This window comes from Eurytemora carolleeae, unplaced genomic scaffold (assembly GCF_000591075.1).
Source record: "Eurytemora carolleeae unplaced genomic scaffold, Eaff_2.0 scaffold354, whole genome shotgun sequence".
Classification (NCBI taxonomy): Eukaryota; Metazoa; Arthropoda; class Copepoda; order Calanoida; family Temoridae; genus Eurytemora; species Eurytemora carolleeae.
In genome coordinates, this window is record NW_019396571.1 from 75,641 (window position 1) to 147,729 (window position 72,089).

The following is a 72,089-nucleotide window of genomic DNA, read 5'->3' on the forward strand; positions in this document are numbered from 1 at the left end:
AATCTGGGGTCTATTTGAAGCTGGGAGACTCCAATTATAATCTGGGGGTCTCTATCGAAAATCTGAGGTCTCTTTAACAAAAATATGGGGTCTCCAATGAAAAGATTGGGGTCTTGATGAAAATCTGGAGGTTTTCAAAAAAAATCTGGGGTCTCCAATGAAAAGCTAGGGGTGTGCAACGAAAATCCGGGGCTCTTCATGTAAAGTTAGTGGTTTACTATGATAATCTGGTGGTCTCTCTTGAAAACTTGGAAGTCTTCAACGAAAATCTGGGTTCTCCTATGAAAAGCTTGGTGTCTCCAATGAAAATATTTTAAATTGTATTACTAAGGTGAAATTTTGGATGTGCACCAGCCTTGCCACTGGGCTGCTAAACAGTATTCATGAATTATTTTTTTGCATGAAAGCCAAGTAAAAATTAGGTGAATTTCCATTAAATCTCTTAAAAGATCTTTTTATTTATCTTTTATAGACTAAAAATATTCAGGAACTGAAAAGGAGACACCTTGGTCTTAACACTTGTTGGATGAAATGCTCTTGAAGGATTTTCAGCATTTTTACTTTTTTACTTCTGATACAACTTTTTATCTTAAACAAAAATGTGTTCTGCATTATTTTGTTTAATCACATTGGGTTTTTAAAAAAAGAAAAGACTAAAATGATAATCGGTAAACCAAAAAAGGTCACACAGCTCAAGGATGATCATTCTAGGTAATAAAATGGAAAGAGCTAACTCTAGCAGAAACCAGTGCAAAGCGTAAAGCAAAACTTATATAATTTAAGTTGATTTTTAGAAAATTCTTAATATTTAAAAAAGTTAAAAAAATAAATGCTGCTGAGTTTTCTGGGATGATGTGAGATGTTTCGGTCTACCATAAAATCCAGAGATGATTTCAAGGATGCTCGAGGGGAGGAAAACTTAAGCTGCCAACTTTTCCAGAAGAAATTCTGAGTTGAAGCATTTTTCGAAATGTCTTCTTTAAACAATTAAAAGTATAGCGTTCCCGTGGTTCTTCCGAGTTCCCCAATCAAAATTTGAAACTAATAGGTCAAGGGGTTCATGAGTTATGATCGGACATACAAACAGAGATTACAACTTTATATGTATTTAGATGATGTAAGAATGTTTATTGTTAAAGTAAAAAAATGTCTATTGCATAAGAATAACAGCTGTACTCTAGAGATATCCATTTAAAGAGTTTCAGACAGAAACTTTGTTTTCTAACCCCCTATATCTTGCAACCCGATGCCGTAGACCTTAAATATTTAAAATTTTGAATAATGTTTGACAAAATAATCCAAGTTAGAATTATCATAAGGACATGGGTTCACATCAACAGGTTGCAAAAGTACAGAGATTGTAAATTTGGGTTTATGGCAAAATCTTTTGAAGAAAATACAAAGCCTTAGTCTATTCTATAGGTCTTGTATATATGTTGTCTAATTGTGTATTGTAAAAATAAAATTTTTTTATCAATTATTGTATAATATACAATGCAATTGTTTTATGAAAAGGTGTTATTTTTACAGCCCGTATTGATATCTTTATGCAAGAGATTAAGTTAGTTTTCAAATCCGCAATTGAACTAAAAGTGCAAAAATATAAACTCGTTTAACAAAATATAACAAAGCAGACAAATATTTTTAAATCCAAATTAGTTTAATATTATTGGCCATGTGCTGAAGTTTTTGGCAAGGAACACATGGTTTAGACATGGATAACCAGTACTTTAAAGGTTTAGACATGAACACTATACAGTTCTTCACCTCATTCTAGGTAATACTTCAAAGAGAACGAGAATTTTTATATTAATCCAAGGGCTCAGCTACATTTTGCCTAATCACAATTTGCCTAGTCACATTTTGCCTAGTCACAACTTGCCTAGTTCACTTTTGCCTAGTCACATTTTGCCTAGATAACGCAAGAGCATGTTTTTTGCCTATTGCTTATTTTTAAAACAAATTTTGTCAAAAATTAAACATTTTTTTAAAGCTTAACCAGTTAAACTTTAATGAATTAAATGTTATAGGACAATTGAATTGTATCTTGTCCAGCAATTTTAACATTTTTTATACTCTACAACAGATGAACTATGGTTATATATCAGATATACATATTTTTTAATTACAGTTTACATCATGGAGTATACATGGTATACCTACTGGTTATATCTTTATTTATCATTATTCATCTTATTTCTCAATCACAGCCTTTTCTGTGCTATTAGCTTTAGTCTTCAGCAGCTTGTTTGTATGGCCATGGGTTGGAAGTACATCCCCTACCAGGTTTCCAGTATGATCCTCGTTGCTAGGCTTGCAGTGCAAGAACAGCGCCATTTCTCGGTCTCTGCCCTCTCCCCATTGAAAACATAGGAGACGTTATTCGTATCCCTGTAGTTGTGCTCACACTGCATGGTAAGCCCTGCAGTTATCATGGGAGCAATTTCCAATTTGTCTCTCCTTCTGAGTGGTTTATAGAAAATTGAATTATTAAAAAAAAAATTGCGAAATTTTTGCAAAATAAATTTGCGGATTTTTGAAAAATTCTCGGATTGTTAAAAATTTCTTTGTGAAAAATTATAAACTAGGCAAAAAATTCGCTCTTTTGTTACTCTAGGCAAAATGTTACCCTAGGCAAAATGTTATTAGGCAAAATGTTACCTAGGCAAACTGTTACCTAGGCAAAATGTGACTAGGCAAAATGTAGCTGAGTCCTTTTTAGTAAAGGATATACGAGGTTTGATAGACTTAGCCGTAAAATCACCCAGAATTAATTCTGCGCCTATACATTTTTCGAAATGTGTAATCTATAGTCGTAATATATTGGATTGATTCTGGCCTAACCTTTAGTATATCAATATTAGTAAACAGTTGTAAGTGCATACAGTCAGGGGTGGATACAGGGGGAGGGGCGGGGGGAAATTCGCCCCCCCTGAGATTTCGAGGCATTCAGAAGAAAATAAAAATTTTTGTTCCTATTTTTAGAAAAGCTTCTTAATAGCATGCTTCAGGGAAAGAAACCCTAGTGCAAGACAGGAAAAATATCTGTCTTAATAAACTATAATGTGTAATAAATGTATAATGTAATAAAGTTAAACGTCTAGTTTTTTAGTCTTTAGTCATTTTGACTCTTTTTGAGTCTTTTAAGTCAAAAAAAATTTTCGCCTGCTGCGCGATTTTTTGTTCCTAATTATGATTTTTTTGTTCCTAAAAAATCTTGCCCCCCCCCCCCCTCACTTAAATCCTGTATCCGCCCCTGCATACAGTACAGCTAACTGAGCACACAGTTAGAGAACTTTCATCCTCCCTGATTGTACATTAGAGCAGGTCATCAACCAGCTTTTGAAAGTCATACAGCGAATCCGATATTTCGCGGGTCCCATGGCGGCTCTGCACCCCCTCCCTCTGTTACACATTAATTTCAATCGAATGAAGATACTTACATAATAGTTTGTTTACACACAAATATAATCAATTTTACTTCTTTATATATATATATTTTGCTGTTTGTTTGTATCCAATTAAAGTCAAAACGGTTGAAACGATTGGGCCCAAATTTTGTGTGGGACCTCAACAGTTCTGACCGCAAATGCATAAAAATGGACAAATTACAGGAATGTTAAATTTTTTATTTTCCATGATAATTGTTAAGAACAGATTTTTCATGATATGAAGATTTTGTCGGATTTAAAATTTGTCAACAGATGTTCTTTTGATTTATTGGATCATATTTTATTTTATTTTTGTTTCACAAAAACATTTAGCAAGGATACAGTTTTGACATCCATTAAAGATCTGAAAAAAGTCTTAAGTAGGGCTGGAAAACATTCCCATAATGAACAGCAATTTTTTGAAAATTATTGGAAGGTTCTGTTAACAAATAGCAAAAACCATTAAGTATGAAATTGATATTGAAAAAAAAATAATGGACTGAATATATATTAAGTTCTAACTTACAACATGGGAATAATATCTATATCATATATATCTGGTTTGGTTGCTTGGTCCGGAAGTGGAAGACAAGATCCTCCACAGGGGTCCCCCCAGCATCTTGAGATATTGTAGAGAACCAAGATAGTTATCTCTGACTATTCTTCTAGGGGTTTTCCGGGCTGAGAATGGTACAGGGACTGGAGGAGAAAACCAAACCCTCTTCTTTGAACTTCTAGCTGCTAAAAGAAGTGTATGAGGCCATGGAGACATCAGAGGCATCAAAGCCAGAAGTACCAGAGACAGAGGTCTTTCAGACACCGGAGGTCTTCAATGGCAAGGGGGTTTCCAGGCTGGTACAGGGAACTCGGAGAGGACTGGTTTTAATCTTTCCACAGACACAGAGTCAGTCTTGGAACCAACCTGGAGAGAAAAATATTTTGGAGTTTGAGAAACTACCAGGTAGGGACCTCTGTAGAGCAGAGGAAGAGGAGGTCAGGAAGCATCTTCTCCAACAAAAACATGGGTTGCCCGGAGCAAACTTGGAGGAACTTGTGCTGGAACTGAGCATGGCAGAGTTGATTTGTGATGAGGCAGAGCAACAGGAGTATTTTTTATAATCTGATGGATTCATTGAAGATACTCTGGAGAAGGGAGCTCAGGATTATCCAGGATCTTGCACAGTAGAACTATAAGAGAACCAAACACAGCTTCAGAGGAAGAAATTGACAAATCCTCTCTGGGAACACTTCAAAGGCCAAGTAAAACTAGGGGAAGATGATGGAACCAATCAGACCCAGAAAGTCGAGCACGGAGGTAACCCTTGAGTTGGCGATGGAACTTCTCCACAATTCCGTTAGATTAAGGATGGAAGGAAGTAGAAGGAGAGTGAATTATTCCAAGGAACTTACACAATGCAGACTCTACAAAGCTTGTGAAATGCTCTCCGCAGTCAGAGGTAATCATTGATGGTACTCCGAAAAGAAGAATCCACAAGCGTAGGAGAACTTTAGCACAATCCTCTGCTGTAGTTGAGTAAAGAGGAACTGCTTCTGGCCATTTGGTTGAACAATCAATGATGGTGAACTGGTCATGGAGAACCCATTGAACTGAGGAAGACCAACCAAGTTCACATGAATATGAGAGAACCTCATTCCAGGCACTGGAATATGATGAACTGGAGACTTCATATGACTCTGGACCTTACTCCTTTGGCAGTTGAGGCACGATTGAGCCCAGAGGTTTAGATCTTTTGCTAAGAACTCCCAGACAAAACTCTGGGAAATCAGTTTCCGGGAAGCACTCTTACCAGGATGAGAAACTTGGTGGAAGGAGTCGAACACTGCTCTTCTCATAGACTCTGAAACTATTGGACAGTGGACACCTGTGGAGACATCACAAAGTAACCAGGCAAGCCAGAGACGGGAACAGAGACAATCTTCAGGGAGGAGGATTGGTGGAGGACTTGGACTTTAGGACAGACTGCTGAAGTTTTGACATTTCTACATAGGATATTCCTGGAACTGAAGGTGGAGTAGCAAAGACAGTGTAGATAGAACATCAACTGTATCTGGGTCAGGACCAAGACGGGATAAGGCATCAGCTACCACATTCTCTGCACCAGGGAGATGGTGGATATCTCAGTTGAACTCTAAGAGGAAAGACAGGGAGCGTTGCTGCATGGCAGACCAGGGTGGAGAAGACCTGAACAAGGCATGTGTTAGAGGTTTGCGGTCTGTTAATAAAACAAACTCTTCACGTTCTAGGAGGAACAGGAAATGGCAAAAATCAGAGTAAGCTGCGAAAAGCTCCCGGTCAAAGGCAGAGTATCTGGACTGGATGGAGGAAAGCTTCTTGGAGTAGAAAGCCAGAGGAGCCCAAGAACCTGCAATATCTTGTTAAAGAACAGCTCCGATGTGAGAACCAGAGGCATCCACAGAGAGGGAAACCTTGGCGGAAGGATTTGGAACATTAGAGAGAACAGACTTGGTGATGAAGAAAGCTAGCTTAATTTCTAAAGTCCAGGAGAGAGCTGAAACCTTCCCTTTCAATGCATCAGTCAGTGGAGCAAGAATCCCTGCAGCTCTTCTTTATATGTTGAGTATACTAAGAAACCGTTGGAGACCCTTCTTGTCCACTAGGCGAGGGAAAGCAGAAATGACATCAGAATGCATCTGGAGAGGAAAACATCCCTTGCTGGAAACTCTCATACCATTATATTCAACCTCTGGTTTAGCATTCTCACACTTGGTAGGGTTGATGATGAGGAAAAGGAGACGGAGTGTGTCAAGAACTTGGCGGACATGGCAGAGGTGTGACTCTAAGTCAGGACTGGCTATGAGCATGTCATCAACATACACAAAACAGTGGGGAATATCACCGAGAATCTGGTCCTTCATCCTCTGAAAAGTGCAATCAGCATTCCTCAAACCAAACGGCGTCCTGATCCACTCGAAGAGACCAAAAAAAGTAATCACTGCCGTCTTTGGAATGTCACCATTGGCCATCAAAACTTGATAATAGCCCTTAGCTTAGTAAGATCTAACTTGGTGAAAACTCAGCTGTTGTGATGAGAAATAAAATCGGCCAGGATGCCTAAAAGTTTCCAATTCTCGAAGATAAAACTATTTTTAAAAATCTGGCCATGTTAAGGCATAAACATGGATGGACTAAAGTATTGCAATGATTACATCATGTTGAAATCTTCAAACCCATGAGAATGATGTCAAACTTTATTTAGGTAAAACTGAAATATCTTCTACCTCTGGAATGGCTAACCTTCGCCATATAAAACAAATAGCAAAATATTTGGCATACCTCTGCCTTTAATTTTCCCCATGGAACCACCCATAAAAATTCTATGGTTTTCACTATAATTAACAAAACAGATTGAAGTTGTATAAACTCGGAATTATTTGCGGCATTCTACACAAGGAATATCTGAAAATGCGCGTAAAAAAAGTGAACATTTAAAAAAACATTCAACTTGAAAAGTTTAATTCAACTCGCGCAATTCTATAACAATCAGATACTTTTACCAAAAAACTTTATTTGCAGTCAATAATGTTGATGACTTCCTAGCTTATCCAAAAAAATATTTTCTTTGAAAATGAATAATAGAAATATAATTTTTTGTAAAATCAAACATTTATGGATTTAACAAATTCTAAACTGGAGATTTTGGTCCAGAGTCACAAAAAAATAAAAATCCTTATTTGACACCCCTGGCAAACTATTTCTTTTAAAAAACCCAAATGAAATGTTTTGCTTGAAGTACACCTACAGCCAAGGAAAATAAAAAATTAGAAAAAATGGGCAGTTCAAGAAAATGTTCAGAAATAACAACAATATTGTCTGTCCCTAGAGTCTCTATCATACATGGTTGTATATGTCACTGCAATAAAGTAATAATTTGTATTTATAATATTATGTTTTTTTTGCTCAGGTTAGTTTAGAACTTAAGGAGCTTTCCACTTGAAATGGGAATTTTATTACATATATACTCAATGCTAGAAAAAAATACGCAGTTGTTTTATTGTTATTGTGAACTTATTTACACCAAGAAAAAGAAAATTATTCATTTTACAAGGTTACCCATACAAAATGAGACTTCAGAGACGATTGTACAGAATTCATCCGGTCTTTTCCCTTACATCTATGATTCCCTGCAACTGTGAACATTTTTCTTTTCTTACCTAATCATTTATTTAGACATAAAATGATTGTTTTCAAGGCTGAAGACTTAATTTAACCTGCAGAGTCGTAAAATCTAAAGAGTTTCGGGTCGTCTTTACAGTCTCATCCTGGGCGGGTAACCCTGTAGATAAATAAACCCAAGGAACTATATACAGGAACGCCCAACTCAGATATACGCAAATTGTGTACTGTACTCTGTGGGAGGAATGTAAACAAACCCAGTGGCGTGCCCCCACAGAAGTTGAAGGGAAAGGACTAAAGCTCTGATGTGAACAAAAAAAGTTAACATATCAAGGTAGAGCGATGGTCAATATGGAAAATACAATAGCAGTATATTTTTATTCCACCCCTGGGGCCCTTTTCCCTCAAAAATGATGCGTTGCCCCTAAATTCTTTGTTTTGATCTCCTCCCGCTGCAGTACACAGATTTGACGCATCATGCATGATGCAGATATGGCGGTTCCTGGTCTATATATTTCTTGAACATCAATAAACGATTAAAAATTAAGTTGTGAAATTTTGGTATTTGAAGATTCTAATCGATGCAATAACTTTTTTTAACTTTTCAGATTTTAGAAATATGGAATTTATGAAACTTACAAATTTCTGTGTTGTGTGTTTCGTAATGTTCCTTTCCGGTCTATCTTATACTTTGATAACACCCATATTCCCTTTAGAGGTATTTTATCAAGGTACTAATGCAAGGAAAGTTATTTTAGAGGTGTACGCATTTTTTGTACTGCAGTGTACTTTTTTTTCGGCGGAGAAGTAAACACAAGACGGATGTCACAGCCAGACAGAATCCATTTTCACAAAAATAATCTATGAAATATTCTGTTCATAGGAAACTATTATGTGAATTTTCAAAATTATCAAAATTAAATGCTTTTCTCCTACTTGGAAATTAGACGAACACTGATGCATCTATTCTTGTTTACAAATCCGCCCAGAGAGAACTGGTTTCAACATGTACGTAGAGTATTCGTGACTGCAATTAACTTTCCTTGCATTAGTGCCTAATATTTTATAATCTTATTAACTACAGGGTGTTCAATGAATTTATAAATGGATTCTATTATTTTTCTTTATCTGAGTCCAAATTTAATGAATTTGAGCCGGGTCTCAAATCCGCCAAAAACCGGTTTCAATTGAGCGCAGGCTTTAATCTTGAAACATTGAATACAATTTTAAGTGGAACCAACCATATTTGAGCCGCGTCTCAAATTTAAGCCGGAGCTCAAATTCTTTAAATTCGGCCTCAGGTTCTTTAAAAATTACCACCATCTTCTTGCATGCATAATTCAGGTTCCTTCCATCTTGGCTGGCCTCTTACAGGGACTTTAAGCATTATTTCAAGTAACCTTTTAAGTAACCAATTCACAAAGGTACCCTTAAAGCATTTGTCAGACATATCCTTATTAATCTACTAAAAGGCTTTTTAATTGTTAAACACTGTAAACACTGAACACTGTACATTGGAATTCGTAAGCGGTTTTCGATAAGTTTACACAAAGAGATCTCTATACTCTATGAACACGGTTTAAAGGGTATCGTTGTAAATCGGACATTGTCCTCTTTTCTTGGAGGGTCACTTTAATTACGCTTACAGTCCCTTTAAAAGATCATTGGCTAGGGACAAACTTCCTGTTTAAAATGCCCTGGTAAAGAATAAAATGTATGGGAAAACTAAATTTGAGTATTTTCTGCATAAACATTTCGCGGATTAATTTATTACAAAACATTCATATAACAGTTGCTGACATACAAATACCAATTGCATCAGCTGTACATTTTACTATTTCTTTATTGTTAACAAATACTAATTTTTCCCAAGCTCATCTTGTAAGAAAAGTTTAAAACATGAGAGTCATCCATATTTTAAGGCTTTAGCGAGAGAGGTCACAGTCTCTCAATCTGGGATTGTTATGGGTAATTATTTTACAACTATCAAGATACAGGTTTTCAGTTTGAAGGGGTGGGGGAGATTTCCCAGCCACAACAGATTCTCGTCCTAGCCACATTCTCCTCATTTTCTCGTCCGAACCACCTCATATATATATCATAATATTGGAATTACGAGGATTTAGAGGTGGCTTGAACGAGAAAATGAGGAGCATGTGGCTCGGACTAGACATTTTTGTGGCTGGCCTTCCTCCCCTCGCTATACCTAACATATTTTTTTTCTGCAGTATTAAAATTTTAAAACATTATTTCAATTGTAAACAACTCTTTTACCTCTACATTTCTACATTATCTTGGATAAAATAAATAAAAATGGATCCAGGGTCTCGTTTCTTTATTCTTATTTCAGGATCTGCATTTGTTACGTCATTTTTCTCCATTCCCTGGTCCAGTTTTTTGGTATATACTCTTTAAAATTAGGGTTTCAATCGATCAGTTTTGCACGAAAATTACGCAATAATTGTGCAAATAGGTTTTACGTTTCGAGTAAAACTTACATGAAATTTCAAATAATTGCACAAAAGACATTGAGATAAAATTCCGACCGTTAAATTAAAAATTTTCGTATATTTGCTATTTTATATAAGTAAGTAATTAAGTAAGTAATAACGAAAACATATAAAATTAAGTGTTTAAGGAGAAAATATTTGAAAACCTCAAAAAATAGAGGTTGTGGGAATATTTCCCCCAATTCTAAAAAGATATAAAAATAGAAATAGGAAAAGGAAAGAAAAGGAAAGGAAAAGTAAAGCTACATATTATTGTTTACATTATATTTAATATAAACTAGTGGGTGGATTGTTAGTATTTTTCGACGATGAACTAACAACTTTTATATAAAATCTTTTTTGACGGAGTTTGAATTAGAGATTCAAATATGACTGAAAATATGTGAATACCATATTCATTAGATCTAGATAAATACGAAAGCTGTTTAAATATTAACCCTATTCCTGCTGGGGGGGGTTTTTTACATAACTCAAAAAGTATTGGTCTGAGGCTGTTGAAATTTTCTGAATTTTCCTACATACCCAAAGCCCTCCCTTTAGGCCTAAAACCGGGCTTTAATACTAACTGCCTGAGTCCTCAGGCACACTGCCTTAATGACTGTTTTTCCTGTAGCAAACTAAATCTTTGTTTTGACCCACTTCCACTTGTCAGATTTTGATAAAATTTTAGCTTTTTGGAAAGCCTTTGACATAAGGAAACGAATTGCACAAGTTTTGCGAACAAAAAAGGGCAAATTTTTTGCAAACAAGCTGTCAAAGGAAATTTGCACATTTTAGTTTTCTTGATTATCAGGTTATTTAAAATTTTGCAAAATTTTTTGCATATTTGAAATGGCATTGTCAACGGCTTTTCAATTTTTTTTTTGCAAACTGGATTTTTCGATAAAAAATTCAATTTTTGCAAATTTGCAGATTCTAAAAACAGAGCACAAGAGCTTTCCAATGATGTATCATTTGTCATATTTGGACATCAAACATGGGATTTAGAGGGGGGGGGGTCAAATTGACCCCCCTCCCAGCATATCCTGGTTTTCAAGTACCCTAGCAGAGATAGGGGTTAAGTCGACTTTGAGGTTTTGCAGCGTCTCACCAACTCAGTTATACTTTTTAAAGCCCTTTCAGGAGAAATTTGCAAAATCTACGGTTTTGGGTTGCAAAGAGAAAGGGATTAGAAAACTTGAGTTTGTCGCCAAAACTCAGTTTCTTCCAAAATACCCTTTGGCCAGTGCAAACTATACATTAAATAGGAAATTATATTAAATACTAGTAGTGAATGGTGATGGCTGAGGGAGTGACAGCAATTAGTAAAATTGTCAAAATTGGGAAATTCTCTGGTTTATTATTCAATTATAGGAAATTACTCAAATGCATAGTTATTTGGGAAATCTGAGAATTCCCCAAATTCCTATTTTCTTGAAAAGTATAATTGCTGTGGGGACATTTGCAGGGATTGTTAATATTAATAAAATAGAGTTTTTAGTATCAACTATACTAGTATCAACCATACTAGTATCAACTATACTAGTATCAACTATACTAGTATCAACTATACTAGTATCAACTATACTAGTATCAACTATACGAAATATTCAGTTTTTTTTAATTATCCATGTTAATTTTATGATGAAGCTCGCCTAAAGCTTTCTAATTCCAGAAGACGTTGAAAGACGAGTTTTAAAATCAATTTATATGTACAGGGTGTCCCAAGAAACATGACAGTTGGTGAATAGTTTAGAATGTCTTCTTCCATAATTTGTTACGTTGTTTGATGCTAAAGAAAATGATAAAAATATTATAAATATGGCCGGAGTCATATTATGGCAATATTGATTTCAAAGTAAAATATTTTTTGAAAAGTTTTAAAGAGTTTTAACGAAATGAACTGCAAAAGCCTTTGATATCTAATACAGTATATGAAAGTCGACATTTAAAACTATTTACCAACTGTCATGTTTTGTGTGTCAGGCTAGGTAGCTTAAAAAGTCCAATTGTGCAATGTAAACTCATTCCACCAAATCATTGATTTAATAAGTGTAGTAAAACTATATTTGCTTCGTAACAACATCAAATACACTTAAATATTGCTCTAATGTCGTCTTCCTATTCTATTGTTTTCTGGTTATTACTGTAGCCACAGAGGAAAAGAATGAGTTGAAGTGTAATATTTTGTATAATGAATTAAGGTTTCTCAGTTTGGAGTTAGAATTGTATTTATTTTTGCAACATTTGTCGCTGGGTTTGCAAATACACTATTTGGGTAAGTTCATCATTTCTTCAAATCTTATTTTTTTTTTAAATAAAAAGAATTGTTTTTTTTTTAGGTTTATATCATACACAGAAAATGCTACATTATATTTCTGGGTATCATTATTTCTAAGAATGTTCTGTGCAGTTGGAGAATCGTTAGTAGCCTCTACAGCCTTCACTTTTGGTACTATTTGTTAACCACACAACTCGGGACAAACTTAAATCTAACAAGACTTGAACCTTCTCGATAAAGAGAAAATTTCTGTCCAAAAACTTTGTAACATTGCGAACCAAAATAACAGTGTTATATATAGTTATTAGAGTAACCCTGGTGATTTGAATATTATACTTTAAGGTTCAGAGCAGTTTACAAAAGATCGCCAAGGAATAGCAATGGTAATATTTAAAAAAAATGTAAAATTTTTGTTAATATTCTTTAACATAGTCAATGGTGGAGACAAGCTTTGGTATTGGTTTGGTGGTTGGACCTTCTCTGGGAGGTCTTTTTCATAATTACTGGGGGTTTTCCACTCCATTCTGGACTCTAGGTGTTCTAACACTAGTTTTAGCTGGATTTTCAGCAAGCATCTTAAAACCCTCAAAACTACCCCCTTGCAAACAAACAGACAGGCTAGTTCATTTTATTTTATATCATTTCATTTATCAAATTAACTTTTTTAGACCAAACGGTAATTTCTTTAAAACAAGTCTTCCTTTATCTGCAGCAATTTCTCTTTTTCAACCACCATACAACAACAAAAAAATGTTCGCGGATTTGTTCACTTTTTCCCAATATAAAAAATCGAAACTTTTTATGGCCAATTTTTTAAAAATCATTAACATCCATAAACCTTCCCCGGGGTTATGTGAGGTCCCACAACAAATTGGTTCAGCCGTTTTTACGAAGCAAAGTTTAATACAGAGATAACTAAAAAACTCTGAAATAAGAAGCCGACTCTTAGAATCAAGTTATATCTTTAAACAGTCCAATTAGCATGAGTCATATCAATTGTGCAGTGTAAACAGACCCGTTTCACTAAATTAGTGATTTGAAAAAACGTAACAACATCAAATACGTAATTAAGTAAAGCTAAAATGTCGTCTTCCTATTCTATTGTTTTCTGGTTATCATTGGAGAACTCTTGATGTAGATTTTAATTGATGACTGAGTTGAGTATTTTTGTTTAGTTTGTTTGTAATCGGGTAATTTAAATAGCTTTGCTTCCACCTGACTACTTTAATTTAATTTGTCACATAAAGAGCATAGACTAGACAATAGACATATGTTTAAAAGAACAGCTTTGTTTTATCTTAGGAATAGAACTAAATGGACAGACGTGTTATATTGTCCAAATATGTTGTTAATTGTGGTGGTATTTCTGATAACAGGCATAGATTGATAACAATACAGATAGAACACTAGATGTTGTCTTTTCAAATTTTGATGTTTTTGTTCACAATAATCCTGAAGCATAGGAGTTACGCGCATGCCCTCTCTCTGTCTTGTCATTCTACGTTGCCGTGAACGAAAAACCATTAAATCTGGAAAAGACGACATCTAGTGTTCTATCTGTATTGTTATTAATCTATGATAACAGGAAACTCTGCCGGCTTTTATTCTGCTTCATTGGAACCATACCTGGCAGAAAAAGTTAGTTATTTATTTTCCTTTGAAATATATTGTACCAGCTTGGGAACCCAGCTGTGTCTAGAAACCAAGTTTGAGGCAAATCGGTCCTGAGGTTTACAACTTATAACCAGAAATTCTAACAAATCCCTGTCAATAGGAGAAGGTCAAATTTTATACAACAAGTGTGACTTTGTGACATCGTAACTTTTTTAGTTTATATATTTAATGAACAAGTATGTAAAATGAAAATGTATATGGGACATTTAAATTTTTATATTTCTTTTCTTTTTGGGGTTATAGACAGATCGGCATTTTCGGAAATGATGTACAATAACAACAGCTGATATCATCGTTTTTGAAAGCAATAAATTGTACTTCAAAACAAAATTGGTTCTTATCTGATGCCCAATTGTACCCAAGTGAATAAGAAATGACCAAGGGTGTTTTAAAACAGAGATGAGAATTTAAAAGCTTAAACATGAGTAAAACCCGGTCTTTGCGTCTGCTTAGACCCAAATAAATCTCAAGTCAAGACCCGGGTTTTGGATGGCCTTGAGTTTAGTAAGAACCAACCATCTTGGGTTTTTTTCTCTTTAAGGCTCAAGTTTTCAGCAGCTGATGATTATAAATTTTGTAAAATCTTTTATATTTGTATATTAAAAATCTCAGGAATTATTTGTGGTGCCAAATTTTATTAAATATATAAAATAAACATACTAAGAAAATAATGTTCGAGTTTTCGAAAGGAATTGAGTCTTTGTCACAAACTCAAATTTTCGAATGCCAAAATCTTAGCAACTTGATGGTGTAAACCTTTGATATTTTAAACTTAGATTGTTTTGTCTAAAAACATTCATAGTTTGAAATATCTAAGGTTTACGACTTTTGGCTGCAAAGATATATGGATTAGAAAATCAGAAATTGTGGCAAAGACTCACTTCCTTTACATCTCCTTTTGTCACAGCTGATCTGACGGCATTCTGTCTGCTACAGAGAGAAAGCTTGCAAAACAGTCTCTCATTGGTCGAATCAGAACCAATCCTGACTTGGGTTCTATCTAAGCCCAAATTTGGGTTTTACTTGGATTTAAGCTTTTAAAATCTCATCTCAGAAAAACACAAATTTCAAGGCAAAACTTCTGAAAACTTTTTTTCTTTATCCTCCGAGACATGTACAAATAAAGCAAATATCATTTAAAGTAGTTTCTAAGGGACTAAACAGAATGATAATTCTCTTATTAAATACGTTTTACAAAGGGGGGCACAGTGAGCTTTCAGGGTTTAGGAAAAGGGAGGGAGACAAAGACGACATTCAAAGGCAGGATTAATACAAATTAGTAAATATGTGTTTGCGTTAATGAAGTCATAAAAGTTAGCGTAAATGAAAGATTATTTTCAGTTTGACCTGACACCTGGTGGTGTTGGTCTGGTGTTAATGGGCTTTTCTATCACGTACACCATTACAAATCCCATTGTAGGAGTTCTATTGGACTCCGGCTTTGCTCCACTCAGAATAGTTCTGATGGGTAAGTGTGTTTTAATAACTAATATGTCATTAGTTTGACATATTTAACATTTTTTTTCAGGATCTAGAAAAATCTTTAGGGTTCTGGACACAGAGATTAGAATAGAAGGGAAATAAGACTATCTCTCGGTATCAATTTGTTCAGTCCCTTTAAGTCTAAAAAGTGTACAATTCATGGAAATGTTCACAAATCATACGCGTTACATCTCAATAATACAGTATGACCCATGGACATATCCGTCACAATTTCTTCATTTTAAAAAGTGTATGCTCAAATGAACTCGGGAATGTAAAGTAAAGCTTATGCTGAAATTTTTGAATGCATGAAGGTTGTCTGAGTAATTATTTAGAGAAAATTAAATAATTTTCAAGACATTTTTTCTATAAAAAAGATGTTTAAGGGCACAAAAGGTTTATATACCTGCAGTATGGAAACAGTACAACAATATGGCAGTTTTTACACTTTTTTCAACTTAATTCCGCTCTATACTTATCTATTCTCTTTGGTTCTGAAACATCTTAAAGGGAGTGTAATGTGAGCTTAAGTTTAAGTGACCCCTCCCTTTGAAAAGATGTCAATGCCTTATTCACAACGGTCCGGTACCCTTGTACCTTTATCTGATCAATAATGTGGAAGATATTATTGTTTATCTAGGGTTAAAAGTAGTTAATTCAGATAAATCATATTTGTCTTTTGCTTATGCTTTTGCAGAGAAACCACAATCAAAAATATTCACAAAAAGGATAAAAAGGATAAAAAGATAAAAAGAATAAAAGGATAAAAGGATAAAAAGGATAAAAAGAATAAAAAGGATAAAAAGGATAAAAAGGATAAAAAGAATAAAAAGGATAAAAAGGATAAAAAGGATAAAAAGAATAAAAAGGATAAAAAGGATAAAAAGAATAAAAATAACTGTTATTGCTTTTTTCACTGGAACCTTAACCTCATCAAAAATGCACAGTAATCTATTGGTTACAACTTTTCACGCATAAATCGATGAAAATTTTGCCAATTACTTAGCTAAAATTAAAACTAGAAATAAGTGCTTTACAGTTCTAAAATATGCATGTCTAGCTGTACAAAAGAGTATGAGTAAGTAAGTGTGACAAAATCAAAGGCCAACCCAATCAGGGAAATATATACAAATTTTATAGCAGTCTCTAGGTCCATGTGGAATTCTTTTTTCTATATTGAATAGTGTTTGAATCTGATATTTTTCCATTATTTTTGAAGAAAAAAATGCGCAAGTGGAAACTACAAATGAAAATAAACAAACATGGATATCTCATTCTTTCTTGATCAGATGAATCGGACTCAAACGTTATACCTTTAAACAAGGGAAAATATCTATATTTGCAATGCAGCCAAAAATGCGTTTTCATCTTAGAAAAATGGCGTTGTAAGAGCAGAAAATGTCCGTAAATAAAACATGCAAATCTTGAAGATGAGTGCTAGCAACGTCATATTTTGTATAATGTCAATTTTTCTCCATATAGTTGATAAGTATCATGGAATCAAGAAATTATTTTAAACTCCATTCACAGACAGGGTGTCCCAAGAAACATAAAATAGCTTAGAATGTCTTCTTCCATTATTTGTTAAGTTGTTTGACACCAAAGACAATAATAAAAATATTATATCGGAGTCATATTATGGTAAAATTAACTTCAAAGTAAAATAAATTTGAGCAAATGATTTGTTAAACGAAATAAATTGCAAACAGCCTTAAATATCTGATACATTGTATGGAAGATATAGTAAAATTAACTTCAAAGTAAAATAAATTTGAGCAAAAGATTCTTTAACCGAAATAAAGTGCAATTAAACAGCCTTTAGTATCTAATACAGTGTACGGAAGACGACCTTCAAAACTATTTACCAACTGTCATATTTCGTGTCTAATGTTCTATATAATTCGGTTCGTATTACATCAAACCATGTCTAGATCTAAAAAATATTTTCTTGAATAATTTTTTTTTTGTTTTGAAAGGATTGGGCGGCCCACTGCCTGGGATATCTAGTTTTATTTCCGAACATCAAGTTGCAGCAGCATTGGCTTTACAAGGTAATCTTAAAACTGTAGAATAGGAATTTTTTGTATTTGACGTAATTATAAAGCAAATAATTTACCGGTAGTCATGTAAAATCAACTTATCAAGTGAAATGGGTCTGTGAACACTGCACAATTTATTTGTTTCTTTGAAATCCTGAAATCTAACAACCGTCTTCCCATTCCACAGTTGTATGGGTCGCAATGTATATTGCTATTTTCTCAGACCTCTGATGTCTAAGTAATAGGCATCAAACAGAGTTCCCAACAAACGAGAAGATTGAACGGAATCTTTTCAATTTTTTTCCCTATATTCATATGGTTTCCTGCAGCTGTGATCTTTTTTCTTCTTTATTTATTTTTTCTTGTTTCTCCTTAAAAATCTAGTTCAAAGTCACAAAACCGAATTGAACCTTCATCTATGCTTTGCTTGTAAAGTCATCAACATTTAACAATCTATAAACCTGCTGAAAACTTGCAAGGATTATTATTTTATTCTTATTATTGTTCATGGGTTCAGTGTCAGCAGCTAAGATATGGAATTTAGAAACATATAATGAGCTAAATTTCCTAGCAACAAACCAGAAATATCAGACAGAATTCAAAGATTAGTGGTATTCTGAACCAATGAATAGATAAGAAAAATGAACGGACTCTTTCTAATACCAATTATTTTGAAAATATCAAAAATAAATGTTGGGATGTTGCGTCCCATTGGGTCTTTTGTGGGGTCATGGGATCCCCCTCCTCCCCCTCCCCCCCAGGGGAGGGTCAGGGAACCCAAGAATCCCAAAGTGGGAAAAATCGGAATACACTATTACTTTTAAAATAATACTGTACAAGTTTGTAATGATCTTTTGTAAAAACCTTCAAAAAAATTGTTAGAAAATATATACTTTGCTTGTCTGTCTGTTTGTTTTTCTGGGTGTCAGTTCATTTGCATCCAATAAACGACAACACGGCTGAACTGATCGGGCCCAAATTTTTTGTTGGAAGGTTTTTGGATGCTCAAAATTACAAAAATGTGTGTACAAAAGTTTTAATTTCGTTAAATTTTGAAATGCCTAAAAAAATAATGAGCCACACTTAAAAGAAGAAATAGAAGATGGGCACGAAGCGCCCAAAAAGCTTAGTTTATTTAAAGAGTTCAAGGTCGTCATTCAAGTCTCATCCTTTGTGCAGGCAACCTTAAAGATAAAGTATCTAAGTTAAATAATTAAACTATTAATTTATCATTAATTTGTTTTTGATTTTTGAAAAAAAAACTTTTTTAGCCCATATTATTTCCCGGGCACCCAGAATTATTTTATAGATTATTAACAGAAAATTGTCATAGGGATAGGAGCGGCTTGTATTTGTATGGGATCATTAGCTTATATGCTTGAATGCGCTACAAATTCTAAACTCTCAAATACCGAGCATACAAAGGTAAGTATGCAGTTATCCTTAGAAAATGTGGAATAGCAAGACGGCTTTTTAGATGTTGCTACATTACAAACAGTTTTGACAGTTGGTTTACAGTCAACTTTTCAAGGGAAATGAGCTTGTACTGTGCTCTTCACATTCACAATTGCTGTTTTTCATGTTTATTGGACTCTGTAAAATCATAACGAAAAGTATAAAAGTCGTCTTCCTATTCCACACTTTTTAGGATACCAATGTTAGGATTTATTAATATTTATTTATAGATGCAGGTATTTACTTAGAAATTGTTGAATTTTTATTGTCTAATCATTTTATTTTCAACATTACACTTTGACCATGAAATTTACCAAAATTATTACTGTTGTTTTTTTAATTTTTAATTTTGGGAATTGTGGCGGAGCTAAAGACGACCTTTGTCAGGCTCTAACCTAGCTTTGTCCACGTGATACTGTTTCGAGTCACTGGTTGTATTGAGTTATATTTCTCTGAATAAACAGTCTCGCCTTAGAATCAAATTAGGCTTTAATTTTAGTGCCGGTTGTGGCGCTTTTTTATATGTTTTTTTTTGTGGTATCTCACTTCACCCCATGCAAGGGGACGTCCAAGGAAAAATTGCTGTTACTGTCGTCTTCGTATATATCATTGCAATGAAGACGACTTTCTATTTCAATTTTGATTTCTTACAAAAGTCTTTTAAACAGCAGAGACACAACCATGTAAACAAAGAAAAGTCGTCAATTAACATTTGGAAAAAGGTGTTATTAATAATAATTCGCCTTTATTGTATTGGTATAATTGTTGACCACTGTATAAAAATATGCGAATTGAGAAATTTAGTTTTAAAATGCACAAAACCAAATTTTTTAAAAATATTTTTCAATGAAAACATTTTTATTTTGTCAGACAATGGTGAGTAGTTTATGGTTGATGTGCTGGTATATGAGTGGATCTCTGTGTACCTCTGCAGGAAGCAAGGCATACGATCTTCTTGGATTTGGATGGAGCTGTTTCTTAGAAGCTGTCATACTCTTTATACCGGTAGGTCACACGGTGGACTCGGGTCAATTTGAATTCGAACTGGACTGACCGGACCCTTTTGTAGTTGTTCCGGCCTTATAGTGACGCGGGGAAAGTACTGCCCTGCCCTTATCCTGTGTTGTCCCGGTTTCAACTTTGATAGCGGTACCAAACTTTTTACGGTAACCGGCCTATCATAGGCCTATTTTACCTATCCCACTAGCTTAGTCCAGTGTCGTCGGTCTTGGCATAGACTTGTCAAACTTCAGATTAGTAAAATTAAAGAATGGTAACATTTTGATAAATAACAAGGTTGTGGGAAAATATTGTGTGCAGCTGCTATAAAAATGAGGCAATAAAATGTTGCAGATATTTAGTTTTTTATTTAAATCATTATATGGAGATCATTAAAACTGTTCCCGCATATTTATGGCTATTTATTTATTGAAAAATTGTCAAGACGACATTTATTAAATTCTTTGGATGAATGGCTTAATTAGGGTTTAACTGCATGTAAAATTGCTGGACAAAGACAACATTCCAAAAGATCAAAACATGTTAAAAAAACATTGAAGAATTTCTTTTATTTTCTGCAAATTTTCTGCAATTTTAAGCAGAAAAGAAAGAACAAAAGTCATCGTTTTTTGAAACACATCGGTTTCGTTTTTGTTTTCAACCGTAAATTTTTTCTTCTCAAAATTGGCTCTTTCAGTCAGTTAACCCTAACCCAAGTGCGCTATTTTTGTATAATATAGATTGGGGATGGGGGGGGGGGTTCCACCCACCCTTAATTTCCCAATTTTTTTGCCCTTTGAGTTAAGAAAGGTGATGGTGATTCATGTCCTTATAGTTCAATTTTTCAAGGCCTGAATATTAGAAATAATTAGACCTCTAACTTTATGGTTAGGATGCAAGGGAGAATTAAGAAAAATTTGTTCACAACTATGAAGTTGAAAAAGTGAAGAAGTTTGAGCATTTAGAAAAACCACAAGGGGGGAGTGGAAAACAAGCCCCCCACCCACCAATCGTGATAGGGTTGAAGATTTAAAAATCAACTGTTTTAGCCATTTGTTAACGAACTTTTCCGGAAACTTTTAAAACATAAGTTTCGTTAACGGAACTTTGCCCAGCCCTATGACTGAACCTATTCATTTTTTTTGTAAATTGAAAACTAAATTCAATTACTATAAGTTGTCATGTATTTCCTCCATGTTGCCCGCAATTGTATATATTTTTTACTTTTTTGAAAAATGTTCATCTAAAAATTACAGTTTGATAATTGTAACTGTAAAATTGGTCTCTAGGTGTGTTGGATGTTTGGTAACGTTATATCCTCAAAACTTCAGGAAGAAAAAATATATTAAATATTAAATGAACCAATCACTTATATCAAACTACGGAGTCACCCAGAGATTTTGTAACTTGTGTGTAGAGTATTGTAAATCTTGCACCGCTTGACCTCGATATCCAATGGGGGCACTTTTAAATTTAAAGATGAATGCTTGATTCCCGAATCTCTGCAGGGTCTGACCGTCACGGAATGTTCGAGAGAAATTAAATTAATCTCTATATCTTTTCTCTTTCCTTCATTGTTAATTTATTAGTTATTATATACTAATTATGCATAGATATACAGGGTGTCCCACGAAACATGACAGTTGGTGAATTAGTTTAAGATGTCTTCTTCCATAATTTGTTGAGTTGTTTTATACCTAAGAAAATAATAAATATATTTTTTGGAAGTCATGTTATAGAATAATTGATTTCAAAGTAAAATATATTTAAACTAAAGATTTTTCTAACGAAATAAATTGAAAAAAGCCTTTAATATCTAATACAGTATAGGGAAGACGACATTCAGAACACTTTATCAACTGTCATGTTTCGTGGGACACCCTGTACCAGAATACAGGTAGCTTGTATCGTCTTCATCACACTGGAGGTTACCGTTGAAATTGAAAATGGCAATTTAGCTACAGTGAATTCCTTAATAACGAATACATCGGAAGAATTTATCAAATGTCGTCTTGACAATTTTTCAATGAGTTTTATACTATATTACGTAAATTTCAGTATTTGCGAAAATAAATAATTAGCCATTAATATGCGGAAACAGTTTAAAAGAGTTCCATATAATCATTTAATTAAAAACAAAATATCTGCAACATTCCATTATCAGAAAGTGAAGAATACGACATTTGATGAATTCTTTCGATGTATTCTTTATTAAGGGTTTCACTGTATGGTACTAGCTACTGACATACAGTACATTATATATAAAGGTTTGCGGCAAGTATATTTGTACTCTGTACAAATTTTATTGGGGTTTCTTTACAAATTTGCAAACTATACTTGAAAGTTGAATTCAAATGATGAGTTCCTGATGTACAAGGGGTTGTACAATTTTCAGCTTTACAGTCTGCATTACCGATCTATATTCTTGTATATCTATGTAATTATGGTTCTCTAAAGATGTAAATTTGCTTTTGCTTTGCAACCTTGACTATGGTTAAATTGATCAAGAAATGAACTATAAGTTTTAGGTTGTCACCAAAGGCTCATAATGTGTGGGAATCCCTGTATAGTAAATTTGCTTTGTTTTGCATGACAGGTTCAAGAAACGCGTTATTTTTTAGTTTTGACATTATAAACAGTCGTATTGAAAGTTTAGCAAGAATTTTGTCATGTTGAAGACGACTATTAATTTCTTCAAAGAACACAAATATTGCGGCAATAATATGACACATGCGCTTTTTATCGAAATATTTTTTTTCACTGCACACTGTATACAGGCTGATCAGGCGCGTAGTGGAGGGGGGGGGGTGGTATCCCTGTGCCCCCCTAGACATGCACCTCCCTAGAGGCAGAGGCAAGCTCTAATTTATTAAACAGTAAACTTACATATATATTCAGATTTTTTACTTTTCTTATCAATCGACAATGTCACAATTTGTCCATTTTATGATTATTTCTCAAATTCTTTCTTGTACCTTAATATTATTTACAATATTTTTTCGCGGGGGTTTTCATTTAAAATGATTGATAATTATGGCCAGATGACTAATAGTCAGCATTCAGGTAGATTAATATAGAATTTAAACTTTATTTTTTCTTAATACCGGTTTTTTAGGGGGTGCACATCAACCGTTAGGGGGGTGCACACAAAAAAGTGCACCCCCCTAGGCTAAACCTCCACAACGCGCCTGGGCCTGATCATTTCTAGCTTTTTCTCAACAACTTCAAATTTGGAGATTTTCTGGATTTTGAATCAGTCAGCATTTATTTTTTTGTAGATAGGGTTCTATAGCAATTAGATTGTTTGATATAAGATCCAAACATTGTACAATTATTATAATTTTATCCTTTCACTTTGATCAAATAATCAATGTCAACGCTTGTTTATTTTCAACTTTTAACAATTATTTGAGTCAATTTCGCGGATTTCTGCAATGATTTTTTAAATCAATCATAGGTGATATTTAAGTCGTTCTGTGCTTTTAGAACCCCACAGCTTTGGCTGAGGGTAATGAATCTTGTTATGAGGAAAAAATCCATTTTTGTTTAAAAATGTTGAAAATATATTGATGATGAGCAGAGTGTGGTTAATCAGACAATAACAACAGAAAGTGAAGATGAAGATGATAAAGATTTGAAAACTAAACTAATTCTACCAATTTAATTTAACACAATTCAAAATTTAATAAATTTATTTAATTTACAATATTTATTTCGTTAATATTATTTCAATTAAGTTGTCACTTATTAGTCAAAACATTTAGAAAAGTTAAAACATTTGAACAGCCTCAGACCTATACTTTTTGAGTTATCACAAAAAAAACTACGGGGGGGGGGGGGCCATAATGAAAAGAGTTAAGATTCCAGATCAATTCTATTTAACCATTATATATTTTGATCCGAAGACATGATGTGTACTTCTCATAACCCTGGGACAACATGATATTTATTTTGTTAAAAAATTACCAATACATGTAGGCTTTGTGTTATCTATCATTTTTAGAAATGATAGATCCGATTTTTTAAATTTTTTCGAAACATCTCGATATGGGTATCTACATTTTTGTTATATAATTTAGAGAACTTTTTTGTTTCACTGGTGTATTTTCTTTACAAAAAAGCATTATGCTCTGAAGGAATTCAAAAGTTAGATAAAAAATTCTCATTCTTTATTTACTTTTTTAATACAAAAACTTCAAAGACGCGTATTGAAAAATTTTGTCCAAAAAATGCCAAATATCACATTTTTAAGATATTAGAATCAATAGTGTAAAAAACGTTTCTTGTTCAATATTTGAAAATAATTAACACAATTCAACTTTTTAATTCAGTTAAAAAAGATAAGTTACTTCTTCTATAATTTCAAAAACTGTATGCTTTATTACACGTGACCCTCCATTTGTATAGCGTCATGTCTGATTCATTATGGTACCCTCAAAAGTTTTGTTTGTTCAAGAATGAATAAAATATCTATGTCTTTAACTTTTTAATCTGATCATTTAATTGGTTCAAAAGTTCTTGTCACCAATTAAGAGATTTAAAAGTCCTGAGCTGGGAACTTTAGAATGGTGGATATCGGGATTAATGCTTAATCCTCTGTTTTTGCTAATCTCAAGACTAACATAATCTCGAGATTATGTTAGTCTTGAGATTAAATATTTAGATCAACAAATCGGATTCTAAGAATGCCAGATTGGTTCGTTCTCTTGACTGAAAGGGCCCTCAGTTCATTTCTCACCCTTTTATTTATTAATACGTTAGTTAAAATTGGTTTAAAAAGAATCTCAAACCTGTTATTAAATATTTTTCTTCACCGATTAATTTATAAAATGGCCGACAACAAATTCTTTGATTGTTAGAAATTTCAAATTTCTCTCATGGGATAGAATTTATTTTCAAGGCTATCATTCATGGTCAATACAATTTAAGAAGTATATTCCCAAAGAGAATAGAATATATATAAGAGGGGAATTTAGAGAATCTCTCGGTATGAATTTGTTCAGTCCCTTTCAGCCTGAAAATTCCACGGGCATTGCTGATCACTTCAGCTAGTGACATCTATATTTTAAAATTTACATTTACAACATATTGAATAAACAAATATAATATTTTACATGGGTTCATTAGAGAAGAAGAAGATTTCAAATTTAATTAAACGGTTTAAAAGCTGAATTTAAAAGCTGGGAGCTAAGGAGAAGGTTTAGAGGCCGAGGAGAAGGTTTAGGAGCTAAGGAGAAGGTTTAGGGGCTGAGGAGAAGGATCTAGAGTTGAAAAGAAGATTATGAGCGGATGAGAAGGTTTAGAAGCTGATGAAAAGGTTTTGGAGCTGGTGAGAAAGTTTAGGAGCTGGTGAGAAAGTTTAGGAGCCTAGCTAGTGAAAAGGTTTAGGTGCTGAGTATAAGGGTTAGAAGCTACAGAGAAGGTCAAGGAGCTAATGAGAAGGTTTGGGAGCTGGTGAGAGGGTTTAGGAGCTGATAAAATTATTTGGGAGCTAGTGAGAAGGTTGAAGAGCTGATGAAAAGGATTGGCGCTGATGAGAAGGTTCAGGGGCTGATGAGAAGGTTTAGGAGCTGATGAGAAGGTTTAGGGGCTCCTGAGAAGGTTTAGGAGCTGAAGAGAAGGTTTAGGAACTGGTGAGAAGGTTCAGAGAATGATGAGAGGGTTTAGGAGCTGATGGAAATATTTGAGAGCCAGTGAGAAGGTTTAGGAGCTAATTAGAAGATTTGGCGCTGATGAGAAGATTTATGGGCTAATAAAAAAGGTTTTGGAGCTGATGAGATGGCTTAAAAACTGCTGATAAGCTTTAGGAGCTGCTGAGAAGGTTTAGAAGCTGATGAGAATGTTAAGGAGCTGATGAAAAGATTTAGGAGCTGAGGAGAATGATTAGGAGCTAAGGTAAAGGTTTTGCAGCCGAGGAGAAGGTTCAGAAGCTGATGAGAAGGTTTAGAAGCTGATGAAAAGGTTTAGGAGCTGATGAAAAGGTTTAGAAGCTGATGAGAAGGTTTAGGAGCAGAGGAGAAGGTTCAGAAGCTGAGGAGAAGGTTTAGGAGCTGATGAAAAGGTTTAGGAGCTGATGAAAAGGTTTAGAAGCTGATGAGAAGGTTTAGGAGCTGAGGAGAAAGTTCAGAAGTTGATGAGAAGGTTTAGGAGCTGATGAGAAGGCTTAGGAGCTGATTAGAAGGTTTAGGAGCTGATGAGAAGGCTTAGGAGCTAATCAACTGGGGGTTGGCTCTGCTAAGAACAATCCGCCACTTAACCTCTATAATCAGTTTATCTTATATTTAAAACGATTAAATTTGTTTTACATATTTAAAATTATTTTCTTTTATTCTATCATATTGCTCCGAGTACCTGAACATTTTGGCAGTTTGGTACAATCATACTCTCAGGTTCAACATCCAGGCTACATCGTTAGGTATCATTTATCATACATCATGTATCATGTATCATGTATCAAGTATCATGTATCATGTATCATGTATCAAGTATCATGTATCATGTATCAAGTATCATGTATCATGTATCAAGTATCAAGTATGATGTATGAGATATCATGGTATCATGTATCATGTACCATGTATCATGTATTATGTACTTTTTCCTTTGATCTTGACTTTAACTTTGACTTTGCTCTTGACTTACTTTTGATCTTGATATTGACTGAAATGTTGATTTTCACCTTGATCTTGACTTTAACGTTAACTTTGTAATCGATCTTGACTTTAATGTTGACTTTGATCTTAATCTTGACTTTATCTCTACTTTTGACCTTGGTCTTTACTTAAACCTTGACTTTGTCCTTGATTTTGACTTAAACCTTGACTTTGATCTTGACTTTAATCTTTACTTTGATCTTGAGTTTAATCTTTGCATTGATCTTGATTTTGACTTAATCTTGACAATGACCTTAATATTGTCTTTAATCAAGATTTCAGCTTTAACCTTCCCTTTGCATTTGAATGATATCTAAAAATGTTTCCTGTGTGTAAAGAGAGTTCTGTGTTTGATAGCATAAATGTAGAAATTCACTGGGAAACATCATTCATTAGTTTTCTTAAATTTGATTAAAAATAAATAGAGCTGAAAAACTTTAGAATTGTGGATATCTAGAATAATGCTTGATCGTCCTTTTTTGCTAATCTGCAGATTATTTTAATTATCATTTGATATCCGGTAAAGTGCATAAAACTAAACCAATCAGAGAGAGAGTCGTTTGTAGAAACAGCCAATCAGACGCCTGGAAATTTAGGTACAATCAATGAAGGAACTTTCCCGCACTCTCATTGGACGGAATCCAGTAGGGATATCCAAAAAATGAGGATTTAGCAGAATATCAAAAGTGTCCACAATGAATACAGAAAGTTAGCTATCGAGATATAGGGTATACAATTTTCAAGTTTTCAGCTCTGAACGGTTTATCAACATTGAATGATTGATTGATCTTTCCTTTTCTGAGGTTGTAATTTCTTTAATTTGACTTAGAACAATATAAAGTGATAGAGATTAAAGAGTAAAAACCTAATAAATTTTTTGACAATCTTATCTTGATATATTTTCCCAATTTTCCTCCATTTTTGGCACAAAAATAACAATGATTTTTTCTTTGGAGAAAAAACCCAAGCAATAGCGGTTGAACAAAATTTCGATAGTGGGTACACATCTCAGACTCTTTGCAGTTTAGAATTAAAAATAAAAAATTTATACAATTTTTTTAGTTTCAACCGCTGAAATTACAAATTTTTGTTTAATTACTTTACCTTTAATTCTGATTCCTTTAATTCCTTTATTTTACTTTTGATGCCATTCAGCGGTAAAAAGTAAACAATATTTATATTCCTTTATTACAGCAATCACAAATGTTCAAAGCAAACAAATATATATAAAAACGTGAAACCCAACGGTTGAGGCCAAAAATATTCACCTAAATATCATAATTTCAGATTTTTAATCAATTATTAAGTATGGGGGAAAAAGTACCATTTCTTATTCTAAACTATATTGTGGAGTCTTAACCAAATCTCAACCGCTCGTTCAACCACTCTTTCAACCATGCTCATTCAATGCCTCGTTCAACAGCTCGTTCAACCTCTTTCTCAACCACTTGTTTAATGGCTCACTCAACTACTCGTTCAACCGCTCTCTCAACCACTTGTTCAATGGCTCGCTCAACCACTCGTTCAACCGCTCTTTCAACCTCTTGTTCAATGGCTTGTTCAACAGCTTTTTCAACCGCTCTTTTAACCACTTGTTCAACCGCTCATTCAACCGCTCATTCAATTGCTCATTCAACCGCTCTTTCAACCGCTCTTTCAACCGCTCTTTCAACCGCTCTTTCAACCATTCGTTCAATGGCTTGTTCAACCGCTCATTCAACCACTCTTTCAACCACTCATTCAACCGCTTGTTCAACCGCTTACCACTGTGTTTTTTTTTCTCCAAAGTATAATTCCATTGCAAAAACAGATGGCACAAAGAGAACGCTTTGCTATTTCTTTCAAATATTTTTCAATTGATTGTTTTCTTCCAATTTGTAGATTTTTGCCAAATATGCTTATATAGAATCTGATTCAAGTGAGATGAAAACTAATGAATGATTCCTGAAGCATTGAACGTCATACAGAAATGAGATACCCCTGAGAATAAAAATTCTAAAAAGAAATTTCCAAAACTTAGAAAAACTTCTTTCATCCTTTTGAACAGTTTTAACAATAAAAAATTTGAATTTTTTCCTGAGAAATAGTTTAACCAAGAGGGCCATTCATCCTGCAAATAAAAATTGTTGATCATAAACATTTATCTATGAAATTCTCCCTGTTAAGGAATTGTTCAAAGATATTAGGTAACTTTGGCGCTGCCATTTATGAATAAGATAAGTCCAATTTATGAATAAGTTAAGTCTAATTTATGAATAAGATAAGTCTAATTTATCAATAAGATAAGTCCAATTTATGAATAAGATAAGTCTAATTAATTAAAATCATCTAAAGTTTGAATAATATCTCAAAAACAAAAGATATTTGCCATTTTTACTAAATGACTTTTTCCATTTCAGAAGATAATAAAAAATTTAAATACCGGAAACTTAAGTTAAAAAAGTATAAGTTATAGCAAATATTGTTACCTTTCTGCCTTTTCTGCTTTAAGGTACTATAAGGGTTGTTAATCGTTCTTGAAAACAATCGAAAAACTATTGTTTTTCGTTTCGTTTTCAAAAAATCGTTTTTGAAAACGACTTATTCGTTTTGAACATTTAGAAACCGAATAATGATCAAAATTGAAAATGACTGTTTTTACAAAAACGATAAGGGACCATTTTTTTAACGATTGTTTTTTAAAAACGATCGTTTTTTCAAAAACGATTGTTTTCAAAATTAAAATTCTAGAGATGTTGATTTTAAAACTTTGAAATATATTTTTTGCTATAAAAAAATAAGTAGGCAAAATTCTTGTGATTTTTTTCGTGAGATCTTGCTACCTAGATACACTAGAGCTTACAACCTAGATACACTAGAGCTTACAACCTAGATACACTAGAGCTTACAACCTAGATACACTAGAGCTTGCAACCTAGATACACTAGAGCTTGCAACCTAGATACACTAGAGCTTACAACCTAGATACACTAGAGCTTGTAACCTAGATACACTAGAGCTTACTATCTAGATACACTAGAGCTTGCAACCTAGATAATCTAGAGCTTGCAATCTAGATACACTCGAGCTTACAACCTAGATACACTAGAGCTTGCAACCTAGATACTCTAGAGCTTGCTACCTAGATACACTAGAGCTTGCAACCTAGATACACTAGAGCTAGTTACCTAAATACACTAGAGCTTACAACCTAGATACACTAGAGCTTGCAACCTAGGTACACAAGACCTTGCAACGTAGATACACTAGAGCTTGCAACCTAGATACACTAGAGCTAATAACCTAGATACACTAGAGCGTACAACCTAGATACACTAGAGCTTACAACCTAGATACACTAGAGTTTGCAACCTAGATACACATCAGCTTGCAACCTAGATACACTAGAGCTTGCAACCTAGATACACTAGAGCTTGCAACCTAGATACACTAGAGCTTACAACCTAGATACTCTAGATCTTACAACCTAGATACACTAGAGCTTACAACCTAGATACACTAGAGCCTGCAACGTAGATACTCTAGAGCTTACAACCTAGATACACTGAGCTTACAACCTAGATTCACTAAAGCTTGCAACCTAGATACACTAGAGCTTGATACCTAGATACACTAGAGCTTGCAACGTAGATACACTAGAGCTTACAACCTAGCTACACTAGAGCTTGCAACCTAGCTACACTAGAGCTTGCAACCTAGATACACTAGAGCTTGCTACCTAGATACACTAGAGCTTGCAACCTAGATACACTAAAGCTTGCAACCTAGATACACTAAAGCTTGCAATCTAGATACATTAGAGCTTACAACCTAGATACACTAGAGCTTGCAACCTTTAGATCACCTTAAAGAGAAAAATATATATATATAAAACATATCTCTGACAAACTATTTAGAAGGAGCAGAAAAGAGTAATTACTTCAAATCATTTTTAAATTAAAAATGATTTAAAGTTTTTTTGAAAGATTATATATATTTTATAATACCTCCTCTGCATTGTAGAGCTCAAATATATTAGGAATCCAACGAATACTGTGACATATAATGAATACTAAAAAATATATTAATTAATATTTCTTCACAGGAAATTAAAATGTATTATTTTTCAAAAAGTCTCTGGTTTTTGTGCAACATTAAACTGAGATTTGAGATTTTCAAAGATTGATGTTATTTTTTACATATCTCTAAAAAAATAAACTAAATTCCGTTCCGTTTTAAGCCCGTTTTGGGTCTGCAGTATGACAAGAAACACATGTTTTTTTGTGTTGGTGTTTCAGACATTTTGTCCACGCCTCGTGACGGTTTTCAATAAAATCTCTTATTTCTGTATTTCACCTTTTTATTGAGGAATCGTAGTCCAGGTTTTAAAAATTATCTTTTTTAAATCGATTTGTTTAGACTTTTCTAATTATCCACCAATTTATATCTTTACGGTAAGATGTACTTCATTGGGTTTTAAATCCCAAAAATGGGGGTTTATAAGTTTTTAGAAATAGATGTATAGTTTAGCTTAAAGGAACTGTGAGCGTTATTTCAATATTTATCATCATATCCTGGTTTCCTGTAATACAAAAGTGATATGCGCATTTCTACTGCAGGCAAACATGGGAATTGTTATTAATCAGATTAAGGTACCGTTGCCATCTTGGAGTCAATTGAAATAAAGTTTACGTTTTACAGTTTAATTAAACAAATATACACTTTACAGTCCCTTTAAGTAAACAAATATACACTTTACAGTCCCTTTAATTAAACAAATATACACTTTACAGTCCCTTTAATTAAACAAATATACACTTTACAGTCCCTTTAAGTAAACAAATATATACTTTACAGTCCCTTTATGTAAACAAATATACACTTTACAGTCCCTTTAAGTAAACAAATATACAATTTACAGTCCCTTTAAGTAAACAAATATATACTTAACTGTCCCTTTAAGTAAACAAATATACACTTTACAGTCCCTTTAAGTAAACAAATATATACTTTACAGTCCCTTTAAATAAACAAATATACACTTTACAGTCCCTTTAAGTAAATAAATATACACTGTACAGTCCCTTTAAGTAAACAAATATACACTTTACAGTCCCTTTAAGCAAACAAATATACACTTTACAGTCCCTTTAATTAAACAAATTTACTTTACAGTCCCTTTAAGTAAACAAATATACAGTCCCTTTAAGTAAACTTAAATATACACTTTACAGTCCCTTTAAGCAAACAAATATACACTTTACAGTCCCTTTAATTGAACAAATTTACTTTACAGTCCCTTTTATTAAACAAATATACACTTTACAGTCCCTTTAATTAAACAAATATACAAGTAAAAAAGTTTTACCAAGAACAATTAGAAGAGAAACCTGGCTCAACCTAAATATAAAAAAATTTAAAATATAAAAAAAAGTTGAAATCACTGTTAAGTTCATTTGAAGTACCTTATCAATCACAGGGCATCTAGATGAAATAGTGTACTACAGACTGAGAGTAAGGAATAGAAGGGAGATATAACTGGCGCGGTTCTTCCCTACCATATGATTATACATGCTTTGCAGACGGTACTCCATTTGTATAAGAAATATTTGTCTGATGTACAATAACCGCGCATACAATAACCTATTCTGAATATTTCTTATACAAATGGAGTACCCGTCTGCAAAGCACGCATATTCATATGGTCAGTTATATCTCACTTATTTTCCTTACTCCCTGACTACAGAGCACAAAACTTATGAAACCCGGGATCGGAATTGGATACAGCAATTTTGTAGATTTTAATATAAACGAAATATTATTTTATATGCTTAGCTTTATATTCTCTCTTTATTTTTTAATTCTTGATGTAAATCTACACACACCCCAAAAACAAAACTCGACGATACTCTTTTAAATTTCCGATTCCGACATTTTATAAGAAAACCGGATCATCCTCTTAGGTGAGATTGATGTGGAAAAATGGTGTTAACAAAAATTACATTAAAAAAATCGATTCGACAAGAAAGCTATTGAAAAAAACGACTAGGCTGGCACCATGTCACGGGCAGCCGTAGAACATTTGAATTTCCGAGCCGGGTCAACCTTTCCGGTCCCTGTTTGTACTTTGTAGTGTACCTAGCTCTATGGACAGGACTAGCCGGTGCAACAAAGTTGACGCAGTCAGACTTTATGCTTCATATAGGCTTAATTTACTTTTACTAAAGGGGCAGATTTGCGTGATGTACACCACATAGGTTAGTATTGGGTTTTCAATTGTTCTAAAGACAGATGTCGCTGAAAAAATGTCTTTGAAGGAAATATATTGAAAAGAATAAAATAAAATAAATAAAAGGATAAAATAGAAAACAATTTCTAACAACAGAGGAAATAAATCTTTGCCAAAGACCTGAAAAGGTCGAAAACATTATTTAAATTATTTGAATTATTTGAATTCTAAGAATTATTTGAATTATTTGAAATATTTGAATTCTAAGAATTATTTGAATTATTTGAATCATTTGAATTCTAAGAATTATTTGAATTCTAAGAATTATTTGAATTATTTGAATTATTTTAATTATTTGAATTATTTAAATTATTTGAATTATTTGAACTATTTGAATTATTTGAATTATTTGGAAAAACGTTGTGGATAAGGTTTAAAGTAAGCAAGTTGAGAATTTCAAATTAGGTCAAAATTCCAAATATAAAAACAAACAAAAAAGATTTTTTTTAGTTTTTCGATTAAATTTTGTAATGTCCTGGTTTTTGTTTTAAAAGCCTGAAGATTCTGAATGTTTAAAAAACGGATAATAACGATGCCCTGCTCACTATAGTTTCAGTAGAAATATATATTTCCATTTACTGATAGCGCCGATTGAAGGATTCATAACTCTGATTGGATAATGAGATAGATAGAAAGATAGATGTTACCGCCATACTATTTTTATTGGTTCAGAATAGACAACAAACACAGGACTACACCCTGATTGGATCAGGCGCGCCTAATGGACTGATATATAAATGATATTAGTGCTGATATATAAATGATATTAGTGCTGATATATAAATGATATTAGTGCTGATATATAAATGATATTAGTGCTGATATATAAATGATATCAGTGCTGATATATAAATGATATTAGAATTTATCCTAAACAAAAGAATTTGACTACTCGGGGATTTATAAAAAAAAATGTTAATATTCCTGATCTCTCGTTGATGAATAAAATTCCTTCTCTCATCCTCACAACACTGGTTCATCCGCCACATCTGAATTATTTCTCTTATAAATACTAAATGCATTGAAGAGTTCCGAGAAACAAAAAATTCCACAGATAAACAATTTTAGCCAGAAAGGTAGTTGAACTAGTTTTACTTAGTTCAGCTAGTTTCTATCTCTCTTAAAGGGACTGTAAACGTTTTTAAAAAACGAGCGGAATGTCCGATTTACAATGGAACCCTATAAACCTCTAACTAATTAACCACGATGAAGTCACGTTTGTCTAATTGAAACCTGTCGAATACTATTAATTTCCTTTAATGTTACTGTGTAACAATCGCTTTAAAAGAGAAACCACAATACAAAAATATTCATTTCAGAAAGAATAAAAGGATATTTCATTCAGATTAAAGTTTAAAGGATACCTTTGTGCATCGAATATGCCAATATCTATAAATGGAAATAGGTTACAGTTCCTTAAACATTGTTAATAAATACGTTACAGTTCCTTAAACATCGTTAATAAATACGATACAGTTCCTTAAACACCGTTAATAAATACGATACAGTTCCTTTAACATCGTTAATAAATACGTTACAGTTCATTAAACATCGTTCATAAATTCGTTACAGTTCCTTAAACATCGTTCATAAATACATTACAGTTCCTTAAACATCGTTCATTAATACGTTACAGTTCCTTAAACATCGTTCATAGATACGTTACAGTTCATTAAACATCGTTCATAAATACATTATAGTTCCTTAAACATTGTTCATGAATACCTTATAGTTCCTTAAATATCGTTCATAAATACGTTACAGTTCCTTAAACATCATTCATAAATACGTTACAGTTACTTAAACATTGTTGATAAATACGTTACAGTTCCTGAAACATTGTTGATAAATACGTTACAGTTTCTTAAACATCGTTCATAAATATGTTACAGTTCATTAAACATCGTTCATAAATACGTTACAGTTCTTAAACATTGTTCATAAATACATTACAGTTCATTTAACAATGTTGATAGATACGTTACAGTTCCTTAAATATCGTTCATAAATATGTTACAGTTCATTAAACATCGTTCATAAAAACGTTACAGTTCCTTAAACATCGTTCATAAATTGCGGATTTTATACTTATTTATGCCCAAGGTTTTAATGCAAGGAAAGTTAACTGCAGTTGCGTATACTCTGCGTACATATTGAAACCAGTTCTCTCTGGGCGGAATTTGTAAACAAGAATAGATACATCAGTGTTCGTTAAGTATCCGAGGAGGTTAAAAGCATCAAATTTTGATAAGTCACATAATAGTTTCCTCTTAATAGAATATTTCATTGATTTTTTATGTGAAAGATGGATCCCATGTCAGGCTTACATTATCACCCATTGACAGTACAATGCAGTACAAAAGATGCATACACCTCTGAAATAACTTTCCTTGCATTAACCTAGTTTATAAATATACTTATATATATGCCTTTACTTATATATACAGTATATATAAGTATAGATATATATATATGTATATATACACATATATAATTTTATTTATAAATATATATACTAAATTTACCTGTTTATAAACAGCTGTATTGAGAATGACTATAAAAGTACAACAAATTATATTATTCATGGGCAGCCGTTGTACATTTGAATTTCCGAGCCGGGTCAACCTTTCCGGACCCAGTTTGTACTGAACCTAGCTCTATGTACAGGACTAACCAGTGACACAAGGTTGACGCGGTCAGACTTTATGCTTCATATAGGTTAAATTGACTTTTACTAAAGGGGCAGAGCTGCATGTATTATACGATGACCAGTTAGAAATAAAATGAATCTTCTCAAAAAATGTTATGTGAGCTTTTTACATTGAAACATAACAAACATTTTACTTTTTCATTTATAAATCAAATTATTTTTTCAAATGATTGGTAAAAATAATTTTTTTTCATTTAAAAATGTTTTTGTTGTACATTCCTAGACATATGAGGGGAATGACTCCATGAATGAAGAGGTTTAGGTAGATAAGATAAACCTAAATATAATTGTTTATGTGCATTGGACTATACCGTACATGAGGTAATGTACAGTTGATACTAGATTTGTTCTTGAAAAAGTGTTGGGTCAACTACATACTTGGTATACTAGACAGGCTGGTACGAAAAAAGACTTTACTGGCATCCTTGCATCGGCTCGGATTGGGGTGTGGACGGGGAGTTAGAAATAGAAGGGAGATATAACTGACGCGGTTAAGAAATATTTGTCAGATGTATTTACTGCGTATACAATAACTTTTTCTGAATATTTCTTATTCAAATGAATTACCCGTCTGCAAAGCATGTATAATCATATGGTAGGGCGAACCGCGTCAGTTATATCTCCCTTCTATTCTTTACTCCCTGGGTGTGCACAATTGACGTTACGGTACACAAGTTATGTACATATTTACCTTGATATAGGTTGGGTTATGGTACATAAGTTATGTACATATTTACCTTGATATAGGTTGGGTTACGGTACATAAGTTATATACATATTTACCTTGATATAGGTTGGGTTACGGTACACAAGTTATGTACATATTTACCTTGATATAGGTTGGGTTACGGTACATAAGTTATGCACATATTTACCTTGATATAGGTTGGGTTACGGTACATAAGTTATGTACATATTTACCTTGATATAGGTTGGGTTACGGTACATAAGTTATGTACATATTTACCTTGATATAGGTTGGGTTGATTCTTAAATCAGTTGGAACTATTCTCACAGTCTGAAAAATTTAATGTCAGGTTTTTTTGAAACATTTTTTCTATATTTAGAGACAATTCTCGATTTACAAAAGTATTCTTTTAAGCCTTTTCCGATTATAAAATCAGCGATAATACTTTTTGTTTAGATTTCATAGTATTTCTATATATAAATAAACTTGTAATCTCTGCTTGTCTGTCTTATTAAATTGTCATTATTAAATATCGAAAACAAAGACGACCTTTAACTTTATTTCCAAGTTTTTTTTTACCACCCTGTGCAGTGTGTATACATGTAACCGCTTCAGGCCTACAGTAAGCATTCAATAGAAGAGAGAAAGACATCAAAACTAAACTTATTTCATTTCTAGCTTTTGTTCTCTCCTCCAATCAACAATATTTGATAAAAGGGAAAACTCAAGCTTTTATCTTGTTTTCCAACTATATATGCTTAGGATTTACCACCAGCTCAACCTAGGTTAGATTAATTAGATCAATCTTTAGTTATTTTAAATAGATAGATATATTGTAGGTATCTAGGAAGATAGAACAAGATAAAGAAAAATATAGATAAATAGAGAAAGATTTAGAAAGATAGAGAAAGATAGATAAAGTTGGAGAAAGAAAGAGAAAGATTGAGAAAGGTAGAGAAAGATAGATAAAGATAGATAGAGATAGAGAAAGATAAAGAAAGATGGGGAAAGATATAGAAAGATAGAGAAAGATAGAGAACGATAGAGATAGATAGAGAAAGATAGAGAAAGATAGAGATAGATAGAGAAAGATAGAGAAAGATAGAGATAGATAGAGAAAGATAGAGAGAGATAGAGAAAGATAGTGAAGATAGGGAAAGATGGAGACAGAAAGAGAAAAATAGAGAAAGATATAAAGAAAGAAAGAGAAAGATAGAGAAAGATATAAGGAAAGATAGAGAAAGATAGAGAAAGATAGAGAAAGATAGAGAAAGAAAGAGAAAGATAGAGAAAGATAGAGAAAGATAGAGAAAGATAAAGAAAATTAGAAGTCAGAGAAAAATAGAGATTGGGATCTGAAAGGTTGAATACAAAGAAAGTCTGCGAAAAATAAATTGGAATCCAGGAATCAATCTGGTTCCGTAATTAAACACGAGAATATCTACATTACTCACATCCGACCTGGAAACTTTTGAAAATACATAATCTAAGGACAATACTGTTGCACCGTTAAGGGAGTGTTCATATTCATATTTCATATTTTTATTCAACTACAAAGCACGAGATAATACAAATAAAAAAATCACAATTTACTATGTAGTTTGGACCCGCCTAACCAGAGTAGGTTGTTTTAATTGGTGTTCGCGAAAAATGATTGTCGAATTCAATTCGGGGCATTCCTTTGTAGTTTAAATATCATATTTTTTTGAAATTTTTGTTTTAGACAATGTATTTTGGAGGACGATAAGTTGGCCACTAGGTGTCTCTGCTCTTGATATTTTAGGGATTTCACCAATGCACTTTATCAAAAATTGTTTGATAATATCAAAAGAAACTCTCCCAAACACAAATTTGGTAATCAATATATCTTTGCAACCCATGGTGTAGACTTATACTAATGTTCTAATAGAGTTAAAAGTTTGAAAGAAAAAAAACGGTTGGAAAATGTTAACAATAAAATTATTTTTTTAAAATAATTAAATTTTTAGACTCAAGTTTTGTCTTCAAACAGTCCAGTGAACTGAGATAAAGGAGTGTGGACTATATAAAACTTCAAACAAGTAAAATTTTACCATTTTAAATTTACCTGGTTGCTCATTTGCCCCGTTCCATTCTGGAAATTCTCGACAATGTCGTCGTTTTCTTTGGAAAATTAGAATTTTCTATGTTGACGATCGGAAAATATTTAAATAATGATTTTACAGTTTAACTAACAACTGCCAAGGCATCGAATGTCGTCTTGCCAATTTTTCAAGGGGGTTTATACTATTGTACTTAAATCTCAGTAATTGTAAAAGTAAACAAATATGCTGGACATATGCGGGAACATTTTTAAAAATCCCAGTCTAATTATTCAATTAAAAAACTAATCGTCTGCAGCATTCCCATTTAAGTTGGGTTAGAAGACGACATTTTATAATTTCTTTTGATGTCTTCGAAAATCTGGGCTAAACTGTATAAAAATGTATTTTTAAATCATGAAACAGTTTGTAAATCAAGTATTTAGTAATCACAAGAGTTTTTGTAGATTTATAAGAATAAGTTCGTACCCTTGGTTTGAGAATCGAGGATGAAGGACACTTGAAATTTCCCTTTAAACTTTGTCTCCTTATTCCAATGTATTTCGTATGTAAAAGCAGACTCTTGAAAAAGTTAAGATAAAGTTTACATATTTTCAAATAGTTGTAAAAGTTTAAGCTTAACTTGAATTTCCATTGTGTATGCAAATGTAGGCGGAAACCTTGAAATATAAAACCCAAATCTAGATAAAACAATTATTTATTCTGGAAAATTTGGTTTTCTTTAGAGAAACCAGAATTTAAATATTATGTTAATGAATGTTCATCCATAAAGTTCAAAGAGAATACTTTGTGTTTTACATATCAAAGCTTGACACACGGGTTGATTTTAATTCAACAGAAAAGGATCAGACGTGATCTGGAATCTTTGAAAATTCATCCAGTGAGATGTAATCAAAGAGAATAGAATATACATTAGAGGAGAATTTAGGCAATCCCTCGGTATGAATTTTGTCAGTCCCTTTCAGCCTGAAAGGGAGTTCAAAGTGTACAAATCATGTAAATGCTCACAAATTATATGCTGTAGAGTACATTAATACATGCACTATGTTCCCTAGACTATCCATTTCAATTTCGAATTTTTTAAAGCTGTTAAATGAACTTTATAAAATGAATTATTATAAAAACATTATTTGATTTATAGTTATCACGGAAAATCATCGTTTGTAAAGTGAAAGGCATAGAGTCTATGTGAAATGATCATTGGTCAATTATGAAACCAGCCTATTTCATAATTTGGTTTTCTTTTAATATTTATTTTAGATTTTCTATAAAATAATGTTCCAGGGCCCAAAAGGTTATATAGCACAAATATGTGAAGTACACCTGCAGTATGGAAACAGTTCAACAAAATGGCCGTTTTACACTTTTTTCTAGTAAATTCCAATCTAATATATATTCTATTCTCTTTGGATGTAATCCAGTAAAATTTATTCAAACAATAATAATAAACTAAAATGTGCTTTCCTATATCTTTGCAATTTGATGGTGTAAACCTTTGATCTTAGAATATTTGATCTAACAGAATTCATGGCAAACAAAGCGATTGAAAAATTGTTGTACTTTCTTCCTTCATTTTCATTCTTTGAAATTCAAATTCTATTGAATCCAAAGAGAATAGAATATTTATTAGAGTGGAATTTACTAGAAATATATATATATTTTATTCTCTTTGATTGAATCCCTTTATTTTCTCAACAGAAGTAACACTTATAAATTCATCAACATTCCCTATATATATAATTTGCTTGTCTGTTTGTTAGTCTGTTTGTTTGTATTCAATAAACGTCAAAACTGCTGAACCCATCCGGTCCAAACTTTTTGTGGTACCTAACATGAAGGTTTCCAAATTATCAAAATTAAGCAAATTTTCCTCCAAAAAAAGTATCGATTTCCAATAAATTTTCAAAATGCAAGATATTTTTAAATGAAATCCGCGAACTTTTGTTTGTTTTTGTTTAACAATGTATACAAAGAGAAAATGTTCACAATTGAAATAGAAGTTGGGCGCGAAGAGCGCTAAAAGCCTATGTTAATATATAGACTTTGTTGGTTTGTAACCGATAAACGTTAAAACGGCTGAACCGATCAGGCCCAAATTTGTTGTGGAACCTCGCATGATCCCAGGGAAGGTTACTGAATGGTGAGAATGTAAAAAATGTCTGATTTTTCAAAATCCATGAAAAAAAATGGATAAAAGAGCAAGAATTAACATATGAGAATGAAAGACTAGCACTGAATAAAAATAAGCTTGGTAAACTCGGTTGTTTCATCTAATTGATCTCTTCTCAAAGTTTTCCCTCGCAATTTATAAGATTGATGTGATTTCTTTTGGATTGCCTAATACTTTTCTAAGCAAAGTTTGTAATTTAAAATGTTTTTAACCGCATTGTATGTTGTTTTATTGATTTAGTGGTTAATCCATGGACACCAAAGATGGCAATGCCACTCTGGGCCGTAGTAAATTTGAATTCGAACAGGACCTGCCCAGTTTGTACTAGCCTGCCAGATAACAGCGTGTACTGGCCCGATCCCATGGTACAGTACGTCGCCCTAACCAGACTAACATACGACAGGGGTCAATTTTCTTGGCATTGTCCCGTCGGAGGGCTAACTATGACAACTCCCATGGCGCGTTCAGACTTTTTACAGTACCCGGCCTAATCCTATGCCTATCTGACCGACCCCACAGGCTTAGTCCACCGTGATGCCCGATTCACAACCTTAAAAAGTTGATCACAATTAAGAATTAAGCATTCATGTTAAAATTTCAAACAATTATTATTTTCAATTGCGGGTTCTCTACAAAATTGACATGCGCATTTCTAATAAATTTATTCTTAATTTGAAGATTAATTGAAGATTTTTATCAGCAGAACCAATTTGTTTTAATTCTAACACATGCTATGTTTGCAAAAGAATGAAAGAAAGAAAAGACTAAAAAGATTAAAAAGAGTAAAAGCTATGATCAAACATAATATGTAAAAAATCGATCCTTAAAAATGCCCGTTTTGTGTATAACCTATTTCTTTTTCACAACCCCCCTAAGCTTTTTTATTAAACATTATAACATTAAGAAAAAATCTAAATTTGTATTGCCGAAAAATACTAACAATCCACCACTAGTTATGTTAAATGTAATGAAAACAATAAATTTTTAATTTACTTTTTTTCAAATGAGGGGAAATATTCCCACAACCTTTAATTTTAAAGGTTTTTAAACAGTTTTTCCTAAAACCTTTAATTTTGTATGTTATTGTTATATTTCATAAATAAATAATTACTTATTTATTACTTTTATTGAATAGATTAAGGTTTCAAGGGTTCCATTGTGAATCATTCTATTTGACTTTAAGCACTCTATTTTTTCTTCTTTAAGTAAACCTGTTTTTTCTGACGGACAATATGGCGAATATCACCCGTTAAATTCTGACAAAACACAGGAGTAAAAAAGCCAGTGTTAAAGCCATTCCGATGTATTTTTTAGTGTCAATTATTTAGAAAATAAATATTCTGTTTTCTAAGTTTCTAATGTTCCTGATGTAAGATGTAGAGATGAATTGTAGAATCCAGGAACCAGTTCTGTACAGTTGTACAGCTCCTCTGTACATAGATCATAGCTATGTACAGATAGAGTCCCGTTGTTTTCATCTATTGTACTGGCATTGTGTGCCAGGGTTGTGTTTACAATGTTTACTTTCGTGACCCTGGGCATTCGGGAGTCCATTTTAATAATGGAGACAATTTCAATTTAAAGGGAGTGTTTCTAAAAAATAAAAGATGGTATTAGTAGAGAGAAGTCGCTGAGCTGAATATGATTAGTTAAACTATTACTCTTGTACACTCCTGGACACACTAAAGAAATAGTTCAACTATTCCTACCTAATTCAACGAAACCTTTTTTTTTTAAATTGAGAGTCCATGTGTTTAACTTTGAATATGTTTTTCCAAATACATCTTGAAAAAAAGTAGAATTTTTTAAGTAATCAAAAAATATTCAAGATGGTAATGAGATACTTAACTGCAAAGTTACATAAAACATTTTATGTAATTTTGAAACTTTTTTGCTGAATAGACTCGTTCCTGAGTTCGAAGAATTTAGGAATGTTGAAAAGAATTGAGAAAATGAGGATTGGAAGAATATAAAGTTTAGCAGACCATCCGTGATAAAACTAAAATAAGAAAATTATATTTTTTAAAAACATTTTTTCGACCAACTGGTTGCGGGACCAATTTTAATGAATTCAAGGGATCTACAGTTAACCCCTAAATAAGCCATACATCGAAAGAATTCATTAAATGTTGTATTCTTCACTTTCTGATAATGGAATGTTGCAGATATTTAGTTTTATAATTAAATGATTATATGGAGCTCTTTAAAACTGTTCCCACATGTTCATGGCTATTTATTTAATTTCACAAATACTGAAATTTACGTAAAATAGTATAATACCCATTGAAAAATTGTCAAGACGGCATTTGATAAATTCTTCCGATGTATGGCTCATTTAGGGATAATGGTATAGGCTAAATCTGAATTATTTTAGGGTATTCTCAACATTTAGCGTTTTTATCCATTTCTTTATTATAGACGCTATATAATACCTTACTCTTCTTAGAGGCGGCAATTCTACTCTTTCAAAGTTTTATAAAACACCCAATTTTGTCTTAATATTAAAAATTTGTGCACATTTGAATATTTTAACTTTTATTTTTGGCCATTTGAAATATTTTATAATTAATTTTCTTTTAGTTAATGATTTATGAAATACACAAGGAAATCAAATGTTCAACACAAATTAATTGTGAATTTTTTCGTTAATTTTTCTCGAGAAACTCTCAGCGGTTTTTTAAACAATCAACTGAGAGTTAAATCATGTAAACAAAAGTTACAATGTGACTTGCTAAGGTTTTTGTCACTGGCTCTGAATGTGCATATCTGCAGAATAGTCATATACAATATTTTAGATGTATGGGGGTTGATTGCCAAAAAAACTTCTAGAAAAAATTTAAGTCCTATATAAATATAAATTAAATTAGTTTTTCGCGAACACTCTTTTTATTATAATTTGAAAACGAAATTAATTATTTTGAAATCAGATTTTTAAAGCAAAATTTAAATATTGTTTGAAACATAAAAAAAAAGTTAATTCTTTAAACTATGGTTCATTTTTGAGAAATCTGCTGTTAAAGGGACTGTTGGCTGTATTAAAGAGTGCAGATGTCCAATTCACTATGGAATTGTTAAAAATGTGGAAGACATAGTTGTTTTCCTATCTTGAAAAGTGTTAGATTGTGGAAATTTCCCTTAATTTTCCAGTGAGTGTAAATCCGCATCTCCTTTAAGCTAAGAAGAGAGGATGCCCTCTGCAGTGCAGAATTATGCAATTATGTTATAAAAAGAATATTCTCTGCCACCAATGCAGTATATACAATGCATATAATTACACTGCAGAGAGAATGTAAATTCTTAATATGAAACAATTCCAATTTAATTGGAACATTAAGTGTTAACTTATTTTTATATGTTAAATTTACTCTTGGAAAAATTAACATTGTAAATTTATGCCCTCGAGGGATTTAATGAAAATCACGCGTGTATGTGTCAGTGTAGCCATAAGTTTTTCCATTGAATCCTCAGTGGGTTTAAATGAATTGAGTCTATGCCACACACTCGAATATTCTAATCATTTTATCTTTGCAACCCGATAATATAAACCTTTGATAATTCAATCATAGAATAATAAAATATTTATTGCGAACCAAAAAATCAGTTTTTATAACGGAATGATTATTATCAATAGAAAACCCTGCAGTAACCGGTCCACAGGTTTATTTTTTCAAATTATGTTTTCCGACTAAATGCTTTTAGGTATCAAATGCAATATAAAAGGGAAAATTTCTATTCTGGTAGAAAAAAACCTTTTGCAATAAAGTTTTAGAAATTAACCGCCAATGATTCCGAGATTTGTCTAGATTTCATTGTGACGTTGCAATGAACTGAATTCAATGAAAAAATAATTATTTTTTTAATCAGATCAAGAAAAGTAAAAACATATATTTTTGCAATAACGAAGAATGTAAAGAAACCTGCATGCTTTTATCATTTTGCAAAAAAATAAATCGAGAATTAGCGAAGAAATTAATTCACTTTTAAGAAGTTTTAAGCAAATTCAAATATATATTTTTTAATTAAAAGATGTATATTTTATACTTATAGTTGATATAAACTTTGACATCATAACGTCTTATCATAAACTTTTATCGAACCATAATAATTTTCAAGATTAATAACATATTTTAAGGAACTGAATTTTGCCGCAAACTCTAATCTAATATCTTTTCTAATCTTTATATCTTTGCAACCAAATGTAGAAGACCTTTGATATTTCAAACTATGAATTCAAATAATAAAAATTTGAAATATTACAAGTTTATACACTATAAGGCTACAAAAATATGAGGATTAGAAAATGTGAGTTTGTGGCAAAAACTGAGTTTCTTCATCGTTATCTACTCATGGAAAACTGAGTTTCTTCAATGTTATCTACCCATGGAAAACTGAGTTTCTTCAATGTTATCTACATCATGGAAAACTGAGTTTCTTCAATGTTATCTACTCATGGAAAACTGAGTTTCTTCAATGTTATCTAATCATGGAAAAACTATTTCATCCATGTAACAATGCCTCATTAAAACTTTATGTGTTCAACTTATTTTCTAATCTTGAAATAAAAGTAGTTAGATTTAATGAGCGAATCATCCTTGAGGCTCTCTGCACAAATTATAGAATTTTAAGAATTTTAAGTTTTTACTCAAAAAGTAAAATGAAAAATTACTGAAAAAAAACACCAAAGGAATTGAACCTTTGCCACAAACACAAATCAAACCCCAAATAGCCTTGCAACCTGATTGCGTAAACCTTTTATATTTTAAACTTTGATTATTTGACCTAATAAGATTTATAGTATGAAATATCAAATGTCTCCGACATTGGTTTAGAAAATCAGAGTTTGTGACAAAGACTCAATTTCTTTTGCAAAAATCTAAGTTTACATCCAAAGATTAGAAAAAAACTTGTTTTGTTGAATTTAAGGATTTTAAATGTGTTTTAAAAAATTGTGAAAATCTAACTTTACTTAATGAAATTTGGTGTAACTTGTATGTGAAAAAATACAATCTTAAGAAATACACCCAACTACAAAGAAGAAATTCTTTGATTTTTCTTTCATATTTAAGTTTCGCGGGTTTCAGTAAAAATGAATGAAAACTGGAGATAACAACCTTTCTTGGAGCTGGCAAATCAGGTTTGTGCACAATGAGACAATAATTGTTAAGATATAATGTATGCAGTTTATCGTCAAACCATTTCATTCAATTCAATGCATTGCTATTTGGAATTTTAATCCTTAAAGGGACTGTACGCGTAGTTTTAAGTGATCCTCCATGCAAATATGACAATGCCTAATTTATACCCTTGAAATATTTGTTCGTTCAAGTAGGAATTTGTTAATTTTGAACTAATAATTTTCATTTGTGGTGTCTCAGCAAAAGTGATCTGCGCATTTCTTGATTAAAGAAACAATGGAGAAATTCACAGATATAAAAAATTTTCTAGTTAGAATGACGGTATCTTCCACATTTTTGGCCAGATTAATGATTCAATGGTACCGTTGTAAATCGAGCATTTCTATATTTGTATGGAGGATTACTTGAAATTACGCGTATAGTCCCTTTCAGGTCAATATTTTTAAAGTTAAGATAATATTTTAAAAACTAACCTTAAAAAACGGGTGGCAAACGGTTGTATATCGTTCAATAGCTATCGCAAGCGTCATGTAAATAGATCCTGAAATATATTAAAATAAAGAAATTGAGAAAAATTCTTTTTTGAATTATTGCACTTTTTTTAACTTTCATGCCCTGCAATAAAATTCTTTAATATCTTTCTTAAACAACTCTTTGACTTTTTTTTAAAATCATTTTAAAATAATTTTTAATGGCTTATAATACTAATGCATCATTATTTTGTCAGTTTTGACTTGATAAAATGCCTTGTTTACAGTTTACTAGTTTTTTTTAAATTCTAATTTGTTGTCAGGGCAGTCTCAGAATTAGTAATAACCAAGGTACTAATGCAAGGAAAGTTAATTGCGGTCGCGTATACTCTGCGTACAAATTGAAACCAGTTCTCTCTGGGCGGACAAGAATAGATGCATCAATGTATGTTTAGTATCCGAGGAGGAAAAAAGGATTTAATTTTGATAATTTTGAAAATTCACATAATAGTTTCCTATGACCAGAATATTTTATTGATTATTTTTGTGAAAATGGATTCCATGTCAGATTGTGACATCCGTCTTGTGTTTACTTTTCCGCCCAAAGACAGTACACTGCAGTATAAAAAAATGTGTACACCTTTGAAATAACTTTCCTTGCCTTAGTACCTTGAGAAGATGCAACTATTATTAAGAATAATACAATGAGCACCTTCTTTAAAAATGAATTAAAACAAAGTAAAAAGTTGACCTGTTAGCCCTATTTGAGCGAAGGGTAGAAAAGTTGTGACCATCCATTTGAACTCCAGTGTTCCTCCAATCCTAAAATATATATTTACAATTACTTTACAGGGAAGTTGGGGGGATTTTAATTTACCAAGGGTTCCTATGATCAATTTACCAAGGGTCCCTATAGACCAATTTACCAAGGGTTCCTATAGACCAATTTACCAAGGGTTCCTATAGACCAATTTGCCTACAAAACATCAAGAGCGCAGCGAGGGATGTTTCGTTGGCAAAATTGGTCGAGGGAACTCGTAGTCAAGTAACATTTTTAATTTCATAAAATTTTATCGTCTTTAGAGAGGAAAATGAGCGAATTTTTTCCTGAAAACTTTGCAGATTTCTTCAATGTTNTAATTTAATCTCCCTCTGTTGGGGAAATTATAGGTCAGTAATGTTGGTCATAAGGTGGTGAAATTTTTAAGTCTACAGTTTTTATTTGATTCTACGGTTTTTATTTGATTCTACAGTTTTTATTTGATCCTATAGTTTTTATTTGATTCTACAGTTTTTATTTGATTCTATAGTTTTTTTTGATTCTACGGTTTTTATTTGATTCTACAGTTTGTATTTGATTCTACGGTTTTTATTTGATTCTACTGTTTTTATTTTATTCTATAGTTTTTATTTGATTCTACGGTTTTTATTTGATTCTACGGTTTTCATTTGATTCTACGGTTTTTATTTGATTCTACGGTTTTCATTTGATTCTACAGTTTTTATTTGATAATACGGTTTTATTTTATTCTATAGTTTTTATTTTTGTTCTACGGTTTTTATTTGATTCTACAGTTTTTATTTGATTCTACAGTTTTCATTTGATTCTACGGTTTTCATTTGATAATACGTTTTATTTGATTCTACAGTTTTTATTTGATTCTACGGTTTTTATTTGATAAATGATAATACGGTTTTATCTTACTCTATAGTTTTTATTTGATTCTACGGTTTTATCTTATTCTATAGTTTTTGTTTGATTCTACGGTTTTATCTTATTCTATAGTTTTTATTTGATTCTACGGTTTTATCTTACTCTATAGTTTTTATTTGATTCTACGGTTTTATCTTATTCTATAGTTTTTGTTTGATTCTACGGTTTTATCTTATTTTTGATTCTACGGTTTTATCTTATTCTATAGTTTTTATTTGATTCTACGGTTTTTATTTGATTCTATAGTTTTTATTTGATTCTACAGTTGTTATTTGATTCTGTGGTTTTTATTTGATTCTACGGTTTTTATTTGATTCTACAAGTTTTATTTGATTCTACAGTTTTTATTTGATTCTATAGTTTTTTTTTGATTCTATAATTTTTATTTGATTCAATGGTTTTATCTTATTCTATAGTTTTTATTTGATTCTACAGATTTTATTTGATTCTATAGTTTTTATTTGATTCTATAATTTTTATTCTATAGTTTTTATTTGATTCTACAGATTTTATTTGATTCTATAGTTTTTATTTGATTCTATAATTTTTTTGATTCTATGTTTTTATCTTATTCTATAGTTTTTATTTGATTCTACAGATTTTATTTGATTCTATACGGGGCTTTTTATTTTCTAGTGCCATACTTTAGATTGAAATATTTGGCAACAAATTGGCAATTTCCATTTTGAAGACTCTGCAAGGAATTGAAAATATTAATGTAGAAATTGTTTTACTATTTTGAATTTTATTACTGACTGGAGGAGTTTTATTTTATTTAAATTGTAAAATCAATATATCTATAAACGTTTTCGATTCTCATCTTATTTTTTAAAACGTTTCTATGAAAACTATGAATCGGTGTGAGAAAGCACATTAAAATATTAATGTGTATTAGACAATACCTTTTTTTTTCAAAACTATTTAGATTTTTGAATTTTAAATAGGTTCTTCAAAATTATACAAAGTTTTTAAACCCTGAGAAGGATATAATAATAATAAAATATAATTTAAAACGAAATTTAACGTTAACAACAATACATTTTATAACTTTAGAAAAACTGAAATAAATAAAATAAAACTTTAAAAGCTAGGGAATTCCAAATGAGAGAATAAATATTTCAGAGAACTGGTTTTTCCTTTTAAACGGGAAAATATTCAATCATTTCCAGAGAAAAAAAGAAAAATAACGGGTAAAGAATTTCGTTTTTTTTTGTCCAAAATCTATATTTTTGATCATGTTTAAACTTACTCTGGCAATCTCCCTGCTGGTTGAATGAAGGGGGGGGGGGGCGGCAGATAAAAAGTTCTTTAAAAACAAAAGGAATTTGCTACACAAATTCTTATCTTTTTAGCGAATAGAAGGGAATACATCTTAAATTCAGTTTGTTTGCAAAAAAAGCTATAAATGAACAATGAAAAAAATAGAAGTGAATATAATAATAATGCAGCAGGCCCGTAGCTAGGACTTTCTAAAGGTGGGGGGAACAAAAGTTATAAATAGCAAAGATAGATATGTAAGGGGCACACCACATGCGAACATTTTTTTATGACCTGAAAAACTAGAGTTTTAACTTATCATACATTATAGTTTATTAAGATAGATATTTTGCCTATTTTCCTTACCCTTAATTAACTATAAAATAATTGAGCAGCTATTTGCATCATAACAAAACAAAAAACTGGAGGTATAAGATGCAGACATTTGAGTTACACCAAGGTTATAATGTAAGGAAAGTTAATTGCAGTTGCGTATTCTGTGTGTACATATTGAAACCAGTTCTCTCTGGGCGGAATTTGCAAAACAAGAAAAGATGCATCAGTGTTCGTTTAGTATCCGAGGAGGTTAAAAGCATTAAATTTTGATAATTTTGATAATTCACATAATAGTTTACTATGACCAGAATATTTCATTGATTTTTTATGTGAAAGATGGATCCCGTGTCAGGCTTCGATATCCGTCTTGTGTTTACATTACCGCCCAGAGACAGTACACTGCAGTACAAAAGATGCGTACATCTCTGAAATAACTTTTCTTGCCTTATAACCTTAAGTTATACTATAAATAAATGTACTACTGTAAATTGTTGAATCAAGAATAGCCAATACTTATTATTACTGGGTAAGTAAAGGATGTAAAGTCCTGTAAAGATAAAAAGCTCAAGCATAAAAATCTTCAGTTTTCTCAAAACTAAAATTCGAAAAAAACGTCACTGCAAGCTTGAAAACATATATTTGAAATATATTTACACTTACTTCGCTAGGACGCTAGGAACTCCAAACATAAGAATAAAAAGAAGAACGAAAACTTACTCCGGTAGGACGCTAGGAACTCCAAACATAAGATTAGAAAGAAGAACAAAAACTTACTCCGGTAGGTGCTAGGAACTCCAAACATAAGAAGAAAGAAGAACGAAAACTTACTCCGGTAGGACGCTAGGAACTCCAAACATCATAATAGAAAGAAGAACATACATCAAATCAAAGAAGGCCAGGAATTGCATCAGCTGATGGAAGTTTCTCTGGCCAGCCTAAAAATATATAGATTAGTTTCTTAACGTCAAAATACCGATTGGGCCTAGTTTTATGTGGCAAATCATATTACCCCAGGATGGTTTAAAAACATGTCAAGTTTGGACATGTTGCCAGTGAAAATTTATTACTTTAAATATTTATAAAAATCCCTTGATTGAAAAAGGAAAAATTAAAATTTTTTTAAAATTTGAAATCTAAAATGGAAATCTTTAAATATAAATTCTTATAACTTTTTCCTATACTCTTATTAGTTTTTGAACATGAGAAATTGCAGGAATCCAATTTGTAAAGATTCTTTTCAGAAAATTCAGCAAAACGTTAACAAAAACTTGAAAATAAAAGTTATTTTAAAAAAAGATTTAGCTAAAACAATATATTCTATTTAAAAAATGTAACCGTACTGCAAAAAGCTCAGTGATAACCAGAAAACTCTAAAACAGGAAGACGACTTTTTGCATTACTTAAGCCTATTTAAAGTTGTTTCAAAGCAAATTGATTTACATAGACGCTTATTAAATCATTAATTTTAACCAGAAAATTATACCTTGTCAAAAGTTCAAAAATCATTCACGATGTTTTTCACTTTTCCTTCCAAAACCAAATTTCGAAAATATTTGTTCTTTCTATCCACTGCAATTTTAAGATAATCTGTTGGAAAAAATTCAATTTTGTTAATGAAAAAAATTTGCTGAAAATAATTTTTATTCTTCAATATGTAATTTTATATTTTACTTTGCTTTTATATTTGTCGCAAAAAAACAGGAATTTTTATTCAACGATAAAATTACCGTAGATTTAAAAATAATCCTGAAGTAAAAGATTGTAAGAAAATTTGATTTTATACAGCTTTTTTTTCATTATGCCAGAGTGCACTCTTTCAAATATTCCTTTTCTCAATTTTTATTTTCCTTTCAGAATATTTTACGCCTTTTTGAAAGAATCCACTTCAATTTAAAAATTGTATAGAGTGTAGAGTTTCTCTTTTCAGGCATATTACACTTGATGCTGCCACCAGGCATATTACACTTGATGCTGCCATCAGGCATATTACACTTGATGCTGCCACTTTATAAGTTCAATCAAATTTTGATCTCAAAAGAACTAGGTAAGAACTAGGTAAGAACTAGGTAAGAACTAGGTAAGAACTAGGTAAGAACTAGGTAAGTTAATTTTGAATTTATGTGAAAAATATGCCAGACTGCAGCCAACTTATCGCAGAATCTTTTTGCTATTGATTTTAAAAATATAGGTTTATAAAAAGTACTTTCAGCAAATTTAAAGTTGCAAAAAATATTTCCAGCAGATGAAAATAAAAGAACAAAAAAGAGTAGTGGAACTAATTAGACTCTGTTGAACCACTTCTGGAATCGGCGTACAAGAAACGTACTTAATTTTATCCAAATACTATACTTAGTTCCTCTACTTTTCCCTATTCAATTTTTAAAAAGCCTCAAAAAGAACTTTAAATGAATCGAAGGAAAAATTCTGTTGATACGCCATGCAATTAAAATTAGTTTACTCTTTTTATTAGTTTACTGTTTTTGTCTAATATAGATAGGGAGGGAGGTGGGGGAGGGGGTGATTACCACCCTACCTCCTCCCAATCTATATTAGGGGGGGTGATTCCCCCCCCATGATTTTTCCCTTAGAGTTGAGATAGGGGAGTGTGATACATGTCCCTAGTCCAATTTTTCAAGGCCTGCTCATTAAAAAAAAATAGACCTTTATCTTTAATGGTTAGGGTGCAAGTGAAGATTTTAAAATGTTCAAAAAGTACGTCGGAAAAATGTTAAAATAAAATTTTTACTTTTTATTAATATGTGACACATGTTATTACATCCATTTTTCAAGAGCTTTTCAAATATATATATAAGCCTTTTAGCTTAATTAATAAAAAAGTTATAAACCATCTCTGATTTTTTTGAAATACCTTCTCCACCCTACGGCCATATGCATCAAAAAAAACTATATTTACAATTATGAAGTTGAAAAACAGAAGAAGTTTTAGCGTTCTAATGTCAGCGGTTTTTAGGTATTACTAACAAAAAACACGGGGTGGGGGGGGGATGGACCCCCCTCCCTTATCGTGAGAGGATTAAAATTCGGCAAGCACAATCGCTAAAACATGTATAACAATAGTTTTAAATGATTTTACTTTAGGTAAATTTTTTTCTGATACAAAATCACCCACCGTTGGATTTTTTACATTAAAAAATAATCCCTTTAGGCACATGATCATCACAATATCACATAAACGTCATAATTTTTAAGATTTAACTTTTTCGATACGAGTTATTGATGAAATGTCTCAATTTCTTTGTTCCTGACTCCTGAGGCCGAATTTAAAGAATTTAAGCCGCGGCTTAAAGTATGGTTCAACTTAAAATCATAGTTTTTTTTGCAAAACACTAAAGCTAGAGGTGAAATAAGTACCAACACATTATTTTGCTGAATTACCTTCATTTTGTAATCCAATATCTTCCAATAATGGCGAAGAAAGCTTAAAGATACACCAGTAACTCTCATATTAATTGTGTACAGCAGTTCCCGGAGTCGGATATTAAAGGGAGTATCGTTGAACGAAACACTCGGTTTTCCCTTTTTGCGTCTGTACATTTGAGTAGATTTTACTTTAAAAGGAGTGTTCGCGAAAAATGAAAGGGGGTAATTTTACTACTATCTGTTACGTCTATAAGGAGAAAATTGCTAAAAACGACTCATACCGAAGAACGTAGGGTCCATACAAATTCAGAACGTTGCAATATTCAACTCAGATCGTAAAAGTATCTATTTTAGTCCAAACAAATCATTCAGATATTACAACCTATAATCATCGATTTTTTTCGACACATTCGTATATATAGTTGATATTTATTAATGTTTTTTTTTTTTTTATACGATACACTAAAAACGAAGTCCGCTTGGTGTATGTCCCACGTGGAACCACAGACACAATGAGAGCAGAGACACCTGGCGGCCAACTGATCGTCATTTAAAATGCATCATATATATATATATATGTCATGTCATGTGAGTTCCAGAATTTACCAAACCAAATAATTTTACCTTCCTACAAAACCAGATCAAACAGACAGTGTTACCCAGAGTTCCAAGGAGTCCAATACTTATCTAAACAGAGCCTAAACTTAAAATAGAATTTAGTCATGAAACCCAGTATCAGAAACCCAGCTTGACAATTTTGTAGAAATATTGTCTTATTCAGTTTCTTCATATTCTCTATCTGTTTTCTAATTTCTTAAATCAAAATCTACACAAATGCTTGGACACCATAAAGGCAAGGCAAGGTTATAATGCAAGGAAGTATACGCAACTGCAGTAAACTTTCCTTGTATTATAACCTTGGTTTTACCCTTACAAACCAAGAAACCTAGAAAAACGACAATATCCTCTGTAATATTGATCAGATTAAGATTTCAAGTGTATAGTTCTGAAAGGAGCATTGTCAACGTTGTACGGAGGGTAACTTGAATTTACAGTTACGGTTACACTCCCTTTAACTGCCTATTTTTATCCTTTTCTGAACATTTAGTTAATGTTGTGAACATTTTAGCATATTTGGCAGGAATGCTTGAAAGTATAAGAAAATATTTTTTTTTCAATCTAAAACCATTACACAGAAATTTTGAAAAGATTGGAAGTTTTTAGCTAAAGAAAAAAAAACTTTTTGTTTGTTGGTGCCCCATAAAAACTTATAGCCATTATAGATTTTACTGATCCAGAGAGGGGGGGGGCGGCAAAACCTTAACAGCGCCCCCCCCTTAATACGCCTCTGAACTCAATGTATCTGTTGTCAGATTTATCTAACAAATTTTTTAAGAGAAATGTTTTAAAATTTCTTTCATTCCGTCGTTCGATATTTCTTATAACCGGAATATAATAGTTGAAATCTATCATGAACATTGAACCTCTTTCAGGAATTTGAGACGTTATTCTCCATTTGAAGAGTGGCATGTTCAATTCACAATGGTACCTGCATAAAAGCTTTGCCTGATTAAGCATGTATGATAGGAATTTGTCAGAATTAAAAACTTTTCTGATTTGAAAAATGATTATACAGAGTGTCCCAAGAAACATGACAGTTGGTGAATAATTTAAAATGTCTTCTTCCATAATTACTAAAGTTGTTTAATACCAAAGACAATTATTAGAATATTTAAAGGTAGTCGTATTATTGTAAAATTGATTTCAAAGTAAAATATATTTTAGTAAAAGATTTTATTGAACAAAAAAATGTAAAAAGTATATGGAAGAAGACATTCCAAATTATTTACCAATTGTCATGTTTCGTGGGACACCCTGTATCTTCCACGTTATTGATCAGATACAGGGTAAAGAGGAACCGTTCTGTTTGATATAAATAGCACTGAGTTATTTTAGTTTTTAAAGTGTTACTCACAAAACATTAGATTGTACAGACGACCTGAGGGTAATTTAGGTCTTCTGCCTAAACGATATTCTTGTTAATGTATATCTAATGATCTTGTCAAGAGTTAAACAAGTTTACAGATGCAGAGAACCGTAAATGTCAGAAAACCGACAGTATGAATTCCGTACAGTCGTCTCTGAAGTCTCATTCTTTGTGGCTAACTCTGTATCATCTTTTGATATATTTTTTGCATTAAAAAACAAAATCTTGTTATCAATATTACCAATCCAACTCCTTCGACGAGAAACCTAAATGTGGAGGACATTTTTTCTGAAAACATTGTTATTAATATTATGTTTAATAATGAACACTGCAAATAACCCCAAAAAAAAAATAATAATTCAAACGTTCTATAAAAAATAAACTGTCGGAGAAGACTTTATAATCTTAAATATTTTTTTTTTATTTTTTTACCGAAAATATTTAAATATTTGACCTTGACTTGTCGTACTTATCTTTGCGTAATAAACGAAAAACGACAGTACAAAAAATGCGTAATGGGATGTGTCATGCTATTGTGTACATTGTACAACTGCAAACAATTCGTATTGCAGAGATAAAAACAAAGAAACAATGAATAAAACGTGAAAATGTAAAATTTGTATTGAGAAAAATAGAAAAGATTATTTATTGTTCATTTTTCTATTACAGATATTCCATTTATCATATATTTGGTATATATCTAATAAAGACAGTAAACAGACAGTAAACAGACAGTAACAGCCAGTAAACAGACAGTAAACAAACAATGACAGACAGTAAACAGACAGTGAACAGACAGTAAACAGACAGTAAACAGACAGTAAACAGACAGTAAACAAACAGTAACAGACAGTAAACAGACAGTAAACAGACAGTAAATATACAGTAAACAGACAGAAAACAGACAGTAAACAGAAAGTAAACAGACAGTAAACAGACAGTAAACATACAGTAAACAGACAGTAACAGACAGTAAACAGACAGTAAACAGACAGTAAACAGACAGTAAAGAGCTAGACAAAAAATAAAAAGAAGCAAATGTAAATGTAGATAAACAAAATAACAAAAAACAACAAAAACAAAATCATTTATTTACAGAAAAAAAATAATCCCGAATAACAGATAAAAAAACATGCAGACAATAAGCAAGATTTAGATAAGTCATATATGTTCTGAATCACAAATCTAAGGATAGAATAAAATCTGTCAAATCTTCTTAAAAATTTACTTTTTCTTTTATTAATATGTCATGCATATAAAAATCTCCAATGAATTGTTTGTCAATTAAATATTTTACATTATTTTTAAAAATAAAAAATAATGCTTAATTTCGTTGTCAATCTTTATTATTTATACTATTTATTTTAGAAGTATATTTATCACTTCTAGTTCTAAATACATGATAAATATAAAAGGAGAGGAAGTTGAGAAGGTTTTCTTTGATTCCAGGCTCCGACATTGCTGATTTTGCGGATATTATAATACTTTTTCGGGGATTTCATATCCTTTAAACTTTGCAATGTTTGAAAATTGTTTCAGTTATATATGCTGTGGAAATTAAGTTTAAAGTAAGAAAAAACATTGTCTTCGTAGTCTTACTTTACGCATACATAAACACAATACATAATAATGTGCGTGCCAGTCGGATCGCTTCACGTACGAGGGTGCTAGAGCGTCGGGAAACCCGTCGGTAGAAGGGTGCAATTAAAGTATTTTCATGCTTTAGTATTGTTGCAAATGTTGGTTTCTATTGTGATATTAGATGTTATTTACTGCCCAGATATTATATAGAATTAAACACAATTTGTCTTTTTTACATGGTGTCCTAAATAAACACTTGGAAATAGTGGAGAGTGTGGCATTTTGAGATATGTTATGAAATTCTATACCGGTACTTTTACCATTCTGTTAAAAAATCAAACAATTTTTAGGGGCTAGTTTGAATTTTTTACTTGTATTTTTCTGAGACCCCGGCTCTCATATTGAAAATCCTGTAAATAACAAGGATGAAGAAACACAATTGAATAAATCAGGTGGATTGCAGATCTTATCATATTTTCTGAAATGGATATATGATCCCTGATCAGGGGGGGGGGGCTTAGATTTTTAAGTATAGGGCTATATTCTCCTAAATCATAACATGAATTTTTTTAGTTTTAACAAAAATCAAGCATTTGCCGCCAATGGGCCATAATTGCGCGCAAACAAAATTTGTCGAGCACCACCCCCTAAAAATTGAACAAAAAGCAGTAAATTCCTATTTCTTATTTGTTAAAAAAAATACAAGTTCACAAACTCCAGTTATCCCAATTTCTGTCTGTAAGCTCCAGTTCTTCTACTTTCTATCTGTAAACTTCAGTTCTCCTACCTTCTTTCTGTAAACTCTAGTTCTTCTACTTGCTATACGTAAACTCCAGTTCTCCTACTTTCTATCTGTAAAATCTACTTCTCTCCTACTTTCTATCTATAAACTCCAGTTCTCCCACTTTCTGTCTGTAAACTCCGGTTCTCCTACTTTCTATCTGTAAACTCCAGTTCTCCAACTTTCTATCTGTAAACTCCAGTTCTCCTACTTTCTATCTGTAAACTTCAGATCTCCTACTTTTTATCTGTAAACTCGAGGTCTCCTGCTTTCTATCTGTAAGCTCCAGTTCTCCGACTTTCTATCTGTAAACTCCAGTTCTCCTACTTTCTATCTGTAAACTCCAGTTCTCCTGCTTTCTATCTGTAAACTCTAGTTCTCCTACTTTCTGTCTGTAAACTCCAGTTCTCCTACTTTCTATCTGTAAACTCCAGTTCTCACTCTTAGTATAAATAATAAGACGAGAAAACAATTTAAACTGGTATTTCAGGTTATTTATTCAATTCTTTTTCCGTTGTGTCTTTCATCCTCGACTGATGCTTTTGATACATATCACAAATTTCCTTAGGAGGGGGGGCCCCCCCTAAAGGAGCACAGGGTGGGGCCCGTGGGCCCAAGTGCCCCCCTCTAATCCGCCAAGCATGATATAAGATGAAACGTCCGGCTAACTTTATTTCCACTCTTCCACGGTAGGGGGGGGGGGGGGGGGAGGGGCTTGAAAATTAATTTGATATTTTTGTTTCTTTAAACCCTGATTAAAATAAGAGCATTTTGCATATCTACGGGAAATTGCACCACAAATTAAACCCAAAACAAACAAAAACAAAAAAGTTCCTTGAGAATTAAGATTTTGATATACAGGGTATCCCACGAAACATGACAATTGGTGAATAGTTTAAAATGTCTAGTCTTCCATAATTTGATAAGTTGTTTGATACTGAAGAGACTAATAACATTTTTATATGACAGTTGTATTATATAAAATGGATTTCACAGTAAAATATATATGAGTTAAACATTTTTTTAAAGAAATAAACTGCAAAAAGTTTTTAATATCCAACACAGTATGTCGAAGAAGACGTTCAAAACTGTTCACCAACTGTCATGTTTCGTGGGACACCCTGTACTTGAACAGGGAGGAAATTATCTGGTTAATACAGGGTGTCACAATAAACATGGATGTCAATTGGCTACATATGTATACGCACACTTTATAGACAGAAGATGAATCATGCGACATAATCGGCATGACTTTGCGACCTTGCAGCTCCTCTGACTTCGATTTTACGCCTCAAATTTAATTAGGAACATATTGAAAATTCAAAATATTTTTGTTTTTCTAGATAGCTCTTCAACTGGAGGAACTAGAGAGTAATGATTGAAAACAATATTTTGTGTTTTTTCCTTTACAAAATTATCATTAATATGCATTACTTCTATAAAAGCAATTAATTCAAATCTGTTTGTAATAATTATATAAATTTTTTTCAATCATGGAAAAATGGCAAGTATAAATAAGATATCAATGTTTATAATTTTTAATCTGATTGTTTTCAGTTGTGGTTTCTGTACATAAGAGACAATTGTGCATTTCTACTGCGAGAAAATATATAGGAATTGTCATAATTAAACACTTTTTAATAAAAAGTGTTTAATTAATACGAGGGTTTCCAACTTAATAGATTATTTACTTATGCGAAATTACGTGCAGTTACGCAAAATAATTTTCATCTCGTGTAATTTCGCAGGATTTCGCGTAATTGGCGAAACTTCAATTACGCGAAATTACGGCGTAATTTCGCGTAATTTCAACAACGTTATTTCGCGAAATTTTGTAATAATTACGCGTAATTAGCGAAACTTCGATTTCGCGAAATTACGCCATAATTTCGCGTATTTTCTGCAAAAGTAATTTCGCGAAATGTTGCAATAATTACGCCTAATTAGCGAAACCTCCATACAAACCAGCCTATAGGAGAACATTTTCACCTTCCTGGAGTTGGACATGAACTCTACCATCTAAAAGTCAGCGTACTAGAGAAGGTTTGAGACCTATGTGAGAAGTTTACTTGAAGTACGAGAATCTAAATACATGAGATTTTATGACTGAACTCAGAGGAATGAACAGAAAAAAATAGGTTTTATTTAATTGTAAACTTTAATTCAGTATTTTTAAGAAAAAAAGAGTATTGTTTTTGTCCAATTCTTTAAAAGGTTTAAATACCCTTCCTTAAACAAGCCCCCCCCCCCCCCGGTTTACGTAAAAGTTCGTTAATTAGATCGACCCCCACCTCCACTTTAAACACTTAATCTTTATTCGACAAAACAATCTCAAGTAAGAATGATTGTCTTAAAACATTTTTTTAAAAGTGAATATTTGCAAATTATCTTTTTTCCATCTCATAATCTGAGTTCGTTTCCCTCATGTCCATTTGACAGCCCAAATTTTTATTCTGAAAAATCTTTTTTGTTTGTTTATTTTCTTGTGGTTTTTTAATATCGATTTTGATGTTCTATAACGTTAGAACTGCACAAGGGTCAACCTAGACCAAAATATATTTTCAATAAAATGTGGAACTAACATCTACTTTATTTTCTCTACAGAGGTTTGGTCCATCACCATATACAAATTTTAATTCAATTTGAAAGTATTTAAATTATCCAATCAGATTAGACATGGTTGTAGCGCGCATATCCTTATGATATATTTTCCCGCTATATTCATTTCTGAGAATTAATTTATGTACTTTACTAATTACGGAATGGTTTCGTATTACGTGTAACGTAATTTTGACTGGAAACCCTACTTTTTTAGCTTTAAAAATGTATTTACATTCCAAATTGTTGATAAGATAAAAGTTTTAGGAACAGGTTGAGAAAATGAAAATTAACTCTTATCATCGAAAATAAGTAAGTCTCAATTTTCAAAACCATTTCCTGAAATATTTAATGAAAAAAATAATTGATCTAACATTGATTTTTTGAGAAAATCTCAATCGAGAAATATGTTCCTAAAAATTTAATTAGTTTACTGAAGAACTTAATTTTCACATTTTTTGTCTTCGTTATTTAATAATTTAATAAAAATCAATTCTCAAAACGTACCCACCCAAATGAATGATTTTGAACGTCGACTTTGCGCTCAAACTCAGTAACAATACTCCATTCTCAGTTCAACAACCATACATTGCCGGCCACTCCCTTTAAAGGGACTGTAAACATAATTTCAAGTAACTCACCATGCAAAGATTTCAATGCCCGATTTACAACGGTACCCTTGGAATCTTTATCTACCCTAATGTTGGATAATTTCCTAGAGAACGATATTGAATAACACGACGTTGCCTAAATTTGAAAAAAGTATTATAAGGCATAAAAATACATTTAAAAAACAGTAGTAACGCCCGGACGAAAAAAGGTGTGGTCGTGTGAAATAATGGTGATTTGTTACGTCATTTGCGGTGCGGACGAAAAAATTGTGGGGTTTGTATGCCTTCCCTCGCTGGTCCAGTTAAACTTAATGATGTTTACTTCAATTATTGCTTCAATGATAGATTTTATTGTTTGCTCTGCAAATAAATTTTCCAAAAGTTCCACGGAAATGATTACTCGACTCAAACTCTTGTTTTGTAATCCATTATCTTTGTAAACTGATTTTTTAAGTTTTGAGATTTCAAAATTTGATTGATCATCCAGAATTCTGAGTTTTCAATTCAAATATAGGTTGCAAAGATATGATAATTCGAAATTAGAGTTTGAGGCGTTTGATCAGTTCCTTTGCGGATGATAAAACTCAAGATATTTAAAAATTAAACTTTTCTAGGAATTTTTTTCCCATATGGCGATGAAAAAATAATACTGCTATAAACACTGAATTGTAGAGCTTGAACATATTTTAAAACAGTTCACATCGCAACTTCTCTCTAATCTCTTTTCTACACTAAACAACTGAACACAAAAGAGAAAGCTCAAAGGAAAATGTGGAAATGAATTAGGAGGGGGGGGAGGGGGGTAACAAGTCGCAAATTTATGAAGGTTTTTTTAAACTGCGCGGCCCCACTATACCTTTTTTTTCTTAACGAAATGTAATTTAATATTTCATCTATCTATATATACTTTGCTTGTCTGTCTGTTTGTTTGTATCCAATAAACGTCAATACGGCTGAACCGATCGAGCCCAAATTTTGTGTGGGACCTCACGTGACCCCAGAGAAGGTTTATGTATGATCGAATTTTCAAAAATTTGCTCTGAACAAAATTCGATTTTTGAAAACTTTGAAAATCCACGAAATATTTTATAAAATTTTTTGTTTTACACTGTTTTCAAAGAGAAAATGGGCGCAAAGCGCCCTAAAAGCCTAGTTTTGCTCACTCCGAACTAACCAGGGCGAGATGCGATCGGTGTTTTCTTTTTGAATTCAATCATGTTGGTCGATAATTTAACAATCTTAAACTTACGGAGTGTCAATTTTACTTTTTCGTTTAAAACGCATATGCGCGCAAACAAGTATAAAGGGAAAAAACTTTACGTTTACTAGGCCAAATTGGGATCGAAAGTTACAGTTCTCTGGGATAAGTACACAAACTTTGAATCTTGACCTTGAAAATCTTAAAGTAACTAAAGCAGCAGCTTTTGATATTAATTACTTTTTATAATAACGATTAAACAGTTTGTACGTGAAACCTTGAGAAACTTGTTAAAAGATGTATAGGTTCATTAGTTTTCATTACTAATGTTTTCAAATAGAATAACTTTCCAAAAGGATCTGTTTAGAAGTTTAGAAAGGAGCATATTACTGCAGATTTGATTGCTAAAAACATTACTATCAGAAAGTCAATATTATATATATGGTTATTTCTTAATAATAAAATAAACATGTAAAGAGAGGTTGTGACTTGAAAGAACGACATTTTTAATCAATGAAAGCATGTACATATATATTGGGATTTTTTTGTTTAAATTTGTTTTTTAAAGTTTAAACGGCTGAACCGATGAGGCCCATTTTTTTAGCAATAAAAATAAAAAATTGATTATTTCTAATTTATGGAAGTCTACCGATTTAAAAGATTTGCAAATTTTATGGGATGCCAAAAACAAATGGCATTAAAATGCTAAAAAAAATCATCATAAAAAATGCGAGCTGAATGTTTTACATGGTTGAAAGTATTTTGCCATATTATTAAGGATAAAAGAAACTAAAATAATAACGATTCATAATTCAATCTTTTCTATTTTCAATTATAACTCCTATTGTTGAACACCTATTCACGCAAATCTGTCCCTTTAGTAAAAGTAAATTCATACCATATGAAGCATAAAGTCTGACCGCGTCAACCTTTTTGCACCGGCTAGTCCTGTCCATAGAGCTAGATACAGTACAAACTAGGATTAGAAAGGTTGACCCGTCTCGGAAATTCAAATGTGTACTACGGCTGCCCGTGTATTGAGAAGAACAAAAATGTTTTGAATTTCTAATATGTAACCGGGGGCATATCGCATGAAATTTACTTTCACCCTCTGTCTAGTTCACAGTGCTTTAAATTCAGCCTGCTTGTAAACAGTCTCATCAATTTTTAAGACAGGGCTGACTTTGAAGTGTCGCAACGCCCTAAGCTTAGATTTTACCGCTCTAACTCACTTATGCTTTTCTGTAGCCCTTTACATGTACATTTTAGCACTGTAAAGCACTTGTTGTTATCTTTAAATTCTAAGAAGTAATTGGCGAAATTCTCAACAATTTTTGCTTGAGAGCGTGAGTCCATTAAATCACAGTAAGTGAGTTCAGACAATAAAAAAATGTTATACAAAACAATTTTATGGTAAAGAACTAAGAATACTAAAATAAAAGAACGAGTTTTGTTATTTTGTTTCGCGCAACATTCTATAATTTAGTTTTTCTTCAAAACCATGTTAATAATTAAAATTATTTTAAAAATTCGGGAAAATCACGTGGATTTATCGGTTCTGTCAATATTTCAGGAAACTGTGACTTTCGATCACAATTTATCCCCTTATACATAATTTTTTAGCCTTTTTTCTTAAATAATTTTTTGTTGGCATATACATTTTGAATGAAAAAGTATAAAATAAACAAATTCATAAGTTTAAAGATTGTAGAAATATAGACGAAAACACGTTTGATTTCAAATAAAAGAAACCGAATGCCTCTCTCTCTGGGTAGTTCGGGGTGAAATACGACTCGGGTCTAAGCTGTCGTTAGGCCTTATCTACGGCTTATTTTCCACAGAGTTGGGTTCTAAAAACCGGTTTAATATTCTATTTGGCGGATTTTCATGGTAGGAATTGGCGCATTCCAGGTTTTGATGAGAATAAGACTTATTCTCCACTAAAACCAACCATGGTCGGTTTTATTTTCATTAGGACTAACTCCTTAGGTCGAGCCGAAGATCTTGAGCTGTCAATCACCTTACACAAGCTGTCGTCAGAGTTGGGTCGAAGATCGGGTCTTAAAGTTGGGTTTAAGCAATTACGGCTCAAGCCGAAGTTTTTAAATCGCGGGCTCTGATATCCATAATTCGACAGAGACGCTGGAAAATAGGTGTTTGCCCAACCAATAAGATTTTTTGTTGTGAATCTGAAATGTAAACACATTTTCCTGATTTAAAATGCGTTCCCAACTTAGAACTCGTTCTTGAAAATAAGAACGCGTTAACGATTTTAACCGTTCTTTTCATGCAATTCCCGTTCCGTTCCGTTCCGTTCTTTTACTAATCGTTCCAATATTTTTAAGAACGCGTTCTAAGCGTTCGTTTTTTTTTCGGAACGATGGGATCGTTCTTGATCGTTCCATTCGTTCTCGGGAAAGAACGATCGTTAACGCGCCCAGCCCTACCGACGGGACAATGCCAAGAAAATTGACCCCTGTCGTATGTTAGTCTGGTTAGGGCGACGTAATGTACCATAGGATCAGGTCAGTACACGCTGTTATCTGGCAGGCCGGTACAGGTACTGGGCAGGTCCTGTTCGAATTCAAATTTACTACGGCCCAGAGTGCCTTATTAATTTTGATGACATTGTTCTTTTTTTTACATTCAGAAATTGATTTTTTATTTACGGACAACGCCGGGCACTTCATTTAGTCTTCTTTATAAAAAAGCTATTCGCTAATATACAAATGTTAGCTATAGCTATCCAAACGGCCAGCTATAGCTAACCTAAAAAACGACAATATTTTGTTAAAGTGTTCAATTGGTACCCTTGTGAAGAGGGCATTACCATCTTTGCATAGAGGGTTCATCTAAATTAATAAATATTCCAATTTTGATCATTTTGATACTGTGAAAAAATAGCTGTTTTTGATTAACTTTGATACAGTTTTATTTAAATTACTCGAGACAGGGACATTAGATAAAACTAATATTGGTTGCGATCAACTCCTAAAATATTTAGGCTTCAGCCAATAGTATATACTCCAATTAATTTTACTTTAACAGTGCCTTTATTGTTGAATTCATAAATTCAGATCTTTTGATTTTTAAACCCTGATAGAAGAAAATTTCTTTCATTGTAATCTTTCTGTTAATAGTTCTCATAAATCTTTAAGAATCAAGGCACTTCATTATTTTTTGACGGTAACCCGTATGTTAATTCTCCTTTTTTCTTTCTTATTTAAAGAAAAATCTTTGAAGTAAAGAATAAAATGTATAAATAAGAAGAAGTGTGCATGTAAATATTAAATCTAGACTACAAATATACAGAGATAAGCATGTATTTACTGCGGTAATAAACCTCACATTTTTGTACTAAATATTGTTGAATAAATGTAGACTATACATTGTACTCTTTCATCTGTACAATGTACTCTTTCATCTGTACACTGTAATCTGTACACTTTAATCTGTACACTGTAATCTGTACACTGTAATCTGTACATTGTAATCTGTACACTTTAATCTGTACACTGTAATCTGTACACTGTATTCTGTAAACTGTTATCTGTACACTGTAACTGTACACTGTAATCTGTTCACTGTAATCTGTACACTGTAATCGTACACAGTAATCTGTACACTGTAATCTGTACACTGTAATCTGTACACTGTAATCTGTACACCATAATCTGTACATTGTAATCTGTACATTGTAATCTGTACACTGTAATCTGTACACTGTAATCTGTAAACTGTGATCTGTACACTGTAACCTGTACACTGTAATCTGTTCACTGTAATCTGTACACTGTAATCGTGCACTGTAATCTGTACACTGTAATCTATGCACTGTAATCTGTACACTGTAATTTGTAAACGTTACTCTGTTCACTGTAATCTGTACACTGTAACCTGTACACTGTAATTTGTTCACTGTAATATGTACACTGTAATATGTACACTGTAACCTGTACACTGCAATCTGTACACTAAAATCCGTACATTGTAATCTGTACACTGTAATCTGTACACTGTAATCTGTACACTCTACTCTGTTCACTGTAATCTGAACACTGTAATCTGTGCACTGTAATCTGTGCACTATAATCTGTACACTGTAATCTGTAATCTCTACTCTGTTCACTGTTATCAGTATACTGTAATCTGTACACTGTAATCTGTACAGTGTAATCTATACACTGTAATCTGTACACTGTAATCTGTACACTGTAATATGTACATTTTTATCTGTACACTGTAATTTGTACACTGTAATATGTACACTGTAATCTGTACACTTTAAATTCACCTGTGTTTTGATAAACAAAAAATTACACAATCTAGCTTTTTGGTACTTTTTTTTCTGAGGATAACATTGTTATTACAAAGCAAACTTTTACGGCATAAAGTTTTAAAAATGATAGAACCGTATTTTTATGAAACAGCATTTTTTGGTGCCTATAAGGGGACTGTAAAGGAAAAATTATCACGTGACTGTCTGTTTTATGTGACCTGTATAGTGTATACTGCACTGCCATATTGGTGGGAGTTCTGGTCACGTAATACGGACATATAAATAATATATACGGATATATAAATAATATCATAAATGAAAAATTATTAAATTCAAATATTAATAGAAGGGAACCTAAGTTTCTTAGGCTTCTCTGGGATATCGTCGTTTTCAGATTGTTATTTGCTGAATATGATTTGTGTAACCTACTATTTTTATACAATGTTTTATATATAAAGATTTTCGTATAAATTAGATACAGTTTTATATAAATTTCTCGAGACAGAAACATCAGGTAAAACTCTCATGGGTCTCGATCAACTCCTAAAATGCTTAGATTTCAGCCTATACCCTTTAATTTTTCCTTTACAGTCCCTTTAAAACCTAGAAAAACAAACCCAGTTATTATTGCCACCATGACCAGTAAACTAACTGGAGGTTATCTCATATCTGATAAGAGATTACAGAGATCTATTTAAGGCTAGAAAATGAGACATTTGTACAACTGGAGTACACGATCAATAAACAGACGTCTGTATTCAGGGATATTTAAGGATCCTTTTGATACGAAATATAAACCCATCACAAAAAGACTAAATCCATAAATTTTATGTCTTATATTAAAGGGAGTGTTCGCGAAAAATGAAAGAGGGTATAGGCTTATTCGATAAAGGCTAGAAAATGAGACATTTGTACAACTGGAGTACACGATCAATAAACAGACGTCTGTATTCAGGGATATTTAAGGATCCTTTTGATACGAAATATAAACCCCTCACAAATAGACTAAATCCATAAATTTTTTGTCTTATATTAAGAGTTTGAATATTTCTTTAAAAGTTGCAAAACTTAACCACTGAAAGAGTATCATATTTAACAAGTGGTAATTAGATGGCAGTCAAAAACCGTTCATGGAAATGTAGCATGTCGTGCCGGGACAAGTATAGAGGCCAGCTTAGCCTATACTGTATAAGAGCTTATGAGCAGTCTGTGTATTTATCAGTAGACAGGGAGAGAAAGAGCCGTGAACTGATGCCGGGAATCAAATCAAAGTCCGAGGTTTATCCTTCCATCCTCACAAAATATATTTTCCCGGCAAAATGAGAAGCGGGGAACCTAGTTTCACGGCCTTTTTTTGCAACAACTATATTACAATCTTAACAACTAAAATACAGATGTTGCAACAACAACTGTATTGGATGTTGCAACAACAACTATATTGGATGCTGCAACAAGAAGTATATTGGATGCTGCAACAACTATATTGGATGTTGCAACAAGAAGTATATTGGATGCTGCAACAAGAAGTATATTGGATGCTGCAACAACTATATTGGATGTTGCAACAAGAAGTATATTGGATGCTGCAACAACTATATTGGATGCTGCAACAAGAAGTATATTGGATGCTGCAACAACTATAATGGATGTTGCAACAAGAAGTATATTGGATGCTGCAACAACTATATTGGANAAGATTAAAAATGTCGTCTTATGCGCAATCTATCTTTATCTATGGAGAAAACAGTTTAGTTTAGAATTCGTGATAGTATCTAAATCAAATCTTTGAAATCATAAAAGATTACTACGGTTTTAAAAAAGAAAATTACGAATATCATAAAATATCATAAATTATACACAGAAAAATGTAGATAATAATTTGAATTTAGCAAATCTTTCTTGAGATTATAATTGTAGTTTTTATTTAAATAATAACAATGTCTTCTGCTTAACTATTTTCAGACACTTTTGGTTTCACAGCTTTTTTGCAACATTTAAAAAAAAGGAGTAAGGCATGGCTGCATGTTAGGGTGGGTTACACCTACCCTCACCCATCATGAATAAGGGGCCGAAAAAGGGGTGGAGTTAGTTGCCCCTACAACTGCGTGGTAGAAATTGAGAAAGGGGTCGGGGAGGGGGATAAAAAATGTGTCCAGTGTGTCCCCTTGGTTTGTCCTTGACTATAGATGGATTAGTGTTTAGAGAAAACCAGACAGAGAAACATGTTCCTCAACTTTAGGTAGAACTTAATTTTACACAAATATACATATATATAATACTTACATACATATACAGGGTAACTCACTTACATACATATACAGGGAAACCCACAAAGGATGAGATTTCAGAGACGACTGTACGGAATTTATACTGTCTGTTTTTTATATTTATGATTCCAAGCAACTATATCACCTTTTTTTGATGTAAAATCATTAAATAACCCATTCAAAGACCACATTTAAGGCAGAAGATTAGTTTTTAACTAAAAATTGTTGTATTTGAAGAGTATTAGTCGTATTAGTATTAGTTTCGTTGCTATGTTTACAATTTGTTTGTTTATCTTTTGACTGCATACGGTTGTACTTAGTAAAACAAGAAAATTACAGTATACAAACAGAACTTGTCCGTCTTCACTGTTCATCTTGCGGAGACATTATAGACACATCTTTGCAGTCTTTTACAGTTTTCATAAAATAAACTCTAGCAGACATAACAATATTATGGCTTTTGAAATCAAGTATTACAATGCTAATTTATTACAAAGAGGATATCGAATTCGTCACTAAATTCCCATGTTTATTGGGACACCCTGTACCTAAATAATGTCTTAACGGCTTTTTAGTAAATGTTTAGCATGTATCCTAGTTTCATGCTTCTAATGAATGTCAAAACGTTTTGACATTCATTGGGTCCAACAATTTTTGGGAACTTACACATCTGCCAGCCTGCTAAATGTTAAGTTTGTGCTGTTCTAACTGTTACATGTTTAGTTTTTGCTGTTTGTAACTGTTATATGTTTAGTGTTTGCTGTTCTAATTGTTATATGTTTAGTTTTTGCTGTTCTATTGTTATATGTTTAGTTTTTGCTAATCATAATTGCTAAATGTTTAGTTTTTGCTGTTCTATTGTTATATGTTTAGTTTTTGCTAATCATAATTGTTATATGTTTAGTTTGTGCTGATCTAATTAAGTTATATGTGTAGTTTTTGCTGTTCTATTGTTATATGTTTAGTTTTTGCTGTTCTAATTGTTATATGAATTTAGTTTTTGCTGTTCTAACTGATATATGTTTAGTTTGTGCTTTTTAATTGTTATATATTGGTTTGTGCTGTAACGATCTAGGTCCTGATCAATCTCCCTATACTTGACTCTAACTCTAATAATCAGTCTTTAAGACTCTATCTCTCTAACCAAAACCCTGGCTCTATACGTCCGTTTGAAACAATTATTGATACTATACTAATTTATTGATACAGATAAATATGAGTTGACCGGTCAGGGTCAAACAGAAACATTGATAATAGATAAATGAGCATAGATAATAAAGATAGTATTCTAGTATAGCCCCAAAATTTATTACAGCGCTGTTCTAATTGTTATATGTTTAGTTTTTGCTGATTTAATTGTTTTATGTTTAGTTTTGCTGTTCTAATTGTTATATGTTTAGTTTTTGCTGTTCTAATTGTTATATTTTTAGTTTTTGCTGATCTAATTGTTATATGTTAAGTTTTTGCTGTTCTAATTGTTATATGTTTAATTTCTGTTCTAATTGTTATATGTTTAGTTTTTGCTGTTCTAATTGTTATTTGTTTAGTTTGTGCTGTTTCCTGCTTGCACAGCTGTCCCATCAGACTACAGCTGCTGAATGTGCAGGCTCTAAATATGTGAAAAAGGTGAAACAACAAATTAATTTGTTAAGATTTGTTGATTGATAAACGCTGATTGATTGATAGACTAATTGATTAATTGATTAGTGGACTCTATGGGCATCACCTGGAACTGGTTTAGCAGCCACAATAACTGTGCCGGTAACTCAGGTAAACCTGCATGCTGGAATACACTATTAAAAATCAAATCTACTAATGCCTACACTGTTAAAAACAACCTATACATTTGATTTTAATATCAAACTGTTTAATATTTCAAAACGAACATTGTTGTTTAAAGATACAAAGAAAATGACAGGGAAATCTCGCAATATTTGAATTTTGAACACAATGTTCATAATTGTTACATCTTCACACCATATAATTAATTACATGTTTGTATTTACAGACAAGAAAAAATCTAAAATTAAAATTTCCAATAAATGTTCTTTGTTTCTAAAAAAATTTAAATTTGCTATGTATACATGTGCGAAAACAAGTGTGCAGTACATTTTAAAATTGCAAATATGTAGTAAATTATAAAATTGCAAATGTGTAGTAAATTATAAAATTGCAAATGCGTAGTAAATCATAAAATTGCAAATGTGCAGTACATTTTAAAATTGCAAATATGCAGTACATTTTAAAATTGCAAATATGTAGTAAATTATAAAATTGCAAATGTGCAGTAAATTATAAAATTGCAAATGTGTATTAAATTATAAAATTGCAAATGTGTAGTAAATTATAAAATTGCAAATGTGTAGTAAATTATAAAATTGCAAATGTGTAGTAAATTATAAAATTGCAAATGTGAAGTAAATTATAAAATTGCAAATGAGTAGTAAATTATAAAATAAAATTTGTATTCTCCTTTCAATTTTTTAACATGCTACACTTTGCGTTTTTTTGCATCTAATTGTAGCAAATTCAACATTTTTTTACCAATTCATGGCAAAAATCGAATTCCTGGAAAATATTATAAAATTAGAAAAATAATACTTCAGCTAATGGCAGTGCAGTATCGTTGTCACGTGATATGATACAGACAGAAATAACGTGACCAGTATACTGTACTGCCATTGGCTGAAGTAATGGTGACGTAATACGGACGATATGGACTATATGTAATTATATTATCAATTATATCTATTAAAAATGCCAAATGAAAATAAAAAATTATAATAGGAGCAAACCTGAGATTCTCAGGCTCCTGTGGGATTTCGTCGTTGCGTATTTGTTGAATATGATTCATTTTTCCTTTACAGTCCCTTTAAGTAAAACATAGTATGCAATAAAAACGTAAACAAACAAATTCTGAACGCTATTTCAGACGAATTATAGCTTTCCTAGTAGGCATCACCATACTAAATCAAAAAATTATTTAAGATGACAATATCAAAATCGTCACTAAATTCTCATTTTTCATGTATGTTAGGATGAGGATGGCTGGGTGGTAGAGTTGAATTTTAACAAAAACTTTACAAAGCTACAATTCTTCAATGGATTGACAGAGGTTAAATGAGATTAGTGGACTCTATGGGCATCACCTGGAACTGGTTTAGCAGCCACAATAACTGTGCCGGTCACTCAGGTAAACCTGCATGCTGGTAATTATATTATCAATTATATCTATCTAAAATACAAAATAAAAATAAAAAATTATAATAGGAGCAAACCTGAGATTCTCAGGCTCCTGTGGGATATCGTCGTTTTCAGATTGGTTGCGTATTTGTTGAATATGATTCATTTTTATTTTACAGTCCATTTAAGTAAAACATAGTATGCAATGAAAACGTAAACAAACAAATTCTAAACGCTATTGCAGAAGAATTATAGCTTTCCCAGTAGGCATCACCATACTAAATCAAAAAATCATTTACGAAGACGATATCAAAATCGTCACTGAATTATCATGTTTCATGTTACATTTTAGGATGTAGATGGCTGGGTAGTAGAGTTGAATTTTAACAAAAACTTTACAAAGCTACAATTCTTCAATGGATTGACAGAGGTTAAATGTTTTTTTTTAAATTAAAATTTTGGATTTTTATTTGTAACCTTTTACCTAACTTTGTGTAATAATTATCTTATAAATAAAATCATTATTTCGCTCTAGCAATTCATCATAATTTTACAACAAATTTTAATGAAAAATGGGAATCAAAGTTTTAATTTTAACAGAGCTATTTTGAGTGATGATAAGATCATTCAAAGTCAACCAAAACTAGATAGTGGATGAGAACCCTATTTTCAGTAATTTATATGCTCTAAATTTCGAAATTTAAAAATCGCTTATTTGGCAGTGAAAGTTGGATG

At 32.1% G+C, this 72,089-nt stretch overlaps 4 protein-coding genes across 8 annotated transcripts in view; 3 read left to right on the top strand and 1 right to left on the bottom strand.

Annotated features, from left to right (window-relative positions):
* Positions 1-8,199: 8,199 nt before the first annotated feature.
* LOC111705674 (MFS-type transporter SLC18B1) lies at positions 8,200-15,667 on the top strand. Of its 2 annotated transcripts, XM_023478302.1 has the most exons (11): positions 8,200-8,305; positions 8,932-8,982; positions 9,510-9,555; positions 9,938-9,987; positions 12,281-12,354; positions 12,419-12,528; positions 12,700-12,740; positions 12,790-12,974; positions 13,660-13,733; positions 13,943-13,995; positions 15,373-15,667. In XM_023478302.1, the coding sequence occupies exons 3-11, from the start codon at positions 9,552-9,554 to the stop codon at positions 15,535-15,537; spliced, it is 756 nt and encodes a 251-aa protein (XP_023334070.1). In that variant the 5' UTR covers positions 8,200-8,305; positions 8,932-8,982; positions 9,510-9,551; the 3' UTR covers positions 15,538-15,667. The 2 variants fall into 2 exon arrangements, with proteins under 2 accessions (XP_023334070.1, XP_023334069.1); XM_023478301.1 differs by lacking the exon at positions 8,932-8,982.
* A 1,609-nt stretch (positions 15,668-17,276) lies between these two features.
* LOC111705682 (uncharacterized) lies at positions 17,277-23,696 on the top strand. Its single transcript, XM_023478311.1, has 5 exons — positions 17,277-17,564; positions 18,886-18,977; positions 19,878-20,012; positions 21,296-21,337; positions 23,587-23,696. The coding sequence occupies exons 2-5, from the start codon at positions 18,909-18,911 to the stop codon at positions 23,668-23,670; spliced, it is 330 nt and encodes a 109-aa protein (XP_023334079.1). The 5' UTR covers positions 17,277-17,564; positions 18,886-18,908; the 3' UTR covers positions 23,671-23,696.
* A 1,341-nt stretch (positions 23,697-25,037) lies between these two features.
* Positions 25,038-55,140, bottom strand: LOC111705684 (probable G-protein coupled receptor frpr-1). 2 transcript variants are annotated; one of them, XM_023478312.1, is made up of 19 exons: positions 55,098-55,140; positions 53,494-53,556; positions 50,317-50,423; positions 46,933-47,003; positions 46,185-46,252; positions 42,487-42,575; positions 41,941-42,110; positions 38,412-38,467; positions 36,605-36,655; positions 35,857-35,914; positions 35,453-35,481; positions 33,852-33,916; positions 32,007-32,038; positions 30,646-30,710; positions 28,736-28,769; positions 28,604-28,639; positions 26,986-27,034; positions 26,358-26,409; positions 25,038-26,265 (listed from the first exon to the last, which is right to left on the bottom strand). In XM_023478312.1, the coding sequence occupies exons 1-19, from the start codon at positions 55,137-55,139 to the stop codon at positions 26,221-26,223; spliced, it is 1,182 nt and encodes a 393-aa protein (XP_023334080.1). In that variant the 5' UTR covers position 55,140; the 3' UTR covers positions 25,038-26,220. The 2 variants fall into 2 exon arrangements, with proteins under 2 accessions (XP_023334080.1, XP_023334081.1); XM_023478313.1 differs by having other exon boundaries at positions 25,038-26,280.
* A 12,909-nt stretch (positions 55,141-68,049) lies between these two features.
* The window catches only part of LOC111705670 (uncharacterized), a 7,287-nt gene continuing 3,247 nt past the window's right edge, over positions 68,050-72,089 (top strand). The window contains exons 1-4 of one of the 3 annotated variants that reach the window (XM_023478296.1): positions 68,050-68,143; positions 69,719-69,797; positions 69,879-69,941; positions 71,209-71,286. In XM_023478296.1, the coding sequence (XP_023334064.1) occupies positions 68,127-68,143; positions 69,719-69,797; positions 69,879-69,941; positions 71,209-71,286 (237 nt within the window). In that variant the 5' untranslated portion in view covers positions 68,050-68,126. The other 2 variants (XM_023478295.1, XM_023478297.1) reach the window with 2 other exon arrangements.

Bases quoted from the DNA above. Each gene is read 5' to 3' on its own strand.
- LOC111705684 (XM_023478312.1), bottom strand. From the start codon at position 55,139: ATGTCCTCCACATTTAGGTTTCTCGTCGAAGGAGTTGGATTG. The intron at 42,576-46,184 runs GTTAGTTTTTAA...TTCTTATTTTAG, and splicing joins TTTGCCACCCGTTTTTTAAG to TTTTATCACGGATGGTCTGC. The intron at 35,915-36,604 runs GTAAATATGTAC...AATTATATTTAG, and splicing joins TCAACCCAACCTATATCAAG to GTTTATCTTATCTACCTAAA.
- LOC111705682 (XM_023478311.1), top strand. From the start codon at position 18,909: ATGGGATCATTAGCTTATATGCTTGAATGCGCTACAAATTCTAAACTC. The intron at 18,978-19,877 runs GTAAGTATGCAG...TTATTTTGTCAG, and splicing joins CAAATACCGAGCATACAAAG to ACAATGGTGAGTAGTTTATG. The intron at 20,013-21,295 runs GTAGGTCACACG...ATTGGTCTCTAG, and splicing joins CTGTCATACTCTTTATACCG to GTGTGTTGGATGTTTGGTAA.
- LOC111705674 (XM_023478301.1), top strand. From the start codon at position 8,207: ATGGAATTTATGAAACTTACAAATTTCTGTGTTGTGTGTTTCGTAATG. The intron at 12,975-13,659 runs GCTAGTTCATTT...GTTTTATCTTAG, and splicing joins CCTTGCAAACAAACAGACAG to GAATAGAACTAAATGGACAG. The intron at 13,996-15,372 runs GTTAGTTATTTA...GATTATTTTCAG, and splicing joins AACCATACCTGGCAGAAAAA to TTTGACCTGACACCTGGTGG.